Raw genomic sequence first — 72,089 nt, forward strand, 5'->3', positions numbered from 1 at the left:
CTGGTAGGCTTCACTAGGAGGGAGCACATCCAGGCAGAAGTCAAACTTAAAAACACAGAAAACCGAAATCCCTGGGAGCTCATCAAAGAGCATATTCACAAAGCAGAAGGGAACACTAAAACCTAACACTGAGCTAAACGGAGCCATTGAAATATGTACATGTACATATTAACTTCCACCTTATCCCTGCACATTTTGATGTGGTATTGGTACTGGCCGTGTATATAGAGTAGCTTACATTTTGGTGGGTTTATTTCTTGCGTGCTTATTTTTATATGACCTAGTGTTGTTTCTGTGCTTTTTTTAAGACCATATTCTGGATATTCTATTTTGTGCCTCTGATTGTTGAGGAAGATCTTGCAAGTAAGTAAGTATTCCACTGTATGGTTTACAACTGTTGTCTTCTGTCATGTGACGAATACATTTTTATTTGATTCGATTTTTTCCTCAGTGGAATTGTGCAGGGGTTGCCATGATGTCGTCGGCCCCCTAAAACATAGGAAATATACCAAGCATACTCCTTTCACCTCTGTGAGTACACTCAATATGGCCACCAGTCCACCTACCATGGAACGTTGACTTGAATGGGAATGTTCATTCTAGTCATTATCATGTTTTGCTGCCAGGACACCTCTGCTGCTCATCATTAGAACACCTGACACCAGGATGAAACCTGAGACCAAAGTGTCCACTTGTGGTGAACTAACCAGTTCAATAGGAAAGCAAACACTGTTTGTACCATGGTATGTGCTGCTACCGTGTTGCTGCCTTGCTGTGTTGTTGTCTTAGGTCTCTTTATGTAGTGTTGTGCTGTCTCTCTTGTCGTGATGTGTGTTTTGTCCTATTTTTTATATTTTTTATTATATATATATATTTTTAAATCCCAGCCCCTGTCCCCCACAGGAGGCCTTTTGACTTATGGTAGGCCGTCATTGTAAATAAGAATTAGTTCCTAACTGACTTGCCGAGTTAAATAAAGGTTAAATAAATAAATACAAAGAAAAACAAGACTGGTGTGTTTCAAGTAACGCCTCAATAATTAGCCCAGCATTCCACTCACATTTGAAGTTGTTTTCCAATCTCAGATTCAAATATAATCCGCTTTACAAATTCACACACAATACCGCATCCAGGAAATACAGAAATCAAACCTTAATTAAGTTCCAAGAAAAATAAAATAAAATCAAGTCCAATTTGACCTTACAGTGAAATGCTTACTTACAAGCCCCTAACCAACAATGCAGTTTTTTAAAAACCCAATAAAAGTAAGAAATAAAAGAAACAAGTAATTAAAGAGTAGCAGTAAAATAACAATAGCGAGACTATGTACAGGGGATACCAGTAATGAGTCAATGTGCGAGGGCAGCGGTTAGTCAAAGTAATTGAGGTCAAATGTACATGTAGGTAGAGTTCTTAAAGTGACTAGATAAGATAATAATAGATAATAACAAAGAATAGCACTGGCGTAAAAGAGGGGGGCAATGCGAATAGACTGGGTAGCAATTTGATTATATGTTCAGGAGTCTTATGGCTTGGGGGTAAAATCTGTTTAGAAGCCTCTTGGACCTAGACTTTGCGCTCCGGTACCGCTTGCTGTGTGGTAGCAGAGAGAACAGGGTGGCTGGAGACGTTGACAATTTTTAGGGGCTTCCTCTGACACCCCCTGGTATAGAGGACCTGGATGGCCGGAAGTTTGGCCCCAGTGATGTACTGGGTCGTACGCACTACCCTTTGTAGTTGGATGCGGTCGGAGGCCGAGCAGTTGCCATACCAGGCAGCGATGCCTGGTATGGCAGGATGCTCTCGATCGTGGAGCTAAATGACCTTTTGAGGATCTGAGGACCCATGGGTTGTGCTTGGGGGAGGAGACATGCTCGGTCCTCCTTTTCCTGTAGTCCACAATCATCTCCTTTGTCTTGATCACGTTGAGGGAGAGGTTGTTGTCAGGCCTACCACTGTTGTGTCATAGACCACCTTAATGATGGTGTTGGAGTTGTGCCTGGCCATGCAGTCATTAGTGAACAGCGAGTACAGGAGGGGACTGAGCAAGCACCCCTGATGGGCCCCCGTGTTGAGGATCAGCGTGGCGGATGTGTTGTTACCTACCCTTACCCTTGGGGTTGGCCCGTCAAGAAGTCCAGGATCCAGTTGCGGAGGGAGGTGTTTAGTCCCAGGGTCCTTTATTTTTTAAAATTTCATTTAACCTTTATTTAACTAGGCAAGTCAGTTAAGAACAAATTCTTATTTACAATGACGGCCTACCAGAGAACAGTGGGTTAACTTCCTTGTTCAGGAGCAGAACAACATATTTGTACCTTGTCAGCTCATGGATTCGATCCAGCAATCTTTCGGTTACTGGCCCAACGCTCTAACCACTAGGCTACCTGCCGCCCCAACAAGAGCAGCAGTAATGAGCTTTAAGGGCACTATGGTGTTGAACGCTGAGCTGTAGTCAATGAATAGCATTCTCACATAGGTGTTATTTTTGTCCATGTGGGAAAGGTTAGTGTGGAGTGCAATAGAGATTGGATCTGTTAGGGAGGTGTGCAAATTGGAGTGGGTCTAGGGTTTCTGGGATAATGGTGTTGATGTGAGCCATGACCAGCCTTTCAAAGCACTTCATGGCCATAGATGTGAGTGCTACGGGTCGGTAGTCATTTAGGCAGGTTACCTTAGTGTTCTTGGGCACAGGGACTATGGCGGTCTGCTTGAAACATATTGGTATTACAGACTCGGACAGCGAGAGGTTGAAAATGTCAGTGAAAACACTTGCCAGTTGGTCAGCACATGCTCAGAGTACACATCCTGGTAATCCATCTGTCCCTGCGGCCTTGTGAATGTTGCCCTGTTTAAAGGTCTTACTCACATCGGCTGCGGAGAGCATGATCACACAGTCGTCCGGAACAGCTGGTGCTATCATGCATGTTTCAGTGTTATTTGCCTCGAAGCGAGCATAGAAGTAGTTTAGCTCGATTGGTAGGCATGTGACACTGGGCATCTCTCAGCTGTGCTTCCCTTTGTAGTCTGTAATGGTTTGCGAGCCCTGCCACATCCGAAGAGCCTTGGAGCCGGTGTAGTACGATTCGATCTTAGTCCTGTATTGACGCTGTGCCTGTTTGATGGTTCATCGGAGGGCATAGCGGGATTTCTTATAAGCTTCCGGGTTAGAGTCCTTGAAAGCGGCAGCTTTAGCCTTTAGCTCAGTGCGGATGTTGCCTGTAATCCATGGCTTCTGATTGGTGTATGTGCGGTCACTGTGGGGACGACGTCCTCAATGCACTTATTGATAAAGCCAGTGACTGATGTGGTGTACTCCTCAATGCCATCGGATTATTCCCGGAACATATTCCAGTCTGTGCTATCAAAAAAGTTCTGTAGCTTAGCATCTGCTTCATCTGATCACCTTTTTATTGATCTAGTCACTGGTGCTTCCTGTTTGCTTATGACGGAATATATCTCATTGTCTTAGCGCCAGCATCAGTCTGTGGTAGCATGTAGACAGCTACAAAAAATACAAATGAAAACGCTAGGTAGGTAGTGTGGTCTATAGCTTATCATGAAACCTCAGGCGAGCAAAACCTGGAGACTTCCTTAGATATCGTGCACCAGCTGTTGTTTACAAATGCATAGTCCGCCACCCTTTGTCTTACCAGACGCCGCTGTTCTATCCTGCCGATACAGCATATAACCAGCAGCGTTCAGCCACGACTCCACGAAGCATAAGATATTACAGTTTTTAATGTCCCGTTGGTAGTTTAATCTTCCTCGTAGGTCGTTGATTTTATTTTCCAATTATTTCAGGTTAGCTAGTAGAACGGAAGGCAGTGGAGGTTTATTTTATCGCCTACAAATTCTCACAAGGCAGTCCAACCTCGGTCCACTTTTTCACCATCTTCTCTTCACGCCACTGACTTTGATTTGGGCCTGTTCCAGGGAAAGCCGTATGTCCTTCACTTCGGGCTCGTCGGACTCGTTAAAGGAAAAAAAGTTTGTGGTGCTGCCAGTTCGTGTAACCGCTGTTCTGATGTCCAGAAGTTATTTTCGGTCAAAGGGAAAGGAAGCAGCAACATTATGTACAGAATAAGTAAAAAAAATAAGTTACAAACAATGAGAAAAAATTAACAAAAAAAACAGTTGGTTAGGAGTACGTAAACAGCCATATATAAAAAGAGAGATGGATGTTATGACAGAAATCTACGTAACCCAACATAAGTGATACAAATAGTTTATTCAGAGCATTATTGTTTCAGAGCGTTAATGAATAGAAAGCAGCCCAGCCATATTGAGGTGGTGAATACCAGTCATTAATTCCCATTAGGGCCGGATGGGTCAACTCCCATTGAATTGCCAATAGCCCAGCAGAAGGGAAGGGAAGGAAAGGGCACTCCAGCTCCTGGGTTGGGGAGCAATGGCTGTGTCCCAAATGGCACCCTATTCCCTATATAGTGCCTTACTTTTGATCAGACCCATTATTTTAAAAGTAGTGCCCTGCATAGGGAATAGGGTGCCATTTGAAACAGAGCCCATCCATGTTAGTGGGCTGGTCCTGAGAGCACCGCCATCATTAGTCATCATCTGCAACTGTCTGATTATCATAATGAGGGGGTCCCTGTTGACAGCCAGAGTGAGTGCACAAGAGATAATGCCCAAATTGACCTGCAAAGTAAGACCCTCCAACCACCCTTTACAGGAGGAGTAGTACACCCCACCACCTCTCCAACCTCTCATCTCCGCTCTTCACCTCTCCCCTCCTCTTCAACCTCCACTCCAGCATCAATCAGGTCTGTTTATGGAGGTGAGTGCAGCTCTGTTCGCCCACCACTGCTGCTGTGTTCGTTTCAGCTATTTTACAACAGTGACATTACCAAGCTGAAATATGTCATTATAGCTATTGCGTACGTCCCGGGACCCGGGAAATACGCCCCGGGACCCGAGAAATACGCCCCGGAACCCGGAAATACGCCCCGGAACCCGGGAAATACGCCCCGGAACCCGGGAAATACGCCCCAGGACCCGGGAAATACGCCCCGAACCCGGGAAATACGTCCCGGAACCCGGGAAATACGCCCCGGGACCAAAACTGACCAAAGTTCCTGTGTCGAGATTTTGTAAGTCCAGTACTCAGGAAATTACATTGGCCACATTTGTTTTTACTCCAATAACCATCAAATGCACTTAAAGGGTATAATATCAAACTTCCCCCTAGTAACTGTACATTTATTTGATGAACACTATGTAACCTTCTTTTTCCTTACTGAGCTCACCTTGAAGGAGATTGTGTTTGTTCTGCAATGGAGGACAGGCAACTCTGGAGGAACCATGTTTCATCCTGTCGATCCTAGACAACCAGATGATGATGTAACTTTACAGTCTTCTACTTTCATCAGTATTTCATTTGATTTAAACTTTATTTAACTAGGCAAGTCAATTAAGAACAAATTCTTATTTACAATAACGGCATACCCTGGCCAAAACCCTAACGCTGGGCCAATTGTGCACCAACCTATAGGACTCCCATCCTGTTGTGATACAGCCTGGAATCAAACCAGGGTATGTAGTGATGCCTATAGCACTGAGATGCGGTGTCTTAGACCACTGCGCCACTTGGGAGCCCCTACCATCAGTAAACTACTATCAGCTGTCAGAAAGAGCCAACAGTAGCCTAAAGGCACCCACATACTAGTTTTGGTTTGCTCCTAGCAGAACTCAGCTAGGCGAAGCAAACGTCTGTGCCTCGCATACTCCCTTAAAAGACCATCACTTGAAAAACGAGATATAAGTGGCAATATTACTGTTTGTCCCTCTTGAGACTATAATTCAAAATAGTCTGAATTAATCTAAGAATATATTTGGTGCAGTATTTCCCAAGTGAAAACATTTGCATGAAAACTAGTCGTCTCTTGTTGAATGACAACAAACACTTCATTGAAGAATCCCATCCATATTTCCCACTCCTACTAAGAGTAGTACTGTTGACCAATCATCGGCGAAGGGGGCGTAGGCTTCAGCTGCCGAACTTCGACATGCCTCAAGAAATTGTGTGTACAAACACGGGAAAAAACCTTCCAAACACCAAACTAACAAAAACGTCACAAAAACATGTCATAATATATGCGCAAGCTGTTTAAACTGGGAAGCATGCAACAGGCTTTAAGGGGAAGTCAGAGGGAAGCTATGCTAGAGAAACCATTTTTTGGTCTTTGCTGACTGACCTTTGAGGTTGACTGGCTGTCACTCCCAACTGACCTATGGTCAGCTGAGCTCTCCACACACCAGACTTGGGTTCAATTACTATTTGAAATCATTCAAATACTTGGTTTACACTTTCGGTACCCATTCTGGGTTCATTGGAACAGACAAACTCAATCAAGAGTATTTAAAGTAAGCAGTAGGCCTTTCTTTGGACAGTGTATACCAGGTGTATAATATACCTATCACTAATAATAGTGTTTGAACCCAGGACTGAAAACACACACACACACACACACACACACACACACACACACACACACACACACACACACACAGTCAACACATACGACCAGTCAATACGCACAGGTGATGTTGCCACTCCATCAGACAGATCAAACACTACAGCTACAGCTGCATTCCTCCTCTCAAACTAACAGGATTAGTGTATTTATTCAACACTGTTGGCTGGGCCAGCCAAACTTAACACCCTTGATCATTAATGCCATGCCGGCCACATGAGAAAATGAACAACATTGACTGGGCTATGAGACGTTAAAGGAAAAATCCACTCAAAAACAATATCAATGTTTCTTTTTTCATTAGTCCACTGTTGATACAGTCCCAAACTGTTTTGCATGTCAGAAGTCAAGTTTTCAAGATATTGGACTTTCAAGATGGAAAGTTAATCTTACAGTTAGTGGATTGTTTTCCACGCAAAGGGAAAGTCACATCAGGACTCATTACATGACATCAGACCAGGGAGTGAGAGATAGAGACAGAGAGACAGAGACAGAGAGACAGAGAGAGAGACAGACCTCTATGATATAAACGTTAGCTTAATTATAATAACCTTTTCAGTCTCGTCTGGCTGGAACGAGAAGAGCTTTTAACGAGACACACGAAGGCTCCATCCCAAATGGCACCCTATTCCCTAAGTAGTGAACTACTTTAGGGCCTTGGTCAAGCGTAGTGCACGGTGTAGGGAATTGGGTGCCATTTGGGATGCAGGGAGAGTGACAAAATTCTACAGATCAGCCTGAGAACATTAATGGCTCCCTGTGGTCTTCTTATCTGAGAAGACATCAGTAGTTTAGAGTTGTGCTGTTCGCAGTGCACTTAGTTCCCATAAATGGCATTCTTTAGACAACTTAAACCAGGTAAAAGCATGTCAGTAGACTGTTACGTAAGCCACAGGCGGCAGTAGACCTTTACGTAAGCCACGCGCGGTTTATACAATTATTCTGTAAATCACCACGATTATGCAATTCGGGTCAAAGCCCTTTGTGTGGAACAAATACATTTTCTAGCAGCATTTCTGCTGTGTTCCTACACAGGCCATATCCTCTCCTCTATATCTCACAGCGGTAGATACAATAATGTGGCTGGCGGTTGTCTTTTTACAGAAGCGTTCTTCTCATCAGCAATACCTGTACTAGACTTCCTACCTATGGCTCAGCCCAGTCAGCTTCACAATCGCACTAAAACATTAGGCATGCCATGTTTTATTTACAATGACGGCCAATCCCTAACCCGGACGATGCTGGGCCAATTGTGCACCGCCCTATGGGACTCCCAATCACGGCTGGTTGTGATACAGCCTGGAACCAGGTCTGTAGTGACGCCTCTAGCACTGAGATGCAGTGCCTTAGACCGCTGCGACACTCGGGAACTGGTTGAAAACTGACTGCAGAACAGAACAGAGAAGAGCAACGTCCCCCTAATCCACCAACCAACATCAAATGGAGCCGTGGTTAACAGCATCCTCAGATCCCCCTGAAACCAACTGGCTTACCATTCTGTTCTCCATGGAGGCTTTGATTGCATGTAAATGAGGAGAGGAGTCCTGTTGAGACCAACCTCCCCCAACTCCCCCCCCACCCCTCCCTCCCTCCACCACCTCACCCCCAGAGGCCTATCTGACCTCTCTGAGGCCCCCTCTCTCCCTCCAGGGTGCAGACAACCCCCCACCACCCCCCACCACCACCACCCCGAGCCGACCACAGCACAACCCTCAGTCTCCTGGTGACGCACCAGGGAGAGGCCGGAGAAAAGTCTATAAAAAAAGACAATGTACTTCACCATAATCACCTATAACCCCTCCCCTTCCTCCATCTCTCCTCTCAGACAACAGGCCTGCAGCAGCATTCTAGCCAGAGGTCAACCAGGGTGCTCCTTTAAATAGAAATGTATTAATCCATTTTCTAGAGTTATGACCTGTCGGAGGAGCCTTCACTTCCTAGTGCCAATTCCACCTAAATAACCGCCTCCCTGGACTCAGATAACAGGAGGAATATTAGCCCCCCGCAGCCACCCCCAGAAGCTACTGAGAAACCACCGATGAGCGAGGAAACAGTAACAAGTAGCAAGAACAACTAGGTAGGAGAAAGCTCACAGAGAAAGCTACTGTGGCTGGTTAACCAGACATTATATTGTGTTCCACATTGGTTTATATTTCACCATTGTTTTGAAAAACCATTGAACTACTATTAATTCATAGAATATGACAAATGTGTTATAATAGGCAGGAATATACGAATTATCCCTGTGTCCTTTTGATATCTTCATCTGATAACTCAACCGGCGGGTAGATAAAGACGTGTCAATGGATGTTGCGGTTTTGGGGGAAGAGATGCTGCTCGTCTGGAGTTTTAAGTTTGTGATCCATCCCCTCCTGTGATTTACAGACTCAATCTCTCCATCATATCTTCCCTCCATTTCCTCCCATTAAGTTTATGGCTTCTGAGACTGTTTGAAGATCAATGGGAGAAACACTGCTCTAGGCCCAGGGAGAGAGGAGCAGACCGGCGGGGCCAGAGCTGCCTCAGTAAAAAGCTTTCTCAGGCCTTTCGCTCTCTCTCTTTCTCTCTCTCTCTCTCTCTCGCTCTGTGTGAGCAGGGTCCATTACTATTAAATCAATTCAATTTAATTCAAAGGGCTTTATTGGCATGGGAAACATATGTTAATGTTGCCAAAGCAAGTGAAATAGATAAACAAAAGTGGAATAAACAATCAGAAATGAACACTCACAAACGTTTCAAAGGAATAGAGACATTTCAAATGTCATATTATGGCCATGTACAGCGTTATAGCAATGTGTTGAAGTTCAAAAGTGAAAACAAAGTAACATAAATATAGGTTGCATTTACAATGGTGTTTGTTATTCACTGGTTGCCCTTTTCTTGTGGCAACAGGTCACAAATCTTGCTGCTGTGATGGCACACTGTGGTATTTCACCTAATAGATATGGGAGCTTATCAAATAATGGATTTGTTTTCTAATTCTTTGGGGTTGTAATCTGAGGGAAATATGTGTCTCTAATATGGTCATACATTTGGCAGAAGGTTAGGAAGTGCCACCTCATTTTGCGGGCAGTGTGGACATAGCCTGTCTTCTCTTGAGAGCCAGGTCTGCCTACCGTGGCCTCTCTCAATAGCAAGGCTATGCTCACTGAGTCTGTACATAGTCAAAGCTTTCCTTAATTATGAGTCAGTCACACTGGTCAGGTATTCTGCCACTGTGTACTCTCTGTTAAAGGCAAAATAACATTCTAGTTTGCTCTGTTTTTTGATGAATTCATTCCAATGTGTCAAGTAATGATCTTTTTTTTTCTCATGATTTGGTTGGGTCTATTTTTGTTGCTGTCCTGGGGCTCTGTGCGGTCTGTTTGTGTTTGGACCAGCTTGCTTAGGGGGATCTTTTGGGGATTTTGATAATACGTGGGAATCGTCCTAATTCTGCTCTGCGTGCATTTTTTGGTGTCTTACGTTGTACAAGGAGGATGTTTTTGCAGAATCCTATTCCTCTGAGGCAAACCCATTGAAGGCACAGATAGTGTAAACCATCCACTAAGCCTGTGTTGAACAAGCTGACAGAAGGGCTGGGCAGCTCAGCAGGGAAGAGGTGAGAGGCCAGGGAGAAAGGCCAGGGAAACGAAGGAGACGTGAGCTTCTTGATGAGCAGCGCAATCGAGAGGGCATGTTAAAGTGGCACAGCCGCCACATGAAGACAGTGAAAGAGTGAGTAAGAGACAGAGACAGACAAAGAGAGAGAAAGGGAGAGAAAGGGAGACACCGGCTGGACCCTTCTGTCTGTAATTACAGCCCTGTGTTTGCTCAACATGGGCTTAGCGGACAGTTTAAACTATCTGTCTGCCTTCAATGGGTTTGGAATGGACCCAGCTCTGCTCACAGAGAGAGACAGAGACAGAGATAGAAACCGAGACAGACAGAGAGAGAGAGAGCGAAAGAGAGAGACATAGAGACAGAGAGAGAGACAGAGAGAGACAGAGAGAGAGAGAGAGAGACAGAGAGAGAGAGAGAGACAGAGAGAGAGAGAGAGAGAGAGAGAGAGAATACACAGTGGCAGAAAACCTGACCACTGTGCCTGAACCAAACCTAAGGAAAGCTTTGACTATGTACAGACTCAGTGAGCATAGCCTTGCTGTTGAGAGAGGCCACCGTAAAAGCAGACCTGGCTCTCAAGAGAAGGCAGGCTATGTGCACACTGCCCACAAAATGAGGTGGGAACTGAGCTGCACTTCCTAACCTCCTGTCCAATGTATCACCATATTAGAGATATTTGCTGTGCATTTTTATTGTTTTTTCACTTTTGTTTATTATCTACTTCACTTGCTTTGGCAATGTTAACATATGTTTCCCATGCCAATAAAGCCCTTTAATTAAATTAGAGAGAGAGAGAGAGAGAGAGAGACAGAAACAAGAGACAGACAAAGAGAGAGTAAGAGAGACAGACACCGGCTGGACCCTTCCGTCAGTAATTACAGCCCTGTGTTTGCTCAACATGGGCTTAGCGAACGGTTTAAACTATCTGTCTGCCTTCAATGGGTTTGGAATGGACCCAGCTCTGCTCACAGAGAGAGATAGAAACCGAGACAGAGAGAGAGAGACAGAGACAGAGACAGAGAGAGAGAGAGAGAGAGACCTCTGCTGACTGTCAGATGGTTCATTCCACCAAAACTAATAGCCACCAGGGACTTTTCTTTAACACACAAGATTTACCGTCTGGGTCCGTCTTACAGCTCAAACACACAACACACAAACACAAACACCATCATACACACACAAACACACACACCATCATACACACATTATTGCACTCACAAACACACACACACACCACCAACAACCCAGGCCACTGGCTTGTCAACATCAACACTGTCAAAGATGCTTCAATTTCTATTCAGTTTCTCTAGGTTTCTATACCACAGTTGTGTGAACTGTACTTGACTGGGAGGTTATCCAGGGTTATCACTATTATTCCCAACAACAGTATTGTACTATCTAGGGAACAGGGTGCTATGTCAGACACACCCATGACTAAAGGAGTAGAAGTAATCCTTTCCTTCAGCTGCCAGTTCAACTTCCAGGCAAACTGTGCTTCTTCGTGTGAACTGCTGACTGGAAGGTGATGATGGCTGAACAAATCACCTGCTGCAGGCTGAGGTTCACGTAGCACGGTAGCTACTCCAACGTTACTGATACCCCGCAGTGTGGCTGGGTGTGGATGTGGATTAATAGTAAAGGGCACTTGTCAGCCGTATTTATAGGGTGAGGTGATGGTCACCTGATAAGTCACCTGACTAGTAGGCCATCTTGGATCAGAGAATTGATATTTTCTTTGTATGCTCACATTGAAGAATTGGTCATGGTATTCCAGAAAAGGAATGGCAAAGGACCACAAAAACAGTTTTGATCTTTTGATAATTAAATAAAATACAAAAAACATCTAGCTGTGTCTCACAGTGCTCAAAAAGAAGTAGAAGTTTACCATTACCAATAATAATAATACATTTGTAAAATGCTTTTCATTATACGAGAATAATCTCAAAATGCATTTTTTAAATAAATAAACTAGAGAAAATATATAATAATCAGAAAGTATTCATACCCCTTGACTTATTCCTCATTCTGTTGTGTTACAGCCTGAATTCAAAATTGATTAAATCTACACACAATACCCCATAACGACAAAGTGAAAACATGTTTTTAGAAATGTTTGCTCATTTATTAAACATGAAGTACAGAAAAATCTGATTTACATAAGTAGAGTATTCAGACCCCTGAGTCAATACATGCTAGAATCACCTTTAACAGCTATTCCTGCTGTGACCATTTTTTGGTAAGTCTCTAAGAACTTTGCACACCTGGATTGTACAATACTTGTCCATTATTCTTTTCTAAATTCTTCAAGCTCTATCAAATTGGTTGTTGATTATTGCTAGACAACCATTATCAGGTCTGCCATAGATTTTCAAATCGATTTAAGTCAAAACTGTAACTTGGCCACTGAGGAACATTCACTGTCTTCTTGGTAAGCAACTTCAGTGTAGATTTGGCTTTGTGTTTTAGGTTATTGTCCTGCTGAATGGTGAATGAATTTCCCAGTGTCTGGTCTAAAGCAGACCTCTAGGATTTTCCTCTAGGATTTTGCCTGTGCTTAGCTCCGTCTTTAATGATTACAAGCATTCTCATAACATGATGCAGCCACCACTATGCTTGAAAATATGGAAATTGGAACTCAGTAATGTGTTGTATTGGATATGCCCCAAACATAACACTTTGAGAATAAAAAGTAAATTGCTTTGCACAATTTTTGAAGTATTACGTTAGATCTGTTCAAGGCTGGTTCGACCAATCGGATTCCACGCTTCAAGATTGCGTCAATCACGTGGACTGGGATATGTTCTGCATAGCGTCGGACAATAACATTGATGAATTCGGTGAGCGAGTTTATTAGCAAGTGCATCAGTGATGTTGTACCCACGGTGACTATTAAAACCATCCCCAACCAGAAACCGTGGATTGATGGCAGCATACGTACAAAACTGAAAGCGCAAACCACTGCTTTTAATCAGGGCAAGGTGACCGGAAACATGACCGAATACAAACAGTGTAGCTATTCCCTCGGCAAGGCAATCAAACAAGCTAAGCGTCGATATAGAGACAAAGTAGAGTCGCAATTCAACGGCTCAGACACGAGAGGTATGTGGCAGGGTCTACAGTGAATCACTACAAAAGGAAAACCAGCCCAGTCGCGGACCACGATGACTTGCTCCCAGACAAACTCAACAACTTCTTTGCTCGCTTTGAGGACAATACATTGCCACTGACAACGCCCGCTACCAAAACCTGCGGGCTCTCCTTCACTGCAGCTAACGTGAGAGTAAAACATTTAAACGTGTAAACCCTCGCAAGGCTGCCGGCCCAGACGGCATCCCCAGCCGCGTCCTCAGAGCATGCGCTGACCAGGTGGCTGGTGTGTTTACGGACATATTCAATCAATCCTTATCCCAGTCTGCTGTTCCTACATGCTTCAAGAGGGCCACCATTGTTCCTGTTCCCAAGAAAGCTAAGGTAACTGAGCTAAATGACTATCGCCCCATAGCACTCACTTCCGTCATCATGAAGTGCTTTGAGAGACTAGTCAAGGACCATATCACCTTCACCCAACCTGACACCCTAGACCCACTCCAATTTGCTTACCGCCCCAATAGGTCCATAGACGACACAATCGCAATCACACTGCACACTGCCCTAACCCATCTGGACAAGAGGAATACCTATGTAAGAATGCTGTTCATCGACTACAGCTCAGCATTTAACACCATAGTACTCTCCAAACTCATCATTAAGCTCGAGACCCCGGGTCTCGACCCCGCCATGTGCAACTGGGTCCTGGACTTTCTGACGGGCCGCCCTCAGGTGGTGAGGGTAGGAAACAACATCACCCCTCTGATCCTCAACACTGGGGCCCCACAAGGGTGCATTCTCAGCCCTCTCCTGTACTCCCTGTTCACCCACGACTGCGTGGCCATGCACACCTCCAACTCAATCATCAAGTTTGTAGACGACACTACAGTGGTAGGCTTGATTACCAACAACAACGAGATGGCCTACAGGGAGGAGCTGAGGGCCCTCGGAGTGTGGTGTCAGGAAAATAACCTCACACTCAGTGTTAACTAAACAAAGGAGATGATCGTGGATCACGGACCAACTGAAATGGTCCACCCACACAGACAGCGTGGTGAAGAAGGCAAAGCAGCGCCTCTTCAACCTCAGGAGGCTGAAGACACTCGGCTTGTCACCAAAAACACTCACAAACTTGTATAGATGCACAATCAAGAGTATCCTGTTGGGCTGTATCACCACCTGGTACGGCAACTGCTCTGCCCACAACCGTAAGGCTCTCCAGAGGGTAGTGAGGTCTGCACAACTCATCACTGAGGGAAAACTATCTGCCCTCCAGGACACCTTACAGCACCCGATGTCACAGGAAGACCAAGAAGATCATCAAGGACAACAACCACCCGAGCCACTGCCTGTTCACCCCGCTATCATCCAGAAAGCGAGGTCAGTACAGGTGCATCAAAGCTGGGACCGAGAGACTGAACAGCTTCTATCTCAAGGCCATCAGACTATTAAACAGCCATCACTAACATTGAGTGGCTGCTGCCAACATACTGACACATTACTAGCCAATGTAATAATGAAGAATGGATGTAATAAATGTATCACTAGCCACTTTAAACAATGCCACTTTATATAATGTTTACATACCCTACATTACTCATCTCATATGTATATACTGTACTCTATACCATCTACTGCATCTTGCCTCTGCCGTTCGGCCATCACTCATACATCTATCTTTATGTACATATTCTTATTCATTCCTTTACACTTGTGTGTATAAGGGAGTTGTGAAATTGTTAGATTGCTTGTCAGATATTACTGCATGGTCGGAACTAGAAGCACAACCATTTTGCTACACTCGCATTAACATCTGCTAACCATGTGTATGTGAAAAATAACATTTGATTTGACAAGAATACACCACACAAAGCAGCCACAACTGTCAGTAAGAGTGTCCATGATTGAGTCTTTGAATGAAAAGATTGATATAAAATTGTCCAGTTTGAGTGTTTGTTGCAGCTCATTCCAGTCGCTAGCTGCAGCGAACTGAAAAGACGAGCAACCCAGGTATGTGTGTGCTTCGGGGACCTTTAACAGAATGTGACTGGCAGAACGGGTGTTGTATGTGGAGAATGAGGGCTGCAGTAGATATCTCAGATAGGGGGGAGTGAGGCCATAAGAGGGTTGTATAAATAAGCATCAACCAGTGGGTCTTGCAACGGGTATACAGAGATGACCAGTTTACAGAGGAGCATAGAGTGCAGTGAAGTGTCCTATAAAGAGCATTGGTGGCAAATCTGATGGCTGAATGGTAAAGAACAGTTAGCTGCTCAAGAGCACCCTTATCTGCCGATCTATAAATTACGTCTCCGTAATCTAGCATGGGTAGGATGGTCATCTGAATCAGCGTTAGTTTGGCAGCTGGGGTGAAAGAGGAGCGATTACGATAGAGGAAACCAAGTCTAGATTTGTGTGTGGTACAAAGATGAGTTAGTCATTCAAAAATCATGTTAAAGAGTATGGTTGCACACAGAGTGAGTCCACGCAACTTATTATGTGACTTGTTAAACACATTTTTACTCCTCGACTTATTTTGGCTTGCCATAATGAAGGGGTTGAAAACTTACTGACTCAAGACATTTCAGCATTTCATTTTTAATTCATTTGTAAACATTTCAAAAAACACGATTCCACTTTGACATTATGGGGTATTGTGTGTAGGCCAGTGAACAAAAAAAACAAATCTAAATGTGATCCATTTTAAATTCAGGCTGTAACACGATAAAATGTTGAAAAAGTCAAGGAGTGTGAATACTTTCTGAAGGCACTGTATATATAGCCATACCATGAAAGCAACACTCAAAGTCTAGGAGGAAGGGTGGGCCAGCCGATAGAGATGAGTCTTAAAGGCCTGCTTTAAAGTTAGTTAGTTAGATCCATTTCTGTCAGTCATGCTGATCTAGTCACTTAATATCTGTTTTTGTTGCAACATGTACGTGTGTCAGTGTGATTGTGGTCTGAGCAACACAAAGGAGCAACACTTTACTTGACACCCAGCGTCATAACACATTATGGCACGGTCATAACCATGTCATTACGTGTCATAACTTGTCCTAACCTGTTATAATATGGCAATAACTGTGTCATGACATACAGTACCAGTCAAACGTTTGGACACACCTACTCTTTTTACTTCATTTGATGTATATTTGGATTTTTTTACTGTTGTAGAATAATAGTGAAGACATCAAAACTATGAAATAACACATATGGAATCATGTAGTAACCAAAAAAGTGTTAAACAAATATTTTACCGAATAGGGCTATCGTCAGTATACCACCCCTACCTTGTCACAACACAACTGATAGACTCAAACACATTAAGAAGAAAATAAATTCCACAAATTAACTTTTAACAAGGCACACCTGTTAATTGAAATGCATTCCAGGTGACTACCTCATGAAGCTGGTTGAGAGAATGCCGAGAGTGTGCAAAGCTGTCATCAAGGAAAAGGGTGGCTACTTTGAAAAATATAAAATATAACATTTGTTTAACACCTTTTTGGTTAATACAGGGTTTCATATGTATTATAGTATCATAGTTTTGATGTCTTCACTATTATTCTACAATGTAGAAAATAGTAACAATAAAGAAAAACTCTTGAATGAGTAGGTGTGTCCAAACTTTGGACTGGTACCATATATTTAGACCTGTTATGACATATATTGCGTTATTTTATGGCTGGTTATGAGACCTCCATAAGAGTGTCAAAACCCACAAAACCTACCACACAAGGCAAAACATTCCATTACACTATAGCCTACGTGTCAACAGTATGTTTATGTTCTATACAGGGCCTTTGGAAAGTATTCAGACCCTTTGACTTTTTCCACATTTTGTTATGTTAACATAATCTTCTTCTAAAATGGATTAAATAAATGAAAATCCTCTGCAATCTACACACAATACCCCATAATGACAAAAAGAAAAACAAATTATTTTTTTTGCAAATCTTTTATGAAAGATAAAAATCAAAATAAATAAAAAACAGATACCTTATTTACATAAATATTCAGACCCTTTGTTATGAGCCTCGAAATTGAGCTCAGGTGCATCCGGTTTCCATTGATCATCCTGAGATGTTGATTGGAGTCCACCTGTGGTAAATTCAATTGATTGGACATGATTTAAAAGGCACACACCTCTCTAAATAAAGGTCCCACAGTTGACAGTGCATGTCAGAGCAAAAACCAAGCCATGAGGTCGAAGGAATTGTCTGTAGAGCTCAGAGACAGGATTGTGTCAAGGCACAGATCTGGGGAATGGTACCAAAACAATTCTGCAGTATTGAAGGTCCCCAAGAACACAGTGGCCTCCATCATTATTAAATGGAAGAAGTTTGGAACCACCAATGCTCTTCCTAGAGCTGGCCGCACGGCCAAACTGAGTAATCTGTGGGAATGGTGTTGGTTAGGGAGGTGACGAAGAACCTGATGGTCACTCTGACAGAGCTCCAGAGTTCCTCTGTGGAGATGGGAGAACCTTCCAGAAGGACAACCATCTCTGCAGCACTCCACCAATAAGGCCTTTATGGCAGAGTGGCCAGACGGAAGCCACTCTTCAGTAAAAGGCACATGACAGCCTGCTTGGAGACTGCTAAAAGGCACCTAAAGACTCTCAGACCATGAGAAACAAGGACAATGACCCTAAGCACACAGGCAAGACAGCGCAGGATTGGCTTCGGGACAAGTCTCTGAATGTCCTTGAGTGGCCCAGCCAGAGCCCGGCCTTGAACCCGATCAAACTTCTCTGGAGAGACCTGAAAATAGCTGTGCAGCAACGCTCCCCATCCAACCTGACAGAGCTTGAGAAGTTCTGCAGAGAAGAATGGGAGAAACTCCCCAAATACAGGTGTACCGAGCTTGTAGCATCATACCACAGAAGACTCGAGGCTGTAAATGCTGCCAAAGGTGCTTCAACAAAATACTGAGAAAATGGTCTGAATACTTGTGAAAATGTGATATTTCTACAAAACAGTTTTTGTTTTGTCATTATGGGGTATTGTGTGTAGATTGATGAGGTGAAAAAACAATTTCATCAATTTTAGAATAAGGTTATAATGTAACAAAATGTGTCAATGGGGTCTGAATACTTTCCAAATGTACTGTCTACACACTACCGTTCAAAAGTTTGGGGTCACTGAGAAATATCCTTGCTTTTGAAAATAAAACAAAAGCTATTTATTTGTCCATTTAAAATAACATTAAATTGATCAGACATACAGTGTAGACATTGTTAATTTTGTAAATGACTGTTATAGCTGGAAACGGCTGATTTTTCATGGAATATCTACATAGGCGTACAGAGGCCCATTATCAGCAACCAACACTCCTGTGTTCCAATGGCACATTGTGTTAGCTAATCCAAGTTTATCATTTTAAAAGGCTAATTAATCATTAGAAAACCCTTTTGCGATTATGTTAGCAGAGCTGAAAACTGTTGTTCCAATTAAATAAGCAATAAAGCTGGCCTTCTTTAGACTAGTTGAGTATCTGGAGCATCAGCATTTGTGGGTTCGATTACAGGCTCAAAATGGCCAGAAACAAAGACCTTTCTTCTGAAACTCGGCAGTCCATTCTTGTTCTGAAAAATGAAGTCTATTCCATGTGAGAAATTGCCAAGAAACTGAAGATCTTGTACAACGTTCCCTTCACAGAACAGCGCAAACTGGCTCTAACCAGAATAGAAATAGGAGTGGGAGGCCCCGATGCACAACTGAGCAAGAGGACAAGTACATTAGATTGTCTAGTTTGAGAAACAGATGCCTCACAAGTCCTCAATTGGCAGCTTCATTACATAGTACCCGCAAAACACCAGTCTCAACGTCAACAGTGAAGAGGCGACTCCAGAATGTTGGTCTTCTAGGCAAAGTTGCAAAGAAAAAGTCCTATTTCAGACTGGCCAATAAAAAGAAAAGATTAAGATGGGCAAAACAACACAGACACTGCACAGAGATGTGTCTTTTTCTTTGCAACTCTTATATATGTTGAGTCATAACCAGCCATAAAATAACTCAATATATGAGTCATGACAGTGTTATGACCATATTATGACACGTTTTGTCAGCTGTTATGACATATTATGACATGGTTATGACCATGTCATAATGTGTTATGACACTCATTTCCTTTGGGATAACATTTTTGTGGCTGGAATTGAACTCTTTGTGAACCGACTACAGGGAATGTAATGTGGTTGATACTAATTGCGCAACTGTATACTCACTCACTCACAAAGAATAAATAAACTCCCATGAATGCTCGTAAATGACTTCTTGTACAGCCTGGTCATACTGCGAAGACGTGACGTGACAAGTATTTGTAGGAAACCATACTTGAGATTAGTACAAGATGTTAGTTTTCACGTGTCATATGAGGTTTCTTTATTTTTTAATATTATGTTTGTATATAATCCTTTGTATTTTACCCACTTTTTCTCCCCAGTCTTAAGAGGTTTCTGACAGGTTGCGTAAGTCCTAAGCTATAACAGTGAAATATGTGTTGAAGTGTGTACTAATTCCTTTGTGTTATAGACTGCATGTGTATAATAATTCATTTGATCTTTCTTTTGGGCTCTGGTCAAAAGTAGTGCCATTTTGGGAATGCAAAAATAGTTTCATAACAGGCCTAGATGAATTTCCCTCCATCAAGAATGACCTTTGAAAACATTTGCAGCTAGAAACAAAACAATTATTCCCCATGAAAGAGTCATGTGTTGTTGGCTGGGCCGGGATCTCATAAGAGATTTGGAAGTCTAAACAAAGCATATGAACATGTGCTGGGATGAAAGCTAACCCAAAACAGTGAGGGGAGTTGCCAAATATGAGAAAAACTGGGTCAAATATTCAAATCAGGTTACATGTTCTTACACACGCATGCACGTACATACACTACCTTGACTATCATTTCTGCAGGGTAGAGAGAAAAAGGCTGAGGGTCACTGGAAAACTACACATTGGCAGGGTTCAATTCCTTGAACTGTCTCTATGATGACTCCTATTCCCTATGTATCCGTACCTGACTCCATACATATTGTTGTGAAAAATTCAACATGTAAACTGGATGATATTTGCCCGGAGGTCATGATGCCAATGTTTATCTGAAGGTCACACATCAGTACAGTCATTTCTACCTACTCCCATTTCCTATAAATATCCTATACAATTTTCTAGCTAATTCATTCCCAGACAGTGGCTGAAAATGTACTTATTATCTCTTTCCTCCCACGTGTAGCCAGGTGAGGTTGTGGATTGGAATATTGAAGATATTGAGTATGAGAGGGTTGACTACTGAAGTGTCACAGACACTAACACTGTGGCGTGATCACTAAGTTTAGCGTTTGAGCAAGATACTGACACACCAAAGACAAAGAGGCATCTGGGCACAAACACAGACAGGAGAGTGATATGGACCCATATGTGGAGCGAAAACACTATTTGTTTAGTTGTCTAGGAGGCATTTATGACATTGAAGCAATGCTTCATTACTGGAGATTCTAGAGTGATCCATGAAGGTGGATAAGGTTCTGGAACATGCTTTAGCACTGTAGAACATAGAATATAATTTTATTTCTACACTGTAGAATGACCTATAAATAAGGTTCTAGAATATCCAAGTTACATTTTTGAGACAAAATAGAGTGAAAGGTCACATTGCATATCATAATGTCACGGTGATGAGGTTGAGTTGGAGAAAATACATTAACATTTGTCAACAACACAACTACGCTACCTCAGTGCACAAGCTGGAGCACCCGACAGCCGCTCAGCTCCCGCAAGATGGGTGGGGCCCACGTGCCTCTCATCGGTATTTTTTTTAAAAATTGAATAAATCATTTTCACAGTAACCCTCCAAAAGTAATTCATAAACCGTTTTAATTTCCATGTGTACTAGGAAGCTAAATGTTTGTTTCTTGGGCTTCAGGAATGGGACTGAAAAAGTGCCTCAGGCCTTGAAAAATAAAAAAAATTACAGAGTGAAAGTATAAGGAACGAGGCACAAAATATTAGTGAACAAATGCTGTGTTCAAGGTTACGACGGCGCCAGCGCAATGAGCGGAGCTTACTCAGATGTTCAACAGCGCATATCAGACCGAGAGCCTAACGCTTCTTAGGTAGGCCTAGTTCTTTATGAGTTCCAGTTCAGAAAACGATCTCTCCACAGAAGCGTCAGTTGCAGGGATGGTAAAAACAGCTTGTTTGCCGTAGCAGCATCAGGGAAACTGGGCAGAAGGGATTGGTGCTTCGAACACAGCAGTTCTGCCGCATCTTTAATTGAGCCTCTCATTGTCCTTAATTTCCGGCCTCAACACGTTACGGAAAGAGATTAACTGTATAGGAACCTCTGGGGACAGGTCGTGTGGATACTGGAGAGCCAATAAAATGACAGATGCAAACAAATGATCATCTTTAGTGGACAACAGTTCTTGAGGGATTGAACAACAAAAAAAAGTGGTTTGCGATTTCGTTCATACTGGTGAACCTGAGTAGTGACAGTTGCAATATCAACAGTCCATTATATTTGGTATTTCTTGGCATGCATTAAAATGTGTGCAGCACAATGGACATATGGTCTAATGCACAATGTCTCAGGTTGGCAATACTGAGTATAGAAAAGTCTGTCCGGCAACCTGGACCTACTGTCTGTAGTGAAAACGTTTGCACACACAAAAGGAGGACTTCAGGACACCAGGGGAGTCTCTCAAGTTGGATTTAATTTGATTTACCTTGAATATTTCTGTAGGCTACTAGACAGAGAAACCCGCTCAACATTAAAAAGTGGCTGAATTTTTCCTCATTAGGCTATTTGATGTAATTTTTATAACAAGTTTATAAATAGCAGCTGAATACGTTATATAGCTATAGATAGTACGATGCAAAATGAAACAATCCCTAGTAAACTAGTGTTTTCATGGTGGACTGACTAGTAATTTGGCATTAATAGATTGATTTTATGCACAACTTCCTATCCAAGATGGGAGAGAGCATGAGGATGTCTCAGGTCATACAGGTAGTCTAAACAGGACAGTTGTATATTCAAAAATATATATTGGTAGCTGATAGTATGCTGTTGCAACAAAAATGTATGTTACAAACTGCAATGTTTGAATTACATTGCCACCTGCCAGCAGTCTACAAATGGCAGCATTGCGACAGTGTATAGCTTCCTGAAATGTTAAGCTAAACATGAGAAAATGACCAAATAGGCCTACCAATAAACATTTATCCATTACCATGACAAAGCTATACATGTCCTGGCACCAAAGAAAGCCTATCATCGATTTGACAGGCAAGCAACAGCATAGACATGTCGCAATTTCAGCACCATGGACAGCGATTGGTAGTGTATACTTTGAGTGGCTGTCTGGTTGATACATTCCATTTAATTTTAGGGAGGCGGGGGACGACGCCGACCTTGCGGGGCTCTAGAGAAACTGAGTTATGCCAGTGAGTGCACAATTTAGAAGGGAAGGTGATGACCAAATATTGATTTTAAAGCAGACATTTAATAAAGCATAAAACGGTTAAACACCAGTATTAACATACATAGACATTATATACAAGAATTGGCAATGTACTTGCTATCAACAACAAATTAAGGTAAAACAGTTCCTCATGCATATCTTGCATATATATATATCTATATAGATATATATATGTGTGTGTATATATTATACATTACCAGTCAAAACGTTGGACACACCTACTCATTCAAGGGTTTTTCTTTATTTTGACTGTTTTCTACATTGTAGAATACTAGTGAAGATATCAAAACTACGAAACAACACATATGGAATCATGTAGTAAACAGAAAAGTGTGAAACAAATCAAAATATATTTTAGATTCTTCAAAGTAGCCACCCTTTGCCTTGACATCTTTGCACACTCTTGGCATTCTCTCAACCAACTTCACCTGGAATGCTTTTCCAACAGTCTTGAAGGAGTTCCCACATATGCTGAGCACTTGTTGGCTGCTTTTCCTTCACTCTGCTGTCCAACTCAACCCAAACCATCTCAATTGGGTTGAAGTCGGGTGATTGTGGAGGCCAGATCTGATGCAGCACTCCATCACTCTCCTTGTTCAAATAACCCTTACACAGCATGGAGGTGTGTTGGGTCATTGTCCTGTTGAAAAACAAATTCTAGTCCCACTAAGCACAAACCTTGATGGGATGGTGTATCGCTGCAGAATGCTGTGGTAGCCACGTTGATTAAGTGTGCCTTGAATTCTCAATAAATCACAGACAGAGTCACCAGCAAAGCACCCTCACACCTCCTCCATGCTTCACGGAGGGAACCACACATGCAGAGATCATTCATTCACCTACTCTGCGTCTCAAAGACACGGTGGTTGGAAGCAAAAATCTCAAATTGGGAGTCATCAGACCAAAGGACAACAAGTCTCGTCTTATTATTGGTGTCCTGTAGTAATGGTTTCTTTGCAGCAATATTGAGCATGAAGGCCTGATTCACGTAGTTTCTTCTGAACAATTGAGGTTGAGATGTGTCTGTTACTTGAACTCTGAATTATTTATTTTGGCTGCAATTTCTGAGGAACTTATCCTTTGCAGCAGTGTTAACTCTGGGTCTTCCTTTCCTGTGGCGGTCCTCATTAGAGCCAGTTTCATCATAGCGATTGATGGTTTTCGCAACAGCACTTGAAGGTTATTGAAATGTTCTGGATTGACTGACCTTCATGTCTTAAAGTAATGATGGACTGTTGTTTCTCTTTGCTTATTCAAGCTGTTATTGCCATAAGGACCTGGTCTTTTACCAAAAATGGCTATCTTCTGTATACAACCCCTACCTTGTCACAACACATCTGATTGGCTCAAATGCATTAAGAAGGAAAGAAATTCCACAAATTAACAAGGCACACCTGTTAATTTAAATGTTTTCCAGGTGCCTACCTCGTGAAGCTGGTTGAGAGAATGCCAAGTGTACAAAGCTGTCAAGGCAAAGGGTGGCTTTTTTACTTTGAAGAACGTAAAATAACATTTTAATTTGTTTAACACTTCTTTGGTTACTACATGATTCCATGTGTTATTCCATAGTTTTGATGTCTTCACTATTATTCTACAATGTAGAAAATAGTCCAAATATAAAAACCCTTGAATGAATAGGTGTGTCTAAATTTCAAAATGGTGCTGTATATCAAAATGTTACCAGCAGTTGTCAGTGATCAGAATATAATGTCTATCTAGCCATTAATATTCCTTACAGACACTTAATACTCTGCTTTAAATAATCAGTCAAATAAAGTATCGCGTGTCCAAGAAGTAGCAACCAAATATATTATGTTAGAAATATCTTTAATCCAAAAAGTAAACCAAGAACATTAAAAGCATGTACAGATTTTTGCCATGTACCACAGCAAGGGTAATGTCCATAATAAATACAAAAACCGCTACATACAACAAAATAAAAATGGGGGCTCCTTAGATGCTTTTCACCTTGTCCATCGTTTGTCAGAAAGTGCAGGGAGAGGGAGTCTGCTGGACATTTTGTACAAATCCTTGCATCCCAATTAAATGTTTCCTTAAACATGTGAGATTGATTTCAGTAAAGACTTTCTGTAAATAAAAAAAATCTACCTAGGCACTTGATCTTGGGCAGAGAGAGAGTGGCCAATTTGATTGGCTGAGTCACTGCTTCCTGCCTGACACCCTGAAGTCCCTTCCTCATACAGTCGTCATCAGTTTTAGCGAGCCCGCCGATCGGAAGCGGAGGATCTTCTTCTTCAGGTTGTGAGAGGCCTTGATCTTGATGAAGGCTTTAGCCTGGGCTGCGGTTAACTCATGATGCCCAGGGCCCTGCCCTGAAAACTGGGGCCAGTTCATCCCTCCGCTTTCCTCAGAGTCACTGCTGGTGGTGCTCTCCCCCACAAAGTCCACCTCGCTCAGGCTGGACTCGCTGTCCCCGAAGCAGTTGGTGGTGTAGTTGCTCCGCTCATCCTCACTGGTGTCTACAATGGTGGAATGGAAAAGCGAAGCGCACTCTGCGGAGTACTCAGAGTCGCTGCCAGCCACATAGGCATAAGGGCTGGCAAATTTCACGTTGGAGGGTAGGTACGTGGTGGTGGAGACCTGGCCGAGGACCTCCCTCTTCTGTCTGCGGTGGGCTCTCCTAAAGGCCTCATCGTAAGGCACCTCAGTGATGGCTTTCAGCCTTCCTCGGTTGTAGTCATGTCCACTTGTCCTCTTGTACTTGGGCTTGGCCACCACCACTTCCCTGCCATGGTGACCATGATGCCTGGACACAGTGGACCTGGTTGTGGACACTGTGGCCGTGTGTTTCTCAAGGACCCGGCCCTCAGGGATGGAGGCAGGGATGGTGCGTTTGGCCCTGGTGGACGCCCCCCTCTTGGAGGAGACTTTGTGCACGTGTTGTACCTCCTCAGGCTGACGAGACTTCCTCATCCCTCCAGATCGGTGACCCTTCTCCCTTCCTCCTGTCGCCTCGGATAACACAGGCTCAGCGTGTGCGTGAACCGCTCGGTGTTGTTTCAGAGAGGCATTCTTCACCTTGACGATCTTGATGTTCTTGCCCGCTTTGCGGAGCTTGACAGTCTGCCTCTGGGCAGGGATGTACTGGGCACTGACCATGTGACCCTGACCTTCATCCTGGCTCTGGGAGGAAGACCCTAGACTCACCAGCTCCAGCATGGGCCTCTCTTCCTTAGTGGTCTGGGCTGTCTGGACAGAGACCAGGATGCTCTTAGGGCTTTTCTTGGGAGTGCCTGTTTTGGTGCGGTCTCTAGGGAGTGCCTGGGGGGGTTTAGTACTGATGTCCACTGGAGCAGCAGGGACATAAGGATGCTTGCTCTCTTTGGGGGAGGAGTTGGCATTTGGGGTACCCAAGTCTTGATAATCTTTAGACAGAGGACCGGTTGCCGATGGCAGTCCTTTATAGGCTGATGACACAGACCCCTTCTTTTTTACCAGGCTGTTGGTGTGAATGTCACTGCCGTCGATTGTGGCACAGCCGTTCTGAGGTTGGCCCAGAGACTGGGACACCATCCCATTTTCTAAGAGGAGTTCCCCTTTGCTCTCCACTGACCACTGTCTCTGTGAGGTGCCTGTTCCTGGATCAGTGTTACTGGCACCACCTGCATGTAAACACATCTGCCAGGCTGGTTTGAGATCATGAAGAGGAGCAGCAGTCCTTCCTTGCTGCTGCGGGGCAACAGTAGCCTGTCTCACACACAAGCTGCCCTGCCTCAGGATGCTCTTAGAGGGGTCTGTGCTGATGCTTGTCCGCGGCTTATTGGTCCTAATGGGCTGAGCCCTCCTCTGAAGCAGGCTGAATATATAATTGTCCAGTCGTTTGCTGGTAGGCGCATGGGAGGCAGGCCAAGAAATGTTCTGGGGCACCAGATTCGGCAGCTGCTTTAGTTTCTGACAGTCACCGAAGCCCTCGCCTCCGCTGCTCTTTGATAGCCCCCCGTCCTCTTTGAGATGGCCGGCAAGAGACTGGAAGAAGATGGGGCTCTGTACAGCCACGGCATGGAGGGGGCTGGGGTAGCGGTACACATCACTGCCGTTCTTGGCGATCAGGTCACAGTGGTACTTAGACTGGATGTCTTGAGTGGTGGAAGAGGCGTCCGTAGAGAGGGAGTAGGGAGTGGGGAGCGGCTTTCTAACAGTCCCCATGGTCTGCTGCTCCGCACACTGATTCTCACAGTCAGCACAGCTGCCCAGCTCATCTGAAAACCACACAGAAGACAAAGACTAAGAACTACAGTACAACAAAAGACTACAGAACAACAGATGCGCCACTAGTATCTCATATGGAAACCAGACCGGAAAGAAAGAGTACGGACTACAGACACCACTAGTAATTCAAACAACGGAAACCACCAGTTTCCATACCATTTCCTCATTTCAACAATAACGCCACACAGAAGCTTACAGTAGTGTTGAAAGGGTAAGCAAAGCAAAGCATGCAACCTCTCAATATGCTAACGAAGGGGGCAGTTGGTTTAGATGTGTTAATGGCCCTTTTGTTTGCGTCTTATCATAGGCGTGGCTGTTAGTTAGAGCCAAGCCATCTGCCTTGCCTGGCCTGGAATCTAGCACAACGGACAGTGTCTGTATCCCAAATGACACCCTATTTCCTACATAGTGCCCATAGGGCTCTGGTCAAAAGTAGCGCACTATGTAGGAGAAAGGGTGCCATTTGGTGTTTCCTTCCAGTCTTTTCTCCATCATTCGTTTGAAACTGAATCAAAGTATTTTCACAACAAACCCCACTATTGGTAACAACACAAAGGAAACTATTAGTTGAACTGGGGCCAGCTGGAATGAAGCACTGTAATAAAAGATGACACTTGTGTGGATGGTGGGTGTGATGGGGGTCTTTCGGGAAAGAAGGAAAGTGTTGTATATACAGCAAAGGACAACAAAATTATTCAGCCCAGCTTGTTGCGCCCAAGATAGACCACGTGACATCAAACATCAGGATTCTGTCCTGCCAAAGGCGTAGCGCTGGGCTGTGCTGCAGGGTTGGAGTCAACCCCTTTTTAATTCAGGAACTGAAATTCCTCAATGCTTCTCTATGAGGAAACACTTGTTTTTATTTTATTTTATTGACTGAATTAAAATGAAATTCACCACAACCCTTATGGGACTGTGCTGTGAGGAACTCTCTCTTACCTGCAGATTTGAGCCTTCCCTCAGAGGCACACAGTGATGTGTCAAGAGGACTGCAGAAACAGGTGCTGGAGCGACAGCTGGACAAACACTCACTGAACACCGAGTTGGAGGAGTTGGAGAGGGACCCCGAAGCTCCGTCGCTCAGCTCGTAAAAACCTAGAGGGCAGAGAGAAAGAGAGAGCAGAGAGAAAGAGAGCAGAGAGAAACAGAAGGGACATTTTTTAACACGTTAATTTTACACCCCGCAGGGAGGGAGCTGTCATCCAACAATTTATTACATGTCAGGCTGTGGCTATTAAAAGAATTAATGCGGAAAATCTCAAGCACTTAAAACAAGGCTGCTGTAAATAGGGTTGACTAGATTCATGTAACGTTTCTTCTATTTGCAGCGTAGCCAAGCCTACATCCATTCTAATTCTCTGGCATCTATGAAATGAGCTTTGGAGAAGAATGGTTAAATGCTGATGAAAAACTTCAGACAGATCTATCGGAAGTTAGTTGTGAACAGTTTGCGGAACAAAATACATTAAAATCCACAAATCGTCAATAATATACTGCACATGGACGGTACAGAATGTTCTGTAGTAAGATTCACTATGTCACACTATCCAAAGTGACCTCCTACATGAGGAATGTGGAATGTATACAACTAATAACGGGATACAGTACCAGCCACAGCTCACGGACTGAGTGTTACCATATTAGTAGTCTAAATAATGGGTTAGATAAACACTTCTCTATGTGAGATGGTAGCTCAATTATTAAAAATATACACAAAAAAAATTTGGTTAACACTTTATTTGGATAGTGTGTAGAGCGTCTACAGATGGACTATCAGTAACATTTCAACTAACTATCTACTAACCTTAACCCTATAGCTCTAAACCCAACCTTAACCCTAGCTCTAAACCCAACCTTAACCCTAGCTCTAAACCCAACCTTAACCCTAGCTCTAAACCCAACCTTAACCCTAGCTCTAAACCCAACCTTAACCCTAGCTCTAAACCCAACCTTAACCCTAGCTCTAAACCCAACCTTAACCCTAGCTCTAAACCCAACCTTAACAAGCAGTTGCTTATCAACAGATAGATGCTCTACAGTAAATACTACTGGACTATTCAAATAAAGTGTGACCAAAAATGTAGCATTGCCAGTCACTTCTATGTCATGTTCGTGTTTGCTAAGAACCCTGCCTTTGGGGGATTACACATTCTGCAGTATCCTCAATTGCTTAAGTGGAACTGACTCGCAATTGACAGATCCTACTGATAATGTCTAGTTTCCACAGGTTAACATTCGGAGGTCGAATCCTTAGAATCCATTCTATTGTAGAACTAGACTAACCCGAGCTTGGGCGGCTGTCTGTCTCCACTTGCTCATGTGATGCCTCCGTGTCCAATCGGAGGTCACTGATCTGCCTGTCCAGCTCCTGCAGCTGATTGATCAAACCAGCATCTCTCTTTCTCAGACAGTTCTGGAGGGAAACACGCAGACAATAGAGTTAGTTACAGTTGTACAGTGACATTTGGTTCCTATGTAGCTATATCTATTAGCCCGAGTGCCCGTCTATTTGTGCCATCATGCCAGCTCCTTGTCATTTCAAACCAAACCTGCCAGGCTACCTGCCGATCCATGACCGAGTTGGCAAGAGCACAGACTGATCTGGGACAAGGGTCTACAGCTCAATCCAATTCAGCGTTGTTCTGTATTGCCATTGACAAGAAACAGCATGTTTAGCCACCTATTTCTGGTTCCATTTCTGATTAAATCCATAGCTTTGCATGTTGGTTACTTAAAGTGGGGCTATAGTCACTGTGCTGCAAGTGTTCCGCGTCTTAGCGAGACTGTGTTGCCCTATCAGAACCCATTAATATCCCAAACTAAATTAGAATCACATCATGGGAGATAAACAACTCCTCCCTCAAACATGCGGGTTATGTGGAACAGCCCGGGTCACATATGACAACAACCAGATCATGTGGTGGTTACATTCCGCCATTCTGCTCTCTTGAGTGTGGTTTGAATTCAAAGACCAACTGCAAATGTCAAACCTGAAGGCTTAGTGACAAGTCAGACCCGATTTAAATGCACTACATTTGTGACAATTAAGTGGCTTGCAGACCAGACATAGGCTACATTACTCCCAAGTACCTTCTAGCAATCTAGGTAGGTCTAGCTATCCCCTGTGCATTATACATATACAGTTATAGTATTTGAGCCATGACCGAGGCCAGTAATGCAACACACAGATTCCAGGCTATATCAAGCTGCAGCACTTCCTACAGAGCAGGGCTGTAGCAGACTAGCGGGACATAAAACCAGGCCTGGTGACAAGAGGCAGAGGGTGATTAATGTGATTAATGTGCTCCAAACATGCTATGGCTTCAGAGACCATTTCCACACAATGTACCATTTTCAAAAAGCAGAGGCAGGCACAATGGTTGTTTTACTGAATAACACTATCCACATACTGGGTTGACAGGCTGAGTGTGAAATGGTCTGAAATGATAGAATAAGGTTGAAAACAAATATGATTTAATGTAGGCCTACATTAAATCAAAGGGGTAAGGAGATGTTATATATATAACAACAACATTTACGACTTTCCCTTACTGCCTAACTGAACCCAGGTGTGTTTGTCTGGCCTAATCTCAAACGACCAGCACATAATTACCCGGCATCCTTTAACAGCAACGGGGTGTGGTAGATCTGCTTGTAAAAGTTCATTTCAGTCGCAACATCCATTGTAACTCATCAGTAAATCTCATTCAAGAGGCTGGACCCCCTCACAGTTAGATTTAAATAACACTCATTATTTTCTAATAGCCATCCTGCTATTCCCTCCATTTAATTCTCTTGGAACCAACATCTTTTCCTTTAGACGAACAACTAGTGAATCTGCTTGCATTGGGATACGATGACATATCTAATAGCGTAATCGTTCCTTTATTGTAAATGGTAAATAATGTTCCATTGAACTTTTACAACATTAGTCTACAATTTGAAACAGACTTCTCTTGATTTGATCTATGAGTGAAATAAGGATAGAGGTGGTAATGCTATTAAAAGGCCCAAAATGAACTAATAAAACTGCCCGGAAAGTAATCTGGGAATCAAATGTACAGGCCTGTTTTTATTTTAATCTTGTATCATACTAGACATCTACCTCATCCTTCGACATATTTGCGCCTGCCCTGAGGAAGCACAAACTCAACGTGTCCAACGGTTATTATCAGTAGGCTGGGCGTGCGTCCATGGAGCTGCGACTGGGTCAGAAAATAGACCGCTGGGTGAACAATTTGGATCGACTCAAACCAATATCAGTGTGACTGTTTTTGTATTTCACGACATCGTTTGAAATGTAAACCAAAATAGCGGACCCAAATTAATCAAAGATTAATGTTATACAAAACACAGCGGGAGTAAAGAAATGACATTTTATGAAGTCTACATACCAGTTGTTTTCTTAGCAATAAAATGTTTTCTTCTAAAAGTTTTTCCTCCGAGTTCAAGTAATTCTCCTCATGCGTAACGCACATTGGATCTTCTCCTGGTGATATAGAGTCCTCTTGGCGATTCAACACATTTCGGACCAGTAAATCCTGCCGCTGTCGCAAATATTCCAGCTCTCCAAGACCCGCTAGAGTGGCTTCCAATCTCTCCCGAGTTCGCACACGACCCATCTCTTCCTCTATTATTTCCCTGGAGCGCGTATCGCATTCTCTCCTATCCCGCATCTGTAATGTGTAATCCTTTGAGACCAGCATTTCTGCACCAGCAGCCGTTTGTTTCATTGTATCCATCCAACAAGCGACAATGATTTACAACATATAACTGGCAACAGCGGGCCACATAAATTCACTGTGAAGAGTTTAGAAAATCATGATGTGCATCAAAAACGTTGACCGGTGGACGCACATACCACGGTCTAACCTAACCGACCACTAAATTACTTGTCCATAAATTCTGTCTTTTGAAGCAGTTATCCCGATACAAACTGCGTGCGTAAAATCGGTCCTGTTTGTTGTCCAAACAGTATCCGGGCCTCCAAAATAAAACAACAAATCTCAGTGCTTTTCAGTTTGAACAAATCGAAAAAAGTTGCATGGTGAAAACGACAAAGTTTTAGTGTAATGTCAAATGGGGAGTGTGTAACTATTTCTCTGTCAAGCAGGTCGCAGCGTTCTGAGGATAGTGGTGAGCAGCGTTGGACCACCTCTCTCTTTAGAGACCCATCTACTTTCTCCGTGGTAGCAACATGTCTTAGTGCCTGCCGGGTCTACGTTTCGCCCCTTCTCCCTAATTCGATTCTTCTCTCTTTCTGTGATATATAATAAAACCAAAAATAATAATACCTTGGAGTTTCACACTTGTGATTGTTTTAATCTTTTACAGATAACATGTGCTTATTAAATATAATTCACGTAACAATTGCAAGTAATAACTCCCGCGAGCTGTGATTCTGCTTTGAGCCTTGTAGGCTATTGAACCTAGATTAGGCTACATATGAATTATAAATCAATCCGTTACAATAAATGCTAAAACAACTATTTAATAAACAATTTCCCGTTTCCCGTTTGGAAAAAGTGTGACACATTATTAGGCTAGGCCTAATGGAAAATCTGATTTGAAATTCAAATGGAATTAAAAGCTAATTGCGTTTTATTAACAATTCATTAAGCAATTACGTTATGTTTATTATGACATATATGGTATGCAAAGGATGTGCCTTTTTTTCAATGAGAATGACGTTGTACTAAAGATGAGGGCGCCCTCCTCTGTTAAGAAACCACAGGGAAGAACAGCTTCTAGGCTATGTCATATTTAACCCTATCTGTTATTAATATTAATATGACATTTTCTATACATAGATCTATGAATATATACTATTTTCATGAAATGTAAAGGACAGGGTTTATCAATATGTAACTAGTTTAAAAACACATTTTACTTCACACGAATGACAGGTGAGTCATGTTTCAGTAATGGTCGTTGTAGGCCTAATCAGTCCGGCATTAAAGTTGACGGTGTATGCAAATAACAATTGACCAGAGAAGCTATAACAACCAGTCAATATAGCCTGTCAGAATATATGATCCCTTTATATAAACAACCAACCTTCTTTTATTCCCTTCTTTATCTGAGTGGTGTGCATGAAATGAAAACATATAGGATTTCAATGCTAGCCCCTATCACTCTTAGGTGACTATTCATCATCTTTACTAATGATGTGTGTTTACCCAGGGTTTCAATACCATCCTATCACAAAGGTAAGGGCATCATGTCTGAAGATCTTTTGTGAGCAAATTTTAAAACATACAGTCAAGCCCAGAATATCAATTTAAACAGCACTGTAAGCAGCTGCTATCCCCACAAACACTTATTTTTCTTTCATTTTCTACATTTGTACATTGCTCATAAGGGTCCAAATATAAATCAGACTGTTCAACAAAACATGAAATCACAGAATCCGTTTTCTCTATTTGAAAAGAATGATAATGAAGAAGAAGAAAAGCCCCGATAGAAAGCCCCTCTAGCAGATGCAGTCTCTCTAAATTGGAATCATGATTTGCATAGTTGATGGATTAGCTCAGATGTTTAGGAGCCAGCAGTTCCCATGCAGGCTAATTAAAAACACAGAAACACATCTCTAACCTGTCCCAGTCAGAAGAGCACACACAGTTTCCCTCATAGACAGTTGTGTTTGATATTAGCTGAACTGATTTTCTGCTTGTGGAGTCAGGACAAACACACACACACGTGTGTGCACACACACTGTAAAAACAACTTTACAGTAATGTACTGTTAAACCAACGTTTATTTGGAATTTACGGTCATATTTTTTTTTTTACATTGCACACATGCACAAGCTTATATCAAACACAACTGTGGGGAGAGATTTCAGGGAAACACAAATGTAATCCTTCTCTCTAAACATGACAAGGGATTTAGGAAATTGGATTCATGGATAGCTCTATGAAAAACAGATGTTTGACATAGAAACTTGTGTCCTAAACAAACATCCTCTGGACGACATGTCATCATCCAGCTAGCATTCCAACATGGGACTCAAACAAACACACCAAGCAGCCTGAAGGAGAACGAGAGAGGGAGAGAGAGACAAGAAGAAGGGAGAATCAATTCCGAATGGGCAACAATGAACCATAAGTTCAGTGTGTGGCTCTAGAGGGGCGGGGTAATACCATTTAAGGAACAGGGGGAAAGACAGCCTGGGGATAAATACAAACACCTTAATGAGATCAGTCAGTGGAGTGGGGCCCTTTGTGCTGCGCTCTCTAATCAAATCCCATTGGCAAACAACTAGAACACTAGAACACTCCAGCAGCATGTCAGACTATGTCACTGTCAGCCATATTCACATTTCTTTATTTAACCAGGCAAGTCCGTTAAGAACAAATTCTCATTTACAATGACGGCCTACCGGAGAACAGTGGGTTAACTGCCTTGTTCAGGGGCAGATCGACCGATTTTTACCTTGTCAGCTCGGGGATTCAATCCAGCAACCTTTCGGTTACTGGCCCAACTGGCTCTAACCACTAGACTACCTGCCGGGAGTGGTTGGTTTTCCATGCAAATATGTTTTAGTATAGCTCTACTTTAATTAGTACAGTAGCTCCACTTATTATGCAAAACATAGTTCCATTTCCTTAAAGGCCCAGTGCAGTCAACGTTCAGTTTTTCCTGTGTTTTGTATCATATTGTACAACAGTTGATGAAACTAACACTGTAAAAGTGTGAACATTTATTGATCAGTGTTAATTCCTGATCGTTTCTGGTTGAAAATACAATCCACACAGTCAGCCTGTTTGCATGGGTGGGAATTTTGGTTTGCCTGATTGGTTAATAGACCAATAACAAAAGAGTTCCAAACCTCTCTGCCAATAACAGCTAGTTTTAAGTTTTCCCTCCCCATTCAGACCCCTCCCAGACAATCCTAGCAAAATGCTTGCTTGACAAATAGTTATTTTTTGCAAAAAAATCTATTTTTGACCATTTAAATGGAAAACAATTACAGTAAGGTACCTAATTGTTACACATAAATGATTTGATATTGATATAAAAACGTCTGCATTTGGTCTTTAAGGATTTTGATGATTTGCAGTGCCAGAAGGAATTGGTCTGGGATGTCTGTGCTCCCAGTGCTGTGAAATAAAGCCCGACAGGAAGAGTTTTAATCCAGCTACTGGTTCTTGCATATATTAATGCCAGGCAAGCAGAACTCTGATGTTGATGGGATTGTGGCCCCTCGATGAGAGCATCATTATTATGACTCTGTCAAAATGGCCCCGTCACTCACACACACACAGGTACACACACACACACACAGGTACACTCGCACACAGGTACACACACACAGGTACACACACACACTCGCACACAGGTGAACATGTAACGGATGTGAAATGGCTAGCTAGTTAGCGGTGTTCGCGCTAAATAGCGTTTCAATCGGTGACGTCACTTGCTCTGAGACCTTGAAGTAGTGGTTCCCCTTGCTCTGCAAGGGCCGCGGCTTTTGTGGAGCGATGGGTAACGATGCTTTGTGGGTGACTGTTGTAGATGTGTGCAGAGGGTATCTGGTTCGCGCCTGGGTATGGGCGAGGGGACCGTCTAAAGTTATACTGTTACACGCACACACACAGGCACACAGGCACACACACACAGGTACACACACACACACAGGTACACACATACACACACACACACACACATTCTTGTACAGCTAACTTTGCGGGGACACACAATTCAGTCCCATTCAATATCCTAATTTCCCTAAACCTAACCCTCACTCTTACCATAACCCTAACCTTAACCCAAAGACCTAACCTTAACCCTAACCCCAAACATAACCCTAGCTCCTAACCCTAAAACCAACCCTAGCACCTAACCCTAAACCTAATTCTAACCCTAACATTAATTCTAACCCTAATTCTAATTCTAAACTTAAAACCCTAAACCTCCTAGAAATAGCATTTGACCTTGTGGGGACCAACACAATATCCTCAGTTGGTCAAATGTTTATTTATTTACTATTCTTGTGGGGGCTTCTGGTCCCCACAAGAATAGTTAAACACGTTCACACAAAGAGAGAGTGGAGTTTGTGTGTGCGAGTTTCTCCTCCTATAATGCCAGTGATGAATTACCTCATGTATTTTGTAAAGCCCATTTAACAACAAAAGGAAGCTATTATGTAGACCTGGCGAGAAAACACAGAATAAATGAATACATCTAAATGCATCAAAGGCTGGCGCTTGAAATTCAGATAGAGGGGTGCAAACTGAGCAAAGCACACCACAGTATACAGTGAAGGTTTATTCACAAGAGGATTACTATTACTCTACCCCAGCGGTGACGGCTCTCTTAGAAATCAGATGTCTGCTTACACGCTCTTACAAAAGGGAAATTCTAAAGTCATTTTAATTTAATTTGAATGTTGTGTCCTTTCAGTCAATACGAGATCCTCTCTCCGAATGCTGGTTGGACAAATCCTTAGGGTGAGTCAAGGTCATCGAGGCTTCTATCCCATACAGTGAGGCACAGAGGGCTCTAAACACACCACCGTTGAATGGAGCGACTGAATAGAGAGCCTTTCTTTGTACAGTAGGCCTATTATTGATTGAGAAATCACACACATACAGTATGACGTACTGTCAAATGTTGATAAGCCAACAAAAAGCATGACCATTTGATAAACAGGACTGATTTTTAAAAAAAAAAGTTGTGTGTGTGAGAGAGAGAGAGAGAGAGAGAGAGAAAGAGAGAGAGCGAGAGAGGGAGAAGGAGAGGGAGAGGGTGAGAGAGAGAGAGAGAGAGAGAGAGAGAGAGAGAGAGAGAGAGAGAAAGAGGGAGGGAGAGAGAGAGAGAGAGAAAGAGGGAGGGAGAGAGAGAGAGAGGGCTACAAAAAAACCAATAGAACACTTATCAAGGTAAAGTCCTGATGAATATTTAAAATTCAAGTCTCTGTATAAAGCAATTATAAATGGCATTATCTCAGCACAGAAAATTATTTCCTGAGCTTGCGGTCTCATTCATTCATTGTGAATGTTATCATAATTGAACACAGTGTCTAGTTTTCAGTGTGAGGTGTGTGTGTGTGTGTTTTAGATTGGAAGAAGACTCATTTTCCATTCAGGAGCGAGGAGGCACAAGCTTCCGCGTTAATTAATGACACTTTCACAGGACTACAGCCTGTATTCAGACCTACAGGCCCTCGGGCTATGATCAAGTTCAGTTCACCTTGCTTGGCGGTCGCAGGCAGGCAGTGTTTGGTGTGTGTTTTCCTGCTTGAAATGTCACTCATGCTACAGCAGTTTAACACGGGGGCAGTAAGATGTCAGAAAACATTCATAGTGATCAAATCTGACCTGATGTCTGTCAACTAATGTTTATACAACTGAAATATTACAGTGTTAAATAGCTAAAGTGTTGAAGGTGCTAGGAGAGAAGGAGCGAAAAGAAAGAGAGAGAAATAGTTCAATCATCAATTTAACATGACCCCGATCAGATCATACATTTAACATGTCCCCGATCAGATCATCAATTTAACATGACCCCGATCAGATCATACATTTAACATGACCCCGATCAGATCATCAATTTAACATGACCCCGATCAGATCATACATTTAACATGACCCCGATCAGATCATACATTTAACATGACCCCGATCAGATCAACAATTTAACATGACCCCGATCAGATCATCAATTTAACATGACCCCGATCAGATCATACATTTAACATGACCCCGATCAGATCATACATTTAACATGACCCCGATCAGATCATACATTTAACATGACCCCGATTAGATCATCAATTTAACATGACCCCGATCAGATCATACATTTAACATGACCCCGATCAGATCATACATTTAACATGACCCCGATCAGATCAACAATTTAACATGACCCCGATCAGATCATCAATTTAACATGACCCCGATCAGATCATCAATTTAACATGACCCCGATCAGATCATACATTTAACATGACCCCGATCAGATCATCAATTTAACATGACCCCGATCAGATCATACATTTAACATGACCCCGATCAGATCATCAATTTAACATGACCCCGATCAGATCATCAATTTAACATGACCCCGATCAGATCATCAATTTAACATGACCCCGATCAGATCATCAATTTAACATGACCCCGATCAGATCATACATTTAACATGACCCCGATCAGATCATACATTTAACATGACCCCGATCAGATCAACAATTTAACATGACCCCGATCAGATCAACAATTTAACATGACCCCGATCAGATCATCAATTTAACATAACCTCGATCAGATCATCAATTTAACATGACCCCGATCAGATCATCAATTTAACATGACCCCGATCAGATCAACAATTTAACATGACCCCGATCAGATCATCAATTTAACATGACCCCGATCAGATCATCAATTTAACATGACCCCGATCAGATCATCAATTTAACATGACCCCGATCAGATCATACATTTAACATGACCCCGATCAGATCATACATTTAACATGACCCCGATCAGATCATAAACTCCAAATCCTCAGTTGAACACAATGTCCTAGTTAAAACAGCACTGTGGAAGTAGATTTGTGAGTGAGCTAAGCTGCTTGTTGCCAACTGTAGTTAGTTACCATGATTATAAAAATGTGTCCACTCCTCCTTCCTCTTACCACACAAACGCTTACTTTTCACAATGGTTCCACTGACTGTATGAATTAACTCTTGTGCCGACAAGCCTTGGATCAAACAAAATGAAACAAAAAGACAGTAAGGTAAACATGCTCATCATAAAGTGTTCCTTTCCAGAAAGCATCGCAATGGCAGCAGGCAGATGGCTCAAGATTGACTGTTGCCACTAGGGGCAACAGTGAGCACTAATCACCATCAAGTAGTCTTTGGGTTTTGCTAGGGCATTGTGGATGGATTTAATCCCATGACTCCGGAATCCAAATGTTATGCGTTCAAATGTTATGCGTTCAATGACTCCGGATCTGTAGGTTGCGTGTTCAATTCCAGTGGTAGACAATTGTTTTTTAAGCTTTTTTTGTTGAACCCTATCCTAAACCTTAACCCTTACCTTAACCGTGTGGAATGACGTTTGAAGAAACAGAATGATGCTGAGCAGGAGTCAACCCAGGGTGTTAAACACACTTAGAAATTTGACGTTTGGAGAAACTTCAAAATTTGACGTTTGGTGAAGCGTGGATAAACAGAATCTGAAGTCAAATTGGTCAAATCGGAAGAGATCATGTTGATGGCAGACCGCTTATTGTCCTAGAGAGAAAATACTTTCACACACACACACACACGTATGCACTGTGGTCAGCCAGGCAAGCAGTTCTCCAGCACCTTTTACTCTCCGCCTACAAGACTATTCATGGTTAAGTAATGTGTGGTGTGTGTGTGTGTGTGTGTGTGTGTGTGTGTGTGTGTGTATGTGTGTTTGCGTGCTCGTGTGCTTGTGATGGTGCGTGCTGGAGTGTGTGGGGCCAGGGGGGACTACTCCAGGCCTCTGTCGTATCATATGGCTCCTCTAAGGCTGAATGCCTTTTAAAGGGTCCTCTGAGTATGTACTATGAGGCTATGGCTATGAGGTAATTGGCATTGTACACAGCACACACGTGTGTTTTACAATCCTTGTGGGGATCAAACAATTGATTCTGATTCAAAATCCTATTTAGGGTTAGGTAACCCTTAACCTAACCTCAAAACCGTAACTCTAAAACTAAACTCAAAATCAAATCAAATGTATTTATATAGCCCTTCGTACATCAGCTGATATCTCAAAGTGCTGTACAGAAACCCAGCCTAAAACCCCAAACAGCAAGCAATGCAGGTGTAGAAGCACGGTGGCTAGGAAAAACTCCCTAGAAAGGCCAAAACCTAGGAAGAAACCTAGAGAGGAACCAGGCTATGTGGGGTGGCCAGTCCTCTTCTGGCTGTGCCAGGTGGAGATTATAACAGAACATGGCTAAGATGTTCAAATGTTCATAAATGACCAGCATGGTCCAATAATAATAAGGCAGAACAGTTGAAACTGGAGCAGCAGCACGGCCAGGTGGACTGGGGACAGCAAGGAGTCATCATGTCATAGTCTTAGGGCTCAGGTCCTCCGAGAGAGAAAAAGAAAGAGAGAAAGAGAGAATTAGAGAGAGCACACTTAAATTCACACAGGACACCGAATAGGACAGGAGAAGTACTCCAGATATAACAAACTGACCCTAGCCCCCAACACATAAACTACTGCAGCATAAATACTGGAGGCTGGGTCAGGAGACACTGTGGCCCCATCCGAGGACACCCCCAGACAGGGCCAAACAGGAAGGATATAACCCCACCCACTAAACAAATCCCTTATTTTAACCCTAACTATAATTGTAACCCTAACCCTAAACGGCAGATAGCCTAGTGGTTAGTGTCGGGCCAGTAACCGAAAGGTTGCTCGATCGAATCCCAGAGCTGACAAGTTAAACATCTGTTGTTCTGCCCCTGAACAAGGCAGTTAACCCACTGTTCCCCGGTAGGCTGACATTGTAAATATGAACTTGTTCTTAACTGACTTGCCTGGATAAATAAAAAGCCTTTATGCGGACTGGTGAAATATCCTCACTTGTCTGAGTTTTCTGTTTTACTATCCTTGTGAGCACTTCTGGTCCCCACAAGGAAAGTAAAACCAAACCAAACACACACAACCAGTCCTGAAGCGTATGTCTTTAAAGAGTAATTAAGCAAGGCAGCAGTTTGAGCTGAGCAGAGGCAAGTGATGAGGGTTTTACAAGCTGCTAACCACAAAACAATGGTGGAGTTTCGCTAAGCATTAAAAAGCACTTTAGGCTTCCCGCTATACATACAGAAAGCAGTAAAAAGCTGCCAGAGTATATAAGGCTGCTCTGACTGCTGTCACTTTTCTACTGGTGAGGCCATTTTTTATTTTATTTCACCTTTATTTAACCAGGTTGAGAGCAAGTTCTCATTTGCAACTGCGACCTGACCAAGATAAAGCAAAGCAGTTTGACACATACAACAACACAGAGTTACACATGGAATAAACAAACATACAGTCAATAGTAATAGTAGAAAAATCTATATACAGCATGTGCAAATGAGGTAAGATAAGAGAGGTAGGGCAATAAATAGGCCATGGTGGCAAAGTAATTACAATATAGCAATTAAACACTGGAATGGTAGGATGTGCAGAAGATGAATGTGCAAGTTGAGATACTGGGGTGCAAAGGAGCAAGATAAATAAATAACAGTATGGGGATGAGGTAGATTGGATGGGCTATTTACAGATTTTTTTACCTCTATTTAACTAGGCAAGTCAGTTAAGAACACATTCTTATTTTCAATGACGGCCTGGGAACAGTGGGTTAACTGCCTGTTCAGGGGCAGAAAGACAGATTTGTACCTTGTCAGCTCGGGGGTTTGAACTTGCAACCTTCCGGTTACTAGTCCACCGCTCTAACCACTAGGCTAGCCTGCCGCCAGGTGCAGTGATCTGTGAGTACAGCTGGCGAGGGAATTACACAGTAAGGCTGCATCCAAAATGGTACCCAATTCCCTACATTGGGAATAGGGTACCATTTTGGATTAAATCTAAGTGGGATATGGGAGAAGGGTATAGTTTGGGGACGATGTGCTTAGAGATAGCTTGTCCTTCACAGTCTCATCTAAAAACTGCGCTAAACCAGTGGCGATTTTAGCATGTAAATCTTGGTGGGACAACAACAACAAGAAATGTGGGATGCATTGCCAGCAAACAAGCACACACCAGCCACGAACGATGTATTTACAATACCGCGTTGGTGAAAATAGACCAAATTATTAGGGTGAGGCACACGGGCTACTAACAGCTTACTACACAACATACACCTAGTATTACTTTCTTAGCTACAGTACACATATCTCCCTGGCATATTACATCATTTATACAGCAGCATACAATACATTTTTGGACTCACCTTGTGAAGGGGGCGCGGCGGTCCATTGTGGGCAAATTTTGTCATCAAACTTTGTCATCAAAGTCTGGCATTCTCTGGATTTATGGTGGGAACCCTGAAAAAAAAACACAGCCACTCCATTGAATAGCTGGCTAATGTTAGTGGTTGCTTTGCAATGCTTGGAGGATTCCTTCCAAACGACTCATTCATGAATTTGCGATTTCCAACTTGTTGTGTAAAGGCCAATGAGCACCGAAACATTTTATCTATAATTTCTCTTCATTGTTTCTCTTCATATGACAAGGATTAAAAGGGATTTGCCAGTAGATTGTTGACTTGATTCATGATGATGAATGCTAGTTAAGACTTTGAAAGTAAGATGTTGACATGATCAGTCCAGTCAAAGCTACTGTACATATAATGTGATTTGACGTAATTTTATCTGTGGCCAATGACCTTGAGCCTTCTTGGAAGGACACTTGTAATATAACTCTATGGCAGGACCCAAAGGGCAGACATTTTGGATGTCTACCCTTACTAAGGACTTAAACTTGGCGATGACGTACTGTTCCCATGAGTGACAGAGCAGTAAGCCAATCACGGCGCAATGTTCCTATTTTCTGCTGACTCGCCCCACCACCACCACAGAAAGCACTGAGCTAGGCTGAAACACCTGCATATTGGAGCTGTCTTACTCAAGTAAACAAAAAATAGACCATGTGTGTATGCAGCTTTATTAACTGAATGATACACATATTTATATTTTTGCAAAAAATGTGAGCTCAAAGCAGGTGAATGACGGGCCCCGGGCCCTTAAACAGGCCCTGAAAGACGGGTCACCACTGAGCTAAACACAGCTAATTAGCTACATTTGAAGTCGGAAGTTAACATACACTTTGGCCAAATACATTTATACTCCGTTTCTCACAATTCCTGACATTTAATCCTAGTAAAAATCCCCTATCTTAGGTCAGTTAGGATCACCACTTTATTTTAAGAATGTGAAATAATAGTAGAGAGAATGATTTATTTCAGCTTTCCTTTCTTTCATCACATTCCCAGTGGGTCAGAAGTTTACATACACTCAATTAGTATTTGGTAGCATTGCCTTTAAATTGTTTAACTTGGGTCAAACGTTTCGGGTAGCCTTCCACAAGCTTCTCACAATAAGTTGTGTGAATTTTGGCCCATTCCTCCTGACAGAGCTGGTGTAACTGAGTCAGGTTTGTAGGCCTCCTTGCACGCATATGCTTTTTTAGTTCTGCCCACATAACTTTCTATGGGATTGAGGACCACATAATTTTCCTTCCTCATGAAGCCATTGTGAAGTGCACCAGTCCCTCCTGCAGCAAAAGCACCCCCACAACATGATGCTGCCACCCCCGTGCTTCACGGTTGGGATGGTGTTCTTTAGCTTGCAAGCCTCCCCCTTTTCCCTCCAAACATAACAATAGTCATTATGGCCAAACAGTTCTATTTTTGTTTCATCAGACCAGAGGACATTTCACCAAAAAGTATGATCTTTGTCCCCATGTTTTAAGGTGGTTTTGGAGCAGTGGCTTCTTCCTTGCTGAGCGGCCTTTCAGGTTATGTCGATATAGAACTTGTTTTACTGTCGAAATAGATACTTTTGTACCCGTTTCTTCCAGCATCGTCACAAGGTCCTTTGCTGTTGTTCTGGGATTGATTTGCACTTTTCGTACGTTCATCTTTAGGAGACAGAATGCGTCTCCTTCCTGAGCGGTATGACGGCTGCGTGGTCCCATGGTGTTTATACTTGCAAACTATTGTTTGTACAGATGAACGTGGTACCTTCAGGCGTTTGGAAATTGCTCCCAAAGATGAACCAGACTTGTGGAGGTCTACAATTTTTTTCTGAGGTCATGGCTGAGGTCTTGGCTGATTTCTTTTGATTTTCCCATGATGTCAAGCAAAGAGGCACTGAGTTTGAAGGTAGGCCTTGAAATACATCCACAGATAGAGCTCCAATTGACTCAAATGATGTCAATTAGCCTATCAGAAGCTTCTAAAGCCATGACATCATTTTCTGGAATTTTCCAAGCTGTTTAAAGGCACAGTCAACTTAGTGTATGTAAACTTCTGACCCACTGGAATTGTGATACAGTAAATTGTAAGTGAAATAATCTGTAAACAATTGTTGGAAAAATTACTTGTGTCATGCACAAAGTACATGTCCTAACCAATTTGCCAAAACTATAGTTTGTTAATTAACAAGAAATTTGTGGAGTGGTTGAAAAACAAGCTTTAATGACTCCAACCTAAGTGTATGTAAACTTCCGACTTCAACTGTACATATCCATCTGCTGCCGTTCACTAAACTCAAATTGACCATGGCGGTGTCCCAAAAGGCCCCCTATTCCCTATGAATTGCAATACTTTTGATCAGAAAGCATATGCCAATGTAAATGAGGAAGTGTCACTTGAAAGTCCACATAACAGTGGTGACTTTGCAGGTTTGGTCTTGTAAGGCACATCTGGGCTGGATCAAACTGGCTTTTGGTGTGCTCCCTCTTCTTAAAGGGATGTTTCCTTGTTTTTACACTTACTTTGGCTTTAGTATATTACTCCTGTCCCAGAATGGAACATCCCTTTAAAAGCATGACCAGTACAAAAACAAACAAGAGGTGAAAAACAGGCTTGCTTTCACAGAGCCAGAATTTTAGCGTAAAGCCAGTAACTGTCACTGATATCATCTAAACAAAAGACTCAGATAAGCCTACTGGTAGTGAGTCAGTCTTGTGCTGCTAGCAGGGGATGAGAATCTCCGTTGGGGAGATGACTTTGGCAACTCTTTCTGTGACAGTTTACAGGATGCATTTGAGTCCTTGTTTATTTAATCAGCAGAAACTGAATTATACGGATCATGTCCACCTGAGGCTCCGGATGCCTATTTACCCCAACAGAACAGGACGCAATGCTCTCTATAGTCACAGCCTCAGTAGTAAAATTGAATAGGTTTTACATTTTCAATAGTCTAACACACTGATGAATCATGAATTCAATTAATTATTTTGCCATTGAAGATCAAGGTGAATGTTTGTATGTGCAGGATCTGAATATGTTGGTAATTTTTGGTCAGTTCCTCAGAGGCAAAAAATGCAAAAGAGGTCACAGAATTCTGGGCATTGATGCTACTTTAAAATTGCACATAAAACCAGTATTTTACATTAAGACTGTCTGGGCTTTCAACATTTAATTTTATATCTTTAAGGCAAAACAAAATAAAACATCTCCAAGGAAATGCAGTCTTGGTTCTTCGCCAAGGTGTCTGTGTCTGAGCAGAGAGAGATAACAATAGCCAACATCATCGTTCTCATCCATTCAGCCAGCTGAGCTTTTTGTGTTTCTGTTCTCTTAATCTTTCCAGCGTTGCCACGGCAAAGTTCCACCGCCACCGATGCTGTCGTCATGGCAATGCCTCATCATCATCAGCCTCCTCTCCTCCCACACCCCCTATGTCCGAGTTATCCGTCTGGGTGATTTGTTTGCAATTAAAACGCAGTGCTCAGTGTGGCATACAGTATATAGATGAACAAGAGGCTGTGCCCTCATTTGACCGCGGTGCACAGTTCCTCAGGCATTTGGCTGCTCATTACCTACTATTGCACCACTGCCTGTATCAGACTATATCATGCGTCATCAGACCAGACTTGGCATTCAAGTGCTAAAACGGAGGTGGGAGGTGAAGGAGCTTGCCAGGAAATAAAATAGAGGTTCAGTGATGAGTCGTAGTCTCCAATGGCGGCTGGTTTGGTGTCTGGTCTGGCTCCTATAAACAGTTGTTTTCATCTATTGAAAGCAGAGACTCCATGCAGGGGGTAATGGACTGGCCACTGCGCTACAGAATGGACATTGTTAGTGAGGTTATAGGAGATGCAAAAGGACCGTTGCCCACAAATGACCCACAGCACATCAACAGTATAAAGTCATGTGTGTCATACATGTACAGGTTATAACCCTCTTCACATGACATAGTTCAAAACGTTTGAATATCTGCTGTGTCGTACCATGGTAGTAAAAGCATCATAGTGAACAGGGTCTATGTGATGGGCTTCCATCAAATAGATCTAGAGAGTATACTGGATAGGGAATGTGTAACGCTATACACAGTAGCTCCAGATATTATGTGTAACATTTAACATATCAATCACCGTCATGCACACAAGGGCGCATTCACTACGATCCCAAAGAGAGCCATAGGAAAATCAGTTTCTTGTAGTGGAAAACATCAGAAAGATTCCTTAGAATGAAGCATAAAGGGCATACTTCCCGGATGTACATAAGATGACATTCATGACGTGAATTTGACCATTTCCATAGAGGGGGTTATAATAGCTAAGAAACCCAACATTCAACCAATCGTGATATTTTAAAACTAGTAAAATATTAACACTAAGTGTCCTCAAAAGAAACTAAACAATCTCACTTATCGTTCTAGTAAATATGATACACAGACTTTCTATTGTCTCCTGTGGCCTTAAAGGGATATTTCAACTTCATATTTATCATCTCCAACATCAACATACAATATATATACAAAACTATGTGGACACTCCTATTTCAGCCACACCCGTTGCTGACAGGTGTATAAAATCGAGCACACACCCATGCAATCTCCACAGACAAACATTGGCAGTAGAATGGCCTTACTGAAGAGCTCAATGACTTTTAACGTGGCATCGTCATTTCCAACAAGTCAGGTCGTACAATTTCTGTCCTGCTAGGGCTGCCCCGGTCAACTGTAAGGGCTGTTAATTGTGAAGTGGAAATGTTTAGGAGCAACAACGGGTCAGCCACGAAGTGGTAGGCCACACAAGTTCACAGAACGGGAGCCAAGTGCTGAAGCGTTTAGCTCGTAAAAATCATCTGTCTTCGGTTGCAACACTCAGTACAAAGTTCCAAACTGCCTCTGGAAGCAACATCAGTGCAATAACTGTTAGTCAGGAGCTTCATGAAATGGATTTCCATGGCTGAGCAGCCGCACACAAGCTTAAGATCATCATGCAGAATGGAGTGGTATAAAGCGTGCCGCCTTTGTACTCTGGAGCAGTGGAAACGCGTTCTCTGGAATGATGGATCACGTTTCACCATGTGGCAGTCCAACGGACAAATCGGGATTTGGCTGATGCCAGGAGAAAGCTACCTGCCCGAATGCATAGTGCCAACTGTAAAGTTTAATGGAGGAGGAATCTTTTCTACTATAAAACATAGAAACGTGCCATTTCCACATACACTACACTACAAAAGTATGTGAACACCTGCTTGTCAAACATTTCATTCCAAAAACAAAAGCATTTATATGGAGTTGGTCTCCCCTTTGCTGCTATAACAGCCTTCACTCTTCTGGGTGTTAGATGTTGGAACATTGCTGTGGGGATTTCCATGTCTTCCATTCAGCCTCAAGAACATTAGTGAGGTCGGGCACTGATGTTGAGCGATTAGGCCTGGCTCACAGTCAGCGTTCTAATTCATCCCAAAGGTGGAGTTGGTGTCAGGGCTATGTGCAGGCCAGTCAAATTCTTCCAAATTGATCTCAACAAACCATTTCTGTATGGATTTCGCTTTGTGCATGGTGGCATTGTCATGCTGAAACAGGAATGGGCCTTCCCCAAACTGTTGCTACAAAGTTGGAAGCACAGAATCGTCTAGAATGTCATTGTATGCTGTAACGTTAACAGCATATTGTACGTGCTTCAGCACTCGGCGGTCTCGTTCTGTGAACTTGTGTGGCCTACCACTTCACAGCTGAGCCATTGTTGCTCTTAGACGTTTCCACTTCACAATAACAGCACTTACAGTTGACCGGGGCATCTCTAGCAGGGCAGAAATTTGACAAACTGACTTGTTGGAAAGGTGGCATCTTATGACGGGGCCACATTGAAAGTCACTGAGCTCTTCAGAAAGGCCATTCTACTGCCAGTGTTTGTCTATGGAGATTGCATGGCGTTGTATTCGATTTTATACACCTGTCAGCAACGAGTGTGGCTGAAATAGCCGAATCCACTCATTTGAAGGGGTGTCCACATACTTGTGTATATAGTGTATCTTGATGTTGAGGTGATGCTGGACATTATAAATATGAAGCTGATTGTTTTTTAAATTTCCCTTTAACGCAAATCCTTTTTAAAGTCATGAAAGTTTCAAGGTGGAACTTTTAGATATGTTTTAAAGTATTGATAACTTCTCCTAAAATAGCAAAGAGAAGGCAGCATTGTTCTTCTCAGAGTAAAACACTTTGTCTACCGAGAGAGTAGAGAGAACATGGACATCAATTCTATTTCAGACATGCTGTCCAGAAAGTGGTAAATAGAGGTCACTCACTCTTAAAGGGGCAATTCAAACAACAAAGCGACTCCCTACCACTTTTTGCCGAGGTTCTGATAGGGTAAGACAGTTGAACTAAGCTCATGAGGCATTTATAAGTTATATTTTCAAGATTCAATGCCTGTATATCATTAATATAAAAGTGCATTAATTTGATGTAAAAATGGATGTACCAATCCCAGATTGCCCCTTTAAAGATTCAGTTTGAGCTTTTCAAGCCAGGCAGCATTTTCTCCTCAACACCCAGATCCACTGTTGGATTGCTTTGATAATATGATACGAGCCAGCTAATAATCACACGGTTTCTCTCGTTAAGACATGTTGGCAAACAGTGATGTAGGCTACTCTGTCATAGTGCCAGGATTTCTGTGGTTTTGGTTGGAGGCCCAAACTTCCACAAAATATATTTTTTCCTTTTAAATCTCAAAACTGTACTCTCAAATTTGTCAATACTATCTCAGATAATGTCCAAATTGTGTTTGTAGAGAACTACATTTGTTAGCTGAAACTACATGATGCATTTCCATGAGAAATAACATGCCTATAAATGACAGACACATCTGGAGTGTGTAGAGTCAGACACGCCAGTGACAGCCTGGTCCCCAAGGGGTAGAAGTGTGAAAACCAGAAATGTCAGACAGTTCTACCCAACCTCCCTCTTCCTTCCTACTCTCTGACAGTAACACAGAGAGCCATGTAGAACTGCTGATATGAATCGTCAAGAACAAGCGAAGGCTAATTTTGAGAAATGTTTCAATTGATTTCTATGGTAATACAGTGCAATAATGATTTACATAAACAGCACACGGCATGTTTCACTTGACTAAGCGATCTTCTCACGAGGACAACAAAGGAATCAGGTTAATTGATCTTTGTTCATTCCACCAGAAACAATAAAAAAAAATGTGTGCTGAAAATTTAAGAGACACATAAGTCTTCAGAGTCTAATTTAGTATCTGTAGCCTACAGGGAGTAGCCTAGCACTTCAGCGGCACAGACAGGTAGACGTGTTCGGTGCTTGGAGCCTACGGCACTGCCCGAGGGCGCTGATTCTCCAGTTGGGAGCAACTAGTAGGCAAATTTGTATCATTTTCTATATTTACTTGATGAAGCTCATTCCAGTGCCTCTGTGCTGAGTTTCAGCTTTATGTTCTCTTCTACATCCTTGCATTATTCACTATCTCAGCCTCTGCCCCCTTTTGATTTCCTGTGCTCCATCTGTGAAAACCCCCTGGTGCAGCAACCTCTGTCGGCTAAATAAGTCATCAGGACTGCATGCAGCCACGCTCAAATCACGGCCCTTCACTCAGATATATAGTCCTCAAATCACAGCCCTTCACTCAGATATATAGTGCTCAAATCACAGCTCTTCACTCAGATATATAGTGCTCAAATCACAGCCCTTCACTCAGATATATAGTGCTCAAATCACGGCCCTTCACTCAGATATATAGTGCTCAAATCACGGCCCTTCACTCAGATATATAGTGCTCAAATCACGGCCCTTCACTCAGATATATAGTGCTCAAATCACGGCCCTTCACTCAGATATATAGTGCTCAAATCACAGCCCTTCACTCAGATATATAGTGCTCAAATCACGGCCCTTCACTCAGATATATAGTGCTCAAATCACGGCCCTTCACTCAGATATATAGTGCTCAAATCACGGACCTTCACTCAGATATATAGTGCTCAAATCACGGCCCTTCACTCAGATATATAGTGCTCAAATCACGGCCCTTCACTCAGATATATAGTGCTCAAATCACGGCCCTTCACTCAGATATATAGTGCTCAAATCACGGCCCTTCACTCAGATATATAGTGCTCAAATCACAGCCCTTCACTCAGATATATAGTGCTCAAATCACGGCCCTTCACTCAGATATATACAGTATATAGGCATATAAGGTCTATCACTCTATACACTGTAATAACTATTGTCTAGGGCTTTAATTAATGTATTTATTGTCTTCACGTTTTGACTTCTGAAATTATAATGACAATGGGATTTGAGAAATTACTCCAATAAATTGTAAATATCCCAAAAGTTCAGTTCTGTGGTTGCCATAGCGCCGCCTAGGCAAAGAGCTCTGTAAAAACTCTGTAAATTCTTTTGAATGTTTTTTTGTGTTTTTTTTGACTGCTCTGGGGCTTGATCACTTGATCACCCAGGTGGGTGCTACATGTTCGAGAATAGAGGACCAGTACCTACTGGAGCTGGTCGTACGGAGGAACTGATCGTCGGAGAAACAGATGTGGTGAACTGATGAAGCGCTCCATGGCCTGTTTGTCAGACTGTCTTTGTTTCTCTTTGGCTGTACCATCTAGGCCTCCTCCACTGAAGCTACAAGGTCTTTCCAATCCAAGCTGCATCTGCTCCCAGCCTTTCATCCAAAGCCAAATAGACACAGAAATCTCCGTTTCTACCATGTCAATTAAAATGTGTTTGTTTGATTTCCTTTTTATTCACTTTGCAATAATGAAAAGCGATGTACAAGTTAAATGAATTATTATTAATGATTAAAAAACAAACTACTGTACTTCACTTGTAAATGTACCTTTTTGTTCAAAGACACTTACAGCCCACGCGTTGCTACACAACATGGGGCCCCTGGCTGTACAAATAGGAGGCTCTGTATGTGTAGTGTGGAGAGCCAATGTCCAGGAGTCTCTACAGCTGCAGAAAACAGCTGCCTGGAGCAGGGTTGGACTGAACATAAGCAAAGGGCATGGGGGTGGTGGGAGAGGACATGAGGGGCTTGATTGTTGTCTTGCTTCCTCTCTCCTCAGCGTGTCTTCCGTTTTCTCTCTTTCTCTCTTCCCTTGACAAAGAGAATCCTGTCTTCTTGAGAAAAGGGTCAGCGATTGAGCACTTACTTCCACGGCATGTGGACGTAACTGCTCCCTCTGTGGCAGTGTGAAGTCACCAGGAAGGTCAGCACCACTAAACCAGAACATCCACAGACACTGGTGTTGTCTTACAGCTAGAAACACCACGGACAGATAATCTTCATTGACAGACATGTGTTTCTCTCACCAGGATCCAGGAACTGTGAGCCTTTTCATTACAATTACAACATTGACACATTGAATACACAACAGTCGGATGCATTGCACCATCACACTTTTAACATACACTCATTGTCCCGTTCTTGTTGTTCTGTATATAAAATGTAACATAATATAGTTCTACCAATGTACTGTACTGTAGATTTCATTGAATCCAAAAAGAGAGGTGAACTGAATGTGAGAAATCTCCTGTAGGCTGGCTTGTTAAAATGAATGCTTGCATGGTTGAGTCAGATGTCTGTTGTTCCCCATTTCATTTTGGCTTGCAGAATCTCCTGTTGAGATTGATTTGAATAAAATGATGCCTTTTACACATCAATGAGCTGTATTGTTGACAACATATCAGGCAGCCAGGACTACGTGATTCAGACCAAAAGATTAGGAGGTAGATCAGCTTTAATATTGCAGATAGATTGAAGCGTCCATCAATGTGATTGTCTGCATAATTTCCAATCCACCATATATATATTTTTTTTGTAAATATACACTACCGTTCAAAAGTTTGGGGTCACTTAGAAATGTCCTTGTTTTGGAAAGAAAAGCACATTTTTTGTCCATTAAATTAGCATCAAATTGATCAGAAATACAGTGTAGACATTGTTAATGTTGTAAATGACTACTGTAGCTAGAAACGGCAGATTTGTAATGGAACATCTACATAGGCGTACAGAGGCCCATTATCAGCAACCATCACTCCTGTGTTCCAATGACACATTGTATTAGCTAATCCAAGTTTATCATTTTAAAAGGCTAATTGATCATTAGAAAACCCAGCTGAAAACGGTTGTGCTGATTAAAGAAGCAATAAAACTGGCCTTCTTTAGACTAGTTGAGTATCTGGAGCGTCAGCATTTGTGGGTTCGAATACAGGCTCAAAATGGCCAGAAACAAAGACCTTTCTTCTGAATCTCATCAGTCTATTCTTGTTCTGAGAAATGAAGGCTATTCCATGTGAGAAATTGCCAAGAAACTGAAGATCTTGTACAACGTTCCCTTCACAGAACAGCGCAAACTGGCTCTAACCAGAATAGAAATAGGAGTGGGAGGTCCCGATGCACAACTGAGCAAGAGGACAAGTATATTAGATTGTCTAGTTTGAGAAACAGATGCCTCACAAGTCCTCAATTGGCAGCTTCATTACATAGTACCCACAAAACACCAGTCTCAACGTCAAGAGTGAAGAGGCGACTCCGGGATGCTGGCCTTCTAGGCAGAGTTCCTCTGTCCAGTGTCTGTGCTATTTTGCCCATCTTAATCTTTTCTTTTCAATGGCCAGTCTGAGATACAGCTTTTTCTTTGCAACTCTGCCTAGAAGGCCAGCATCCCAGAGTCACCTCTTCACTGTTGAAACAGCGATATGCCATCTGCAGCGATATACCATCCCATCTAATTTGTTTTTCAACAGGACAATGACCCAAAACACACCTCCAGACTGTGTCAGGTTTATTTGATCAAGAAGGAGTGATGAGTGCTGCATCAGATGACCTGGCCTCCACAATCACCCAACCTCAACCCATTGAGATGGTTTGGGATGAGTTGGACCGCAGTGTGAAAGAAAAGCAGCCAAAAAGTGCTCAGCATATGTGGGAACTTCTTCAAGACTGTTGGAAAAACATTCCTCATTAAGCTGGTTGAGGGAATGCAAAGAGTGTGCAAAGCACTCATGAAGGCAATGTGTGGCTACTTGAAGAATCTCAAATATATATATATATATATTTTTGTTAAACACTTTTCTGGTTACTACATGATTCCATGTGTTCTTTCATAGGTTTGATGTCTTCACTATTATTCCACAATGTAGAAAATAGTAAAAATACAGAAAACTCTTGAATGAGTAGGTGTGTCCCAAATGTTGACTGATACTGTATATATTTTTAAAATATATTTTCCTTTAAACTGTCCCCTAATATGGAGTAAAATAATGGATAACAAAACTTAGTATGTATAAGCAGGAAGTACATTTACATTTACATTTAAGTCATTTAGCAGACGCTCTTATCCAGAGCGACTTACAAATTGGTGCATTCACCTTATGACCTCCAGTGGAACAGTAGTGCATCTAAATCTTTTCAGGGGGAGGGGGGGTGAGAGGGATTACTTTATCCTATCCTAGGTATTCCTTAAAGAGGTGGGGTTTCAGGTGTCTCCGGAAGGTGGTGATTGACTCCGCTGTCCTGGCGTCGTGAGGGAGTTTGTTCCACCATTGGGGGGCCAGAGCAGCGAACAGTTTTGACTGGGCTGAGCGGGAACTGTACTTCCTCAGTGGTAGGGAGGCGAGCAGGCCAGAGGTGGATGAACGCAGTGCCCTTGTTTGGGTGTAGGGCCTGATCAGAGCCTGGAGGTACTGAGGTGCCGTTCCCCTCACAGCTCCGTAGGCAAGCACCATGGTCTTGTAGCGGATGCGAGCTTCAACTGGAAGCCAGTGGAGGGAGCGGAGGAGCGGGGTGACGTGAGAGAACTTGGGAAGGTTGAACACCAGACGGGCTGCGGCGTTCTGGATGAGTTGTAGGGGTTTAATGGCACAGGCAGGGAGCCCAGCCAACAGCGAGTTGCAGTAATCCAGACTGGAGATGACAAGTGCCTGGATTAGGACCTGCGCCGCTTCCTGTGTGAGGCAGGGTCGTACTCTGCGGATGTTGTAGAGCATGAACCTACAGGAACGGGCCACCGCCTTGATGTTAGTTGAGAACGACAGGGTGTTGTCCAGGATCACGCCAAGGTTCTTAGCGCTCTGGGAGGAGGACACAATGGAGTTGTCAACCGTGATGGCGAGATCATGGAACGGGCAGTCCTTCCCGGGAGGAAGAGCAGCTCCGTCTTGCCGAGGTTCAGCTTGAGGTGGTGATCCGTCATCCACACGGATATGTCTGCCAGACATGCAGAGATGCGATTCGCCACCTGGTCATCAGAAGGGGGAAAGGAGAAGATTAATTGTGTGTCGTCTGCATAGCAATGATAGGAGAGACCATGTGAGGTTATGACAGAGCCAAGTGACTTGGTGTATAGCGAGAATAGGAGAGGGCCTAGAACAGAGCCCTGGGGGACACCAGTGGTGAGAGCACGTGGTGTGGAGACGGATTCTCGCCACGCCACCTGGTAGGAGCGACCTGTCAGGTAGGACGCAATCCAAGCGTGGGCCGCGCCGGAGATGCCCAACTCGGAGAGGGTGGAGAGGAGGATCTGATGGTTCACAGAAGCCTATATCATTTTCACGGACACAGAATATTTTACATTAGTTATCTTTTGTTCGTTTTAAGTCCCGTCCTTTAGCTCCACTCAACCCTCCCATCTATCTCTTAACATCAATTTTTTATTATTATTATTTCTATTTGCCATATATTTTTCAACTGTACTGTGATGTTTCACACAAAGTTCAGAAGCTTTCTATTCTCATCGTTTCTACAGATTGTAAATGAAAGATAAACATTTTTGCTAAAAGTATTTTCATATTATTGCTCATTTGACTGTGACATTTCAAATCACCCAGCAGTGCTAGCTGCAGAGTTAGCTTCAGGTAAATGTTGCAATTCTTCAACCATTCCTGGACCTGTGACCAAAAACAAGCTACATATGGACAGTACCCAAACACATTATCTAATGATTCTGTCACTTCGTAGCAAAACCTGCAGAGCTGCTATGGTTGTATCCCTCACATATATAACATTCTATTGGTTGAAATCATTTTGTATAATAATTGAAATTAAAAAATGATATGTTTTGAATCCGGTGTTGTTTTGCGTATCAGTTCATAAACCATGTGCCAGGACTATGTTTGTACTCAACTCTGCCTAACAATCTGACATATCTACATATCTCCATAATTCAGGCCAGTTATCAAGGCTAAGCTCTGAGGGCTATAGCACAGATAGGACAAGGAGCCAGATGTTTCAACGGATGTATAAATCTGAAACATCTGCTTGGCATTTCCACTCACCACCAAATATGGTAAGACTGCTAAACAAGGCTGCTAAATAGCTAATCAAATGGCTACCCGGACTGCCTGCATTGACTCTTTTTTGCACTGACTCTCTTGCACACATACACACTCACAGTATGTGGTGAGGTAGTCTAGCTGCTGCTAGTCACTTTACCCCTAACTATATGTAGTGTACAGCTACCTCAATTACCTTGTAGCCCTGCACATCGACTCGATACTGGTACTCCCGGTATATAATAATGTTATTTTCTACTCCCTATATCTAGCCATGTTATTTTTTTATTCGTTATTCTCTGTGTCATTATTTATATATTTGTTATCTTATCTCTAACTCTGCATTGTTAGAAAAGGACCCATAAGAAAGCATTTCACTTTTAGTCTACACCTGTTGTCTATGCATGTGACAAATACAATTGGATTTGATTGAAAAGGAAGGCCAGTGGCTGGCAGTAGGAGAAGATGGAGAGTTATGGATTTTGGCCGACATACTACACATTTTCTCATCGGCGAAACATTTGCTCTCAATACAGTTTGGTTTCCAAAACTATAATCTGTTATGAACGGAGTAGGCTTAAGTTTTGTAGACTTTACGCTTTGTCAAAGTTTCCAAAACATTGTTTTGTTTAGGAGTTCAAAGGCGAATTAACTTCACACTTCACAGAGTAGGAGTTCCCTTGCCTTTTCACCCCTTTTTGCCCAATTTTCATGATATCCAATTGGTAGTTACAGTCTTGTCCCATCGCTGCAACTCCCGTATGGACGTGGGAGAGGCAAAGATAGAGATCCATGCGTCCTCCGAAACACGATCCCGCCAAGCCACACTGTTTCTTGACACACTGCTCGCTTAACCCAGAAGCCACCAATGTGCCACCTGGCGACCAAAGTCAGAGTGCATGCGCCCGGCCCGCCACAAGGAGTCGCTAGAGCACGATGGGACAACGACATCCCAGCCGGGATGTCTTTGTCCCATCGGGCCAATTGTGCGCCGCCTCATGGGTCTACCGGTCGCGGCCGGCTGCGACACAGCCCGGGATCGAACCCGGATCTGTAGTGAAGCCTTCGACCGCTGCGCCACTCGGGAGGCCGTGCCCTCCTCCTTGCTTGTTCTGCCCACTACGATTAATCTGCTCGCGTTGGAAATGACAGGCCGGGTGTCTATCTTCGGTTATCAATAAAAAATATTTGCCTACATTATCGATAGGTGTGCTCAGGATTCTTAAACCTATCCATCCATCAAACACTGTCTCAGGTGGGAAAAGGAGAGGGGGTGATGTTCTGTTCCCTGGATCTAACAGCTGCCAGACACACACACAAACACCTCATAATGAAGCTCAGACTGGGAGAGAAAACATTCTGTAAAGTAATGAGCTCATTGGAATGCAGTTTTCTAGCAAGGGCGTATAGAGTTGCATGTGTCATTGACCGGCGAGCTTGATGTGACTGACTAGAACAGACTTCACGCCGAGCCTGATTTGGCTGACTAGAACAGAAATCACGCCAAGCCTGCCAGCCATGCGGTTCTGGATCCAGTCCAGTAACTATGGCCCTCCTGCTGGGTTTATCCCCATTAAAATTCAGTAGGGCCTAATAACAAGGCTCCTATACACCAATCAAATAAGGATGTGTCCGAAATGGCACCCTAATCCCTATGTTGTGCACTGCTTTTGACTAGGGCCCATAGGGACCAGGCCAAAAGTTGCCCTATGTAGGGAAGAGCGTGCCATATGGAACTCAACCCAGGATTCTACCTAATGAAGCCACCTTAAGGAAACTAAAGCTGTTGTTTGTGTCCAAACAGACTACTCAGGATCTAAATCATTCATAATCTCATTAGTATATTATTTTAACTAACTGGCTCACGGAGTTGACGTTGACTGGGGCAGACAGGGGTATAGATAGAGAAATACAGGGTTTCTGTCCCAAACTACACCCTATCCCCTATGTAGTGCACTGCTTTTGACCAGGGCCCATAGGGCTCTGCTTAAAAGCAGTGCATTATATAGGGCATAGGGTGCCACTTGGGACTCAAGCATGAAGTCCTTCCACATGATTAATTAAAGGAAAAAGCTCATTTGATATGCAGATTTAATTGCCATTTTGCGAGTCATCAGGGAGGGATCCTTTAGAATGAGTCGACAACTTAGAAATGCAACGCTGTATACGATTAAACAAAGATTCAAAATACAAACTTCCACATCTGATGGTCTCCATCAACGTAATCTGAATGCAACTTCAAAGTTGACAGCATTCCTTTCAGACACATAGGCTCAAACAATTATCAGCAACATTGTAAAAGCCGTGATCAATATGACCTATAGGTTTAACTGAGCCAGTAGAGTAGTGGCTTGTTGTGTGGTCCACTCTGCTCAGAGGCAGCAGCAGCGGACTTAAGAGTTTTCAGATGAGGCACTCATTCAATCATGGAACCCAAATGAAATGTTAGAAATATGAACGTTTAGTAATGCTTGAGAAGCAGTTGTACTGCTTTACCACAACACACACAGACAAGTAGCGTCTTCATCTTGAAAGACGATAAACATTTGTAGACACTACTAAGGGTTTTCCAAGTCATCATTACAACATTTTCAAACGAAACAACCTCTGCTCTACGGTCTAACCTCTCTATCCCACCACAAGTATGAATCCTTAATGTTCTGCATGGATTTATCCTTCATTTAACACCTCAACGCTCACAGCGGAATCCTCCCTGAGGTTTAAATGGAATATGAATAACACGCACTCAAAGCCCTCCCAAATATACAGCCTCTTTCATATCCACAGATGGAAGTTCCTGTGGGGTAAAAAAAAAACAAGTTGTTTTAAGTGCAATTCTAACTACAGTATCTCCTCCATAAGGATGTAAGTGGCTGTGTCCCAAATGGCACTCTTTTGCCTAAATAGTGCACTACTTTTGACCAGGGCCCTATGATGAAAAGTAGTGCACTGTGTAGGGAATAAGGTGCCTATGGTTCATGTCAGGGTTAGAAAACTCCATGTTTGGACTGCCAGCACACATCTAAATCATGTCAGACCTCTCTCTGGAGTCCAAAGGGTAAAAAGCTCCAATGTAATATTGAAAGGGTGCCATCTCCGATGTGTTAAAACGACACAGTGACGACAGTGGCGTTTACTGTAGCCTGGTTTCAGTCCTGATTGTGCTGTCTTGCCAACTTCTATGGTCATTGTCATGTCATACGCCAAGGAGTTGGCTAGACAGCATCGACAGATCTGGGACCAGGCTGGGTTTGCTGTATGGTTGTGGGTAAAAATAAGTGGCGTCTTGTCCCTCGCTGCAGTGCATTCTGGTGCCTGACTGTGAGAGGAGAGTGGTCAATGTCACGCTCGATTTCCCTCCTCTTCCCGCCCCTCACATCTGGCTTTGATAAACAGCTGGGCTGGGCTGGCCGAGAGAAAGCTGGAGGCTCTGGTGTGGGGGTGGGGAGAGAGAATGCTCTGCACCCCTCAACCTCTGGTCTTTACTAAACAGTGAAGAGTTTTTGCCCCAGCTCAGAGATTAGCTGTAGCTCAGACATTTAAGACCAGCTCAGAGATTAGCTGAAGTTTGATATTTCCCCTGGACAGGGACGGCTCAGCAATCTCAGCTAGTGACACACTACATGTATCTGAGGTCATCGTACTGTAGTGTAGTAAGTCTTACTATTCGACAGGAACGTGTGCCATGGCCTCAGATGGACTGGAGGACCTTGTCTGCATCCCAAATGGCACACTGCTTTTAACAGGGGCAAAGAAGGCTTTATGAAGGAAATAGGGTGCCATTTGGGACACAGCCCTTGATTTTCTGTCATGGAAGCATTTCTCAACAGAGCATGCCCATCCAAAAAACAACTCCAACAATGTAGGATGAATTTCTCGTTTGAAAAGCTGAAATCAATCTTACGCCAATTTACATCAAATACTATTTACAATTTCAAAGAAGATACAAGGCAGAGAGAGAGAGAGAGAGAGAGAGAGAGAGAGAGAGAGAGAGAGAGAGGAGAGAGAGAGAGAGAGAGGGAGCAAGAGAGAGAGGGAGAGAGAGCGAGAGAGGGAGGGAGATTGGGTGAGGGAGAGCGAGAGAGGGAGGGAGATTGGGTGAGGGAGAGCGAGAGAGAGAGAGGGAGGGAGATTGGGTGAGGGAGAGCGAGAGAGGGAGAGAGATTGGGTGAGGGAGAGCAAGAGAGGGAGGGAGATTGGGTGAGGGAGAGCGAGAATGACAGAGAGTTGTTGCAGATAGAGGTGCAGTTTCCTGGTCAGTGTCATTGTCATGCCAGACCATCTGCCCTCCTGTCTTTAATCTCATTTCCTTCCTCTACTTATCTACAGCCCTTTACTGATTCAGTCTATCTGTGAAGTGAAACACTAGTCAAATGGAGCGATATTCTGTTTGGAGTCCAGGCTAACTCCATAGAGAGTGAACAGCAGTTTATAGCAGATTCAACATATCGCCTTCATTTGGTGAACTTTGGATAAGAAATGGGACCCAACTAGACGACTTCTCTTTGGTTTAGCTAGGAGGGAGAGGAACGCTCTTTTAGTTTCTCCTCTTGGCACACTTGGTGAATTGAAACAGGATGCTCATTAGGCTGGCGTTGTTAGTGTTGCGTACAGCACAGCAACATCAGATATACTGGCTGAGTCACAAATTCACTATTCCCTACATAGTCCACTACCTTTCGGGCCCTGGTCAAACATAGTGCAGGGAATAGGGTGCCATTTGGGACGGAGATACTATCTTCATCTGGGGCAGCAGGAAAGCAAATGGGTGTGTAATGAGGTGAAAAGCCAATCTCCTAGTCTAGTGCAATGCACTGTAGTAGCATGGCCATGACATCACACTGTTTACATGGGCTCGGGGAATAACTCAACAAAACATTTGAATGACTGGCTGACTTGTCTGAATATCACAATGTAGCTATGAAAACAACCACATAACTGATATGCCTGGAGTTGACTGTATTTAAATGAAAATGTGTATTTGAATGACATTTTTACCATTTGCATAGGGTAAGTATGAAGTTAAGATATCAGTTTATATAACAGTTGTTACTAAAACACTCAAAAGTATCAACTTTATTGCTAAAAAAAAACAATCATTGATTATTGCTACATACAATAAATTGATTATCTGACAGGCAAATTGGTCCAAACACATGGTTATTGGTTCCAGAGGTAAATAAACAGTGAATGTCTGAAGATCTTCACAAGAAATGGAATGTTATCTCTCTCTGCTGAGCTCTGTCCAGATCTGATAAGAAGTCTTTAGTGGTCTCCCCATCGATCCACTGAGTGTGATGAAACGGAGATGGAAGTAGTAGGCGTCTTGGAGGCATTCTTCTGTAATGTCTCAGTAATGGCTAAAGCAGGTCAGCAGCACTAGAATATGTCATTCCCTGATGAGTCTGTGTCTCCTCCTCCTCCTCCTCCGGTGCTGAGCCCCAGACTGACAGAGCCCTCCTCCTCTTCTTCCTCTGGGCCGGTGAAGGGCAGCCGGACGGCCACCACTCTGGAGCCCTGCTGAGTCCGCTCCCCTGGAACATAAACACACATTACTCACTACATCAGTCACCCGGTCTGCTGCCTGCCTGACCAGCACAGCACAGCCTGAGTCCCAGCTCCAACCACCAGCCCTGCCCAGCCTCAGCCTCAGCCCCAACCCAACCCAACCCCAGCCACCAGCCCTAGCTCCAGCCCTGCCCAGCCTCAACCCAACCCCAGCCACCAGCCCATAGCTCCAGCCCTGCCCAGCCTCAACCCAACCCCAGCCACCAGCCCTAGCTCCAGCCCTGCCCAGCCTCAGCCCCAACCCAACCCAACCCCAGCCACCAGCCCTAGCTCCAGCCCCAGCCTCAACACAACACAACTCCAGCCACCAGCTCTACCACCAGCCCTAGCTCCAGCCCTTCCCAGCCTCAGCCCCAACCCAACCCCAGCCACCAGCCCTGCCTCAATCCAACACAACCCCAGCCACCAGCTCTACCACCAGCCCTAGCTCCAGCCCTGCCCTGCCCAGCCCCAACCCAGCACCCCAGCCACCAGCCCTAGCTCCAGCCCTGCCTCAATCCAACACAACCCCAGCCACCAGCTCTACCACCAGCCCTAGCCCCAGCCCTGCCCAGCCTCAGCCCCAACCCAACACAGCCCCAGCCACCAGCTCTACCACCAGTCCTAGCTCCAGCCCTGCCCAGCCTCAGCCCCAATCCAACACAGCCCCAGCCACCAGCTCTACCACCAGCCCTAGCTCCAGCCCTGCCCAGCCTCAACCCAACCCAACAGCTCTACCTTGCCACTCCGCTAGCTGAGTAGGACAGACAAGTGCTAAGCTGGCTGGTGGCGGGTCACTTAGCCTGATGAATGAGCCGTGTGTTGTGTAGGAGCCAGCGGTGTAGGGGGAAGTGTTTTTTCCACACACACACACCCACACGTTGTGTAGGAGCCAGCAGTGTTTGGTAAGGTCAGTGGTGTTTGTACACAGAGAGATGTTCAGGCCTAAAAGGGCGAAGCACCACTAACGCAGAGCGACAGCTGAGCCTGTGGCGGTGAAGCTACTATAGGACCTATCTGCTAGGTGACTCACTCTGGGGCCAAGGCAGAGGTTCAGTGCTTAGTTTCCTTAAAGGCTGCTGAAAAATATTTTTGAACATAGATTTTTTTTTGTCTGTCTGCCACTAACCCGTTCAATGAGTGTCTGGGTTTGTGAAGAGTGAATTGTGTGGCTCAGTTGGTAGACCATGACGCTTTTCCAACGTCAGGATCGAGGGTCAATTCCCACTGTGGCCACCCATGAGAAAATGTATTTGAGGATGAAAAAGTCACTTTGGTTAAAAGCGTCTGTTAAATGGCATATACTATTATATTCTAAGGACCCCATGTTATTACGATATCTAAGGAAATTATTACAAACCAAGAGCTCTCTTACATGGCAACTCCACTTAGATCAAATACAGCCACATCACAGTTAGCCTGCGTCTGCTAAATACATACAGTACATGAGGGGGTTTGGCTTTGACATTCGAGTGCTTATAGTTGACATGACTCTATTGAAGGAGTAGTTCACTGTTTTACAGCGTGACGTTAGACGATTTCTCACCCTGAAAGTAGTCTATGGGGCTGGAGAAACTGTAATTCATGGTTCAGTTCTCTATATATAGCCATTACAAGCTTCAGCTGCCTTTAGCCACCACATGCTACAAATCGATGGAAGTAATGTGAGCATGTTTTTTTTTATGGCCAAATCACCTCCTGTTGTGTTCGTTTCATGTTCATTCATTCTGTGTTCCCGGTCCAAAATAACCGCCCCCATTATAGCTCATTATAAATCCATAATAATACATATATTATCACCTAATGTTGTGTTAGATCTTTTTATCAACTTAAGTTCCTGTGAACATTACAAGTGTTGAACTTCTATTTGCTATTTATGGCCTGTAAGGCCTCATTGACCTGAGCTCATACATGTGAAAACTGAACCATATTACAAAATGTATGTCTGAACACATTAAAGACCAACAGTAACAATAACAGTACTAACAATAACAAAAACATTAAAATGTTCACAATCTGTCAATCAATGGTATATACATTTTGTGTTGTTCTCATGCACATGTTGACAATACAGGCTGGTTGTTGCATGTGCCTGGCAAATATATGCACTGCGTTTATGGCACATAATGCTCGTTTTGACATCTCTTGGTGCACACAGATCACCCCTCTTCCTCTTGTCTCTTCTGTCTCTGCCGGCCGTAGATCTAGCTTCTGGCCCTTGTATATCTCTCACCAATCCAGCAGACGATGGTGTTGGAGGAAGGTGTTGGCGCCTTTGAGTGAGGGGTGCCACCATGGCTTTCCCCCAACTCTTCTAGGGATAGTCTCCTCTTGAAGAATTTCCCCTGTTTCCAGCCTGGAATCACCTCCATCCACACGTCAAGCTCGTTGTAGGCCGACACATCTAGGATGTTGAAGAACACCACCATGGGCCAACGTGCCGTCATCCTCTTACAAGAGTATGTGCCAGTAACCGGCAAAAGTGCAACAATCAGTAAATAAAATAATGAGTACATACAAGTGATAATTAGTAACATGAAAAATTGCATCAAAGCGTTGTTTTAACTTATCACATCCAAAACATATTTACATATTCAAATGACTAGAATTGACTCCATATTGTTCACAAACAACAACAGGACTCCGCATTTCACCAAACAACAACAGGTCTTATTTTTATGGTGCAGATAAAACAATCTGGTAATAGAAAAAAAAAGTACATGAGACTTGAAAGATAAAGAGTAGCACACCTTATCAAGGTTGTCAGCTCCTCTCTGTTCCTGTTGTAATCCAGGACAGCGCTGGGCTTCCTGTCCTCCCTGGTACTCACAGCGGCATCCCTGTGCAGAGTTGTCATCAGGAGCACATTCTTCTTTTTCTTCAGGCAGTAGGACACAAGTGTGTGTGTGTGTATCGGTGAAGATCCATTTAGAGGAAAAATGATCCCTGTCCTTGGTAGTGAGTAAGGCAGGAGGCAACTCAGACTTGTACCTTCTGACCCTCCCCACCATGGTCATTTTCTTTGGAGCAGCTCCTGACCAAGAGCATATGAGGTGAAGAAATTGTCACATGTTATGTTGTGCCCCTGGAAACCTGCAGTCATTTCCAGGACCACTCGCTTCCCCTGGTTCCTTTCGGGAACACCGTCAGCAGGTTTGCCTGGTTCCTTTCGAGAACACCGTCAGAAGGTTTGCCTGGTTCCTTTCGGGAACACCGTCAGAAGGTTTGCTTGGTTCCTTTCGAGAATACCGCCAGCAGGTTTCCAGCAGGTCAGCAGGTGTAAACCTACATGTTTCAGGCATAACTTGTCCTGGCATCACATATCTTTACTCCATATTTACACAGTTTGCTTGGCATGTACTGTTTGAATGGGCAGCGTCCCCTAAATGTGACCAGACGCTCATCCACTGTGATGTCTGGACTTGGTTTATAGATGAGTGGCAGGCGCTCCACCCACTAGCGCCAAACCTCTCTGATCGCTGCCAGCTTGCCTTGTTGACGGCAGCCTGGTCTTGTATCATGGTTGTCGAAACGAATCCCCCGAGACAACACCTGAAATGTCTGGAGTCCAATAGTGGCACAGGAAAATCCCCCGACCAGACTCTGGATCCCATAACCTGGTGATAATTTGTTTCTGGTTCTGTACAAACCGGACAAAATCAAGAGATCCACATATGCTTGGACGTCTGTCCGGTCTACCTCCTTCCAGTTGTCTTGGTAAATGCATCTCCCTTCCAAGTTGGTCATGTTTATCACTATCATTTCGATTGACTCTGTCAGGAACAGTTCGAAGCAGGATGTTATGTCATAAACCCGGGATATGGCGTATCTCATTGGCACTGGGGTCATCCTGATAACATTTTCAGCCAACCTCTCCTCTCAGGTGGGGATGAAGTCCAGGATAAATTCTTTGACCGGAATGTAACAACAACCTCAGCAGGGCCCTCTTCCTCATCGCTGGGTTGTTCCACATCGGTTGTCTCTTGGTCTGGATCATATTCTGTGATGTCTTCAACTTCTGACACTTCCTCCTCTAATGCATCTTCACTGTCAGTTTCCTGGCCTCTCTCCTCCTCACCAGTGTCAGGATCAAATATATGATCAAGAGCTTCACATACAGTATATCGTTTGGTCATTGTGCTGCCACAAAATGAATTGTGAGCAATGCCTCAAAAAAGCTTTATATACCAGAGCTGCTAGAAAAGTTCTATATATTGTTGAAACAATGTTGCGATTGTTTGTGAGAATGCCAACAGGTGTGGTCCCCATGTGGGAAAGATTCTATTGGGAAAAGATTCCCATGGGGGTTGCAATGGAAGCCAAGAAGGGAAGTGAGATGTGTGTGTGTGTGTGCTCAAACACACATGCATGTGGGGTCTGGGAGAGGAAGTGTGTCCATCTGATGAATGGGCATGTGCCTGAACTCAATTTTAAACACTAATTGTAGTCTCACACATTTACTTCTAATGACCGGAACACCACAGGTGTACAAAAGTTAAATAAAACACACCATATTTTATGAAAATGTGTGTTCAGATGCCCTGTGTGGACAAAGTCATGGAACCTTATGACAATCAGATTAAATTAACTACATTTTTCAGAGAGAAAACTTGTAAATCGGTCCAATTTGACCAGAACACAGCAGGAGGGTGAAGTAACATCAAACCACATATGGAGTTGATTTCAGATGATTTGGACATCATTTTTGTAAACATGCTCACATCTGTTCCATAGATTTTTAGCTAGCGGTTGCTAAAGTTTGAAATGGCTGTTTAAAGTAAACTGAACCATGAATCATAGTTTCTCCTGGTCCATAGACAACTTTCAGGGTAAGGAATCATCTAACATCAAGTAAAATAGTGAACTAGTCCTTTAACATTTATAAAAGTCTTGGATGGGTAAGGAGGAAACTGCTGAAAAGTCTGATATGGCCCTAAAGGAGACAACTAAAGTTCCATTGAATTGAATAGAGTCTTTCGCAGTCTAGATAAGCATACACTTTTACTCGTAGTGAGACAAACACCAATATAGTCTACAACCTTTGACCAGGGCTCATAGGGCTCAAAAGTAGTGCACTATTTGCGAATAAGGTGCCATTTGAGGCACTCTACACAGTGAGGTCCCAGTTCCCTGCGCTGACTGAGGCTGACAGGTTTGCTTATGCCAAGCCTCTGCCATATGGATGCACACAGATTGGTTGTGTTCTGCAACTCTGGGCTTGGAATTCACATGGGAGAGGCAGGCCACAGTGGCTCTCAGGGTTATCACTCAGTCAGATGGGGTATTTATAGTTCGAAAAGAGAAAGAGCATAACTAATATTGGCGGACTTAATTGAACCAACTGAAATATAGGTCTATAGGCCAATTCATTTCACATTACAGAATAGAACAGGAAATCATTACAAATACCTTTCATATTTGAATGAGGTTCTTACTTTGCTAAAGTCGAAACACAATCTGTCCCTAGAGTGGACCTTAAACGCATAGAGAGGTCAAGCATAACAATCAATATGGCAACAGTAGTCTTCAGCCTGAACCATGAAGGCAGCTCTCAATGAAGCTACCTACGCTTTGTCCGACCGTGCAGGCCAGCCAGGGGGAAGACAGCAGGCAATATTAAAGACATCACATTTAAACATGGTGGGTCTCGTGGGGTGAAAACTCTCCAAGGCCTAGATTCTCAAATTGACAGTGTATTTGCAAAAAATAAAAATAATAATAAATAAATAAAAGATTTGGAAGGGCCCGAACACAAGGATGTCCGTCTATGCTGAGTAGATAGGCCAAAATTCAGGCAGGTATCATTCCCTCCATGAGGGATAGTGAGAGCTAGAGAGAGGGGAAGAAGAGAGAGATAGAGAGAAGGGGAGAAAGAAAGAGAGAGCCCCGTGGCTAGCGAACACAACAGACGGCCTACACTACCTGGGGGGAGGTAAAAGACGAGTGGGAGTTGGAAAAGTACTGGAGGACAAAACTACTTTGAAGCCAAAAACACAAGTAAACAGCCCGTAGCTACAAAAGGCCCAAATAAGCTTGTTGGTGGAGGAAAAAGCCAATAAACGACATGTAATAAAATATATATGATACAATTATTCAAATCTTAAATGGGGACTCTTAAAGTTGGTGGAGAGAGTGAATTGAAAGGAAAAGAAAAGGGGTTTTGATATAATATTTTCCAGTATCATTGCCTCCTCAGAGAGACCGGCTGGGTCCCTCCCCTCCCCTGCAGCTGCTTGACTCTGGTCTGCGTCTCAAATGGAACCCTTTCCCCTATATAGTGCACTACTTTTGACCAGTAGATCACTAAATAGGGAACATGGTGCCATTTTGGACACAAGCTAGCTTTGGCCTTTCTGCTGCTGGGTTCTCCAGAGACCCACCGTGTTCTCATGGCTCCCAGAGCACTGCCAAGTGTTTGAAGTGTGAGGAGCAAAAAGGAATGATTTTACTTTCGATGTGGGCCTTCTTAACAAATATTCACAGCTGCATGAAAGATCGAAATTGTGCTGCCAAAACAATCAGATACATGGATACAGACAGACAGGCAGAGGCAGGCAGGCAGACATGCAGGTAGGTAGGGCAGAAAGGCAGCGCAGGCAGGCAGGGCAGAAAGGCAGCGCAGGCAGGCAGGGCAGAAAGGCAGAGCAGGTAGGCAGGGCAGAAAGGCAGCGCAGACAGGCAGGGCAGAAAGGCAGAGCAGGTAGGGCAGAAAGGCAGAGCAGGTAGGGCAGAAAGGCAGCGCAGGCAGGCAGGGCAGAAAGGCAGAGCAGGTAGGGCAGAAAGGCAGCGCAGGCAGGCAGGGCAGAAAGGCAGCGCAGACAGGCAGGGCAGAAAGGCAGCGCAGACAGGCAGGGCAGAAAGGCAGGCAGGGCAGAAAGGCAGAGCAGGTAGGGCAGAAAGGCAGAGCAGGCAGGCAGGGCAGAAAGGCAGAGCAGGCAGGCAGGGCAGAAAGGCAGGCAGGGCAGAAAGGCAGCGCAGACAGGCAGGGCAGAAAGGCAGCGCAGACAGGCAGGGCAGAAAGGCAGAGCAGGCAGGCAGGGCAGAAAGGCAGAGCAGGTAGGGCAGAAAGGCAGAGCATGCAGGCAGGGCAGAAAGGCAGAGCAGGCAGGCAGGGCAGAAAGGCAGAGCAGGTAGGGCAGAAAGGCAGAGCAGGCAGGCAGGGCAGAAAGGCAGAGCAGGCAGGTAGGGCAGAAAGGCAGAGCAGGCAGGCAGGGCAGAAAGGCAGAGCAAGCAGGCAGGCAGGGCAGAAAGGCAGAGCAGGCAGGTAGGGCAGAAAGGCAGAGCAGGCAGGCAGGGCAGAAAGGCAGAGCAGGCACACGTTGCTATGCAAAGACGAGCTCCAGTGTTCTCAGCTCAAGAACACATGTGGGAATTTGGGTCTGGGTGAAATATTTGGATTGTGATTACACAGCCCTAAATCTCCTATTTTCCAATTAAAAAGTGTTTGGAGAGCGGTGAAGGATTGATCAGATGTCACTACAAATATTACTCTCCAGTGTTCCAGTGTTGTTGATTCAACTCATCTTCCCAGAAATAAGATCTGTTTAAATGAGGTGTTCTTCTCTCATGCTTGAGAGCTGTGGTTGATCACATTTCAACTGAGAAAACGTTTTAATGGTTTGTTTGGATCATCAAATTGCTAGACAAAGACGGAATCCCCCCAAAATACAACTCTTCCCAAACATGGCATTATGCTAAAATATAGTGCACTATATAGGAAAAAGGGTTTCATTTGAGAAGCAACCATAGACTTAAACTGAACACCAAAATGTTTAATGTTCCAATGTAACGGACATAAGAACCATCAATCTCAGTATTGAAGGTTCTTCTTCAGCCCACATAACAATGTGTATGTCATTCATAGAAGTGGCTATTCACAACAACCTTGAGGCTTAAATAAGAGTGGCAATACCAAGTATATAGCAAGATGTCTGTATGCATCTCTACACCAGTCAACATGGAGATAGCCTTCACATACCAGGCAGAAGAAAAAGACGCTGAAACACACCAGCCACAGCTAGTGTGTGTTGTGTATCTCCACACAGCTAGTGAGTGTGTGTGTCTCTACACAGCTAGTGGGCTTGTGTTTGTGTATCTCTACACAGCTAGTGAGTGTGTGTGTGTGTGTGTGTGTGTGTGTGTGTATCTCTACACAGCTAGTGAGTGTGTGTGTGTGTGTGTGTGTTTCTCTACACAGCTACTGAGTGTGTGTGTGTATCTCTACACAGCTAGTGAGTGTGTGTGTATCTCTACACAGCTAGTGAGAGTGTGTGTATCTTTACACAGCTAGTGAGTGTGTGTGTGTATCTCTACACAGCGAGTGAGTATCTCTACACAGCGAGTGAGTGTGTGCGCGTGTGTGTGTATCTCTACACAGCTAGTGAGCGTGTGTTTGTGTATCTCTACACAGCTAGTGAGTGTGTGTGTGTGTATCTCTACACAGCTAGTGTGTGTGTGTGTGTGTCTCTACACAGCTAGTGAGTGTGTGTGTATGTGTGTCTCTACACAGCTAGTGGGCTTGTGTATCTCTACACAGCTAGTGGGTGTGCGTGTATCTACACAGCTAGTGAGTGTGTGTGTGTGTGTGTGTTTGTGTGTATCTCTACACAGCTAGTGAGTGTGTGTGTTTCACTACACAGCTAGTGAGTGTGTGTGTGTATCTCTACACAGCTAGTGAGTGTGTGCGCGTGTGTGTGTGTATCTCTACACAGCTAGTGAGTGTGTGTATCTCTACACAGCTAGTGAGCGTGTGTTTGTGTATCTCTACACAGCTAGTGAGTGTGTGTGTATCTCTACACAGCTAGTGAGCGTGTGTTTGTGTATCTCTACACAGCTAGCGAGTGTGTGCGCGTGTGTGTGTATCTCTACACAGCTAGTGAGCGTGTGTTTGTGTATCTCTACACAGCTAGTGAGTGTGTGTGTGTATCTCTACACAGCTAGCGAGTGTATGTGTGTATCTCTACACAGCTAGCGAGTGTATGTGTGTATCTCTACACAGCTAGCGAGTGTATGTGTGTATCTCTACACAGCTAGCGAGTGTATGTGTGTATCTCTACACAGCTAGCGAGTGTATGTGCATCTCTACACAGCTAGCGAGTGTATGTGTGTATCTCTACACAGCTAGCGAGTGTATGTGTGTATCTCTACACAGCTAGCGAGTGTATGTGTGTATCTCTACACAGCTAGCGAGTGTATGTGTGTATCTCTACACAGCTAGCGAGTGTATGTGTGTATCTCTACACAGCTAGCGAGTGTATGTGTGTATCTCTACACAGCTAGCGAGTGTATGTGTGTATCTCTACACAGCTAGTGAGAGTGTGTGTATCTTTACACAGCTAGTGAGTGTGTGTGTGTATCTCTACACAGCGAGTGAGTGTGTGTGTGTATCTCTACACAGCGAGTGAGTGTGTGCGCGTGTGTGTGTATCTCTACACAGCTAGTGAGCGTGTGTTTGTGTATCTCTACACAGCTAGTGAGTGTGTGTGTGTGTGTGTGTATCTCTACACAGCTAGTGTGTGTGTGTGTGTGTCTCTACACAGCTAGTGAGTGTGTGTGTATGTGTGTCTCTACACAGCTAGTGGGCTTGTGTATCTCTACACAGCTAGTGGGTGTGCGTGTATCTACACAGCTAGTGAGTGTGTGTGTGTGTGTGTGTTTGTGTGTATCTCTACACAGCTAGTGAGTGTGTGTGTGTTTCACTACACAGCTAGTGAGTGTGTGTGTGTATCTCTACACAGCTAGTGAGAGTGTGTGTATCTCTACACAGCTAGTGAGTGTGTGCGCGTGTGTGTGTGTATCTCTACACAGCTAGTGAGTGTGTGTGTATCTCTACACAGCTAGTGAGCGTGTGTTTGTGTATCTCTACACAGCTAGTGAGTGTATGTGTGTATCTCTACACTGCTAGTGAGTGTATGTGTGTATCTCTACACAGCTAGCGAGTGTATGTGTGTATCTCTACACAGCTAGCGAGTGTATGTGTGTATCTCTACACAGCTAGCGAGTGTATGTGTGTATCTCTACACAGCTAGCGAGTGGATGTGTGTATCTCTACACAGCTAGCGAGTGGATGTGTGTATCTCTACACAGCTAGCGAGTGTATGTGTGTATCTCTACACAGCTAGCGAGTGTATGTGTGTATCTCTACACAGCTAGCGAGTGTATGTGCATCTCTACACAGCTAGCGAGTGTATGTGTATCTCTACACAGCTAGCGAGTGTATGTGTATCTCTACACAGCTAGCGAGTGTATGTGTATCTCTTCACAGCTAGCGAGTGTATGTGTATCTCTACACAGCTAGTGTGTGTATGTGTATCTCTACACAGCTAGTGTGTGTATGTGTATCTCTACACAGCTAGTGAGTGTATGTGTATCTCTACACAGCTAGTGTGTGTATGTGTACCTCTACACAGCTAGTGTGTGTATGTGTACCTCTACACAGCTAGTGTGTGTATGTGTACCACTACACAGCTAGTGTGTGTATGTGTACCACTACACAGCTAGTGTGTGTATGTGTACCACTACACAGCTAGTGTGTGTATGTGTACCACTACACAGCTAGTGTGTGTGTGTGTACCACTACACAGCTAGTGTGTGTGTGTATCTCTATACAGCTAGTGAGTGTGTGTGTATCTCTACACAGCTAGTGAGTGTGTGTGTATCTCTACACAGCTAGTGAGTGTGTGTGTATCTCTACACAGCTAGTGAGTGTGTGTGTATCTCTACACAGCTAGTGAGTGTGTGTATCTCTACACAGCTAGTGAGTGTGTGTGTCTCTACACAGCTAGTGAGTGTGTGTGTATCTCTACACAGCTAGTGAGTGTGTGTGTATCTCTACACAGCTAGTGAGTGTGTGTGTATCTCTACACAGCTAGTGAGTGTGTGTGTATCTCTACACAGCTAGTGAGTGTATGTGTATCTCTACACAGCTAGTGTGTTTGTGTGTATCTCTACACAGCTAGTGAGTGTGTGTGTGTATCTCTACACAGCTAGTGAGTGTGTGTGTGTATCTCTACACAGCTAGTGAGTGTGTATGTGTATCTCTACACAGCTAGTGAGTGTATGTGTATCTCTACACAGCTAGTGAGTGTATGTGCGCAGTAATAAAACATGCTAGTAGTGGATGTTATGCTTCGGCTCTCTCTTAACCATGAGCAAAACTACCAATAAATAAAAAATTCATGATTCAGATGGTGTATTTGTTTTACCCTGTCGTCTTAGAAACACACAAAGCATGATGTGGTGTCAAATAGCACGGTTCCATTAAAGCCTATTGTTGGGGTGCTCTTGTGGTGCTTGTTCCAGCAGTGAAACTGACTAAAAGCACCATATTTTATTGATGCTGCTAGTAGCTGGTTCATCATGGTGTTATTCCAGAGTT

At 43.5% G+C, this 72,089-nt stretch overlaps 2 protein-coding genes across 2 annotated transcripts in view; both read right to left on the reverse strand.

Moving 5' to 3' along the window:
* Positions 1 to 21,877: 21,877 nt before the first annotated feature.
* On the reverse strand, positions 21,878 to 32,045 carry dact1 (dishevelled-binding antagonist of beta-catenin 1). Its single transcript, XM_029687722.2, has 4 exons — positions 31,293 to 32,045; positions 29,182 to 29,311; positions 27,838 to 27,993; positions 21,878 to 26,888 (listed from the first exon to the last, which is right to left on the reverse strand). The coding sequence occupies exons 1-4, from the start codon at positions 31,638 to 31,640 to the stop codon at positions 24,865 to 24,867; spliced, it is 2,658 nt and encodes an 885-aa protein (XP_029543582.1). The 5' UTR covers positions 31,641 to 32,045; the 3' UTR covers positions 21,878 to 24,864.
* A 28,181-nt stretch (positions 32,046 to 60,226) lies between these two features.
* Positions 60,227 to 72,089, reverse strand: part of kiaa0586 (KIAA0586 ortholog) — a 129,402-nt gene continuing 117,539 nt past the window's right edge. Inside the window, 1 exon segment of the mRNA XM_029687723.2 lies at positions 60,227 to 60,699. Coding sequence (XP_029543583.2) covers positions 60,545 to 60,699 — 155 coding nt within the window. The 3' untranslated portion in view covers positions 60,227 to 60,544.

This window comes from Oncorhynchus nerka, linkage group LG18 (genome assembly GCF_034236695.1).
Source record: "Oncorhynchus nerka isolate Pitt River linkage group LG18, Oner_Uvic_2.0, whole genome shotgun sequence".
Taxonomy (NCBI): Eukaryota; Metazoa; Chordata; class Actinopteri; order Salmoniformes; family Salmonidae; genus Oncorhynchus; species Oncorhynchus nerka.

Excerpts from the sequence above, each read along its gene's own strand:
- dact1 (XM_029687722.2), bottom strand. The coding sequence starts at position 31,640 with ATGGATACAATGAAACAAACGGCTGCTGGTGCAGAAATGCTGGTCTCA. Across the intron at positions 27,994-29,181 it reads AGACAGCCGCCCAAGCTCGG|GTTTTTACGAGCTGAGCGAC; the intron begins GTTAGTCTAGTT and ends TCTGCCCTCTAG. Across the intron at positions 26,889-27,837 it reads GGGAAGGCTCAAATCTGCAG|ATGAGCTGGGCAGCTGTGCT; the intron begins GTAAGAGAGAGT and ends TGTGGTTTTCAG.